The 72,089-nt window shown below is 39.9% G+C and overlaps 1 protein-coding gene and 1 long non-coding RNA gene across 7 annotated transcripts; both read right to left on the bottom strand.

Moving 5' to 3' along the window:
• Positions 1–22,170: 22,170 nt before the first annotated feature.
• LOC107806038 (sec14 cytosolic factor) lies at positions 22,171–30,515 on the bottom strand. 4 transcript variants are annotated; one of them, XM_016630151.2, is made up of 7 exons: positions 30,323–30,515; positions 29,084–29,546; positions 27,636–27,808; positions 27,051–27,155; positions 24,560–24,816; positions 22,850–23,070; positions 22,171–22,713 (listed from the first exon to the last, which is right to left on the bottom strand). In XM_016630151.2, exons 2-7 carry the CDS (start codon positions 29,435–29,437, stop codon positions 22,339–22,341), a joined length of 1,485 nt encoding a protein of 494 aa, XP_016485637.1. In that variant the 5' UTR covers positions 29,438–29,546; positions 30,323–30,515; the 3' UTR covers positions 22,171–22,338. The 4 variants fall into 4 exon arrangements, with proteins under 4 accessions (XP_016485637.1, XP_016485638.1, XP_075075579.1 ...); XM_016630152.2 differs by having other exon boundaries at positions 29,084–30,156; positions 30,323–30,458; XM_075219478.1 differs by lacking the exon at positions 29,084–29,546 and having other exon boundaries at positions 30,323–30,463.
• Positions 30,516–39,980: 9,465 nt separating this feature from the next.
• LOC142162762 (uncharacterized) lies at positions 39,981–55,375 on the bottom strand. 3 transcript variants are annotated; one of them, XR_012694141.1, is made up of 2 exons: positions 55,107–55,375; positions 39,981–40,697 (listed from the first exon to the last, which is right to left on the bottom strand). It is a non-coding gene; the product is annotated as an uncharacterized LOC142162762 (long non-coding RNA). The 3 variants fall into 3 exon arrangements; XR_012694142.1 differs by lacking the exon at positions 39,981–40,697 and adding an exon at positions 46,500–47,184; XR_012694143.1 differs by lacking the exon at positions 39,981–40,697 and adding an exon at positions 46,500–47,176.
• Between the last annotated feature and the right edge of the window lie 16,714 nt (positions 55,376–72,089).

Genomic DNA, 72,089 nt, shown 5'->3' with positions numbered 1-72,089 from the left:
CTCATAAGACCTCACAGAGGCACCCCCTCGAAACAAAGGCCAAGGCCATTATAATTGGGGACTAACTTTTTGGACAAGTGCGAAATGTTATCACGAAACAAGTCCAAATGACATACTCAAATGCTACGCCCAAATTAAAGACTACGGTCATATAAAGGCTACGGCCAAAATAATGCGGCTCGGAGATGTCCGACTTCCGCCATAAATTAAAGGCCTTCAAACATTAAAAAACCGGTTAAATTGGGCTACCCTCGGCAAAAGCTGAATATGAAAGGCTTCAATAAATTTAGCCCCCAAAAAATCTAAGGGCTTCGATAAATTCAGCCCTCAAATAATCTAAAGGCTTCGATAACATCAGCCTTCGGAAAAACCTCAAGAGGTATTCGATTATGTTTACACAAACAAATTACTAATAAGGTTCCAATACGTTGAACCTTCAAAAAACCCTAACGGGTACAAAAAATACATGCTAAGGCATACAAAAAATTTCACTAAGTCTTTTAGCCGAAAAGAAGGGAAAATTTATAGCCGTTTTAGAGGCTGAAACGGCCCAACTTAAAGAGTCTAAGGGCCAGTTTTAAAAGAGCATAAAGGCCAATATATAAGAGCCTAAGGGACAACTTAAAAGAGCTTAAGGGCTAAAAGCATATAAGAGTCCGAGACCTCGTTCTCACTCAACTCGGACCCAAGAGTCCTATTGTTCTGAGCTCGCATCAAATTGATTTAAGCTTAGCTCGAGGATTATATAAAACCTTAAGGGGTATTATTTGAGCAATAAAAACCTAAGGGTTTATTACTTCTGAGTCCTAACCCTTACTCGAGTTGATTATTTGAATTATCGAGATCTTCCACAAATGAGAACAAAATAAAATTCAACACAAGTCGAGGATAGAACAAAAAGATGCTTTATATTCATAAAGGGAAGTTTTACAAAACATATTTACAACTCCCACAAGGGGTAACCTAATCTATTTTCGGGGTCACACCCCTGGGAGTGTCATCTTCAGGAACTACACCTTCAGTAGCTCTATCTTCGGGAGCCTCCTCTCCCTCGATAACATCTTCTTCACCTTCACCGTCCCTGGATCCACTCACTACATCCTCATCATCGGAAGAGACAAGAAACCTGGCATCGGTTTTCTGCGCCTTTGCCTCGGCTATCTCCTCGGCAAGGTCGAACCCTCAGGCATGGATTTCTTCGAGAGTCTCCCTCCGGGCCTGGCACTTGGACAAATCATTGCTCCATTTTCCCAATCGGAGGCCTAACTCAACTCAGATTGAACGGTTACGGCGTCCCTTAAGTATACGGCAATGGCTTTATCAGTTGCAGCCTTCGTCTTCTCAGCTTCAGCCTTAGCCTGCACAGCTTCGGCCCGGGATCTAGCTAGTTCTGTCTCCAACTCCTTAATTTTCTTGGCCTAGGACAGACCCTTCATTTTAATGCCTTACAGTTGAGTTTCAGCCGAGGCCAGTTGAGCTGTGACGGCTTCCTTATCGGCAACAAGCTAATCCATGCTCTCCTTTCATTGATGACAAACAACTTTAACTTGATCAACCTCACCTTGGAGCTGCCTAGTCATCTCCAACTTTTGCTGCAACTGAGATATCAAAGTGTTAGCCTCCGAAGTAGGTCCAAGAAGGTCGTACTATGTTAAAATTGCAGTTACTTGCTCATCTATCTCGGACTCATTTTTCCGAGCTTTGGCCAATTCGACCCGGAGATCCTTAAGCTCCTCTTTCTTTTTGCTACAGAGGAGCCTCAGGGACTTCTTTTCACCTGAAACTCTGCTAAGCTTGGCCTCACATTGGCTCAACTCAGCTCTAAACTTGACGATCGCCTGTACATGGAATGAAGATATGTCAGTCAAAGGAAAATAAGGAAAGAGAAAATTACAATAATTAAAGTAAGTATTTACCCGAAAGAGGATATGTTGAGCCTCTTCGAAAACTATGGATGCATCATTAAGGTTAGTGGCATCCTCGATCCCAGCAAAGCAACCCTAAATGGGATCTTCCTCGAGGACCTTGCTTGGATCGGGCACACGTAGAGTGTTTGCTTCTTCGATTGTCCCCTCGAAATAAGTTGGCAAAGAAAGGGAATGATCCATTGTCGTAGCCCCGAGCTCTTCACTCGGGGCATTCTCATTGGCTTCGGGGGTCTCCGCATTTGTCCCCTAAAGTACATATGTTGAAAGAGGAGGAACGACCTCAACCTCCACAGGGGCTTTGCCCGCATTTTTTGGGGTTCCCTCACCACGGGATGAGGTTTCCAGTTTGGAAGGCTTGGAAACCTCGATTGGTTTACTGGTTAGAGGTACCAACACGGACTCTTCGCCATCATTTTCTTAATCTAGGGAATCATGGGCCGAATCTGCGGTCGTATGAGCAAATCTTTTCCGCAGCCTTCGAGCATGGGTCATTTTGTATTGAGGATCTTCAGGCTTTGAAACATTTTTTATTTTTTTATCCTTCTCGGAATTTGGGATTAAAGACTTCTTCCCTTCCCTGGGTGGGGCCGGCCTCATCTTGGATACATCTCCGAGGCCTGCACAAGTAAACATGAATAAGTTGACGCCACCAACATATGAAAAGTATTTGAAACTTGGGAAAAGCACTTACCATGGTTCTTGGCCTCCTACTGACCCTACGATAATTCTCACCATTTGTGCTCATCATACGAGGAGGTCGCAGCCAACTTTCGGACCCAGTCCTCGAGATCGGGGACAGCGAGAGGTGTCCAAGCAACAACTGCAGAAAAGATAAAAATATTATTATGGGATGTGGAAGTTGAGTATATATAGACATTAGGAAGAAGGACTCTACTTACGATTGTAATTCCATCTCTCCGGGAATGGCATTTAGTCCCGGGGAATGACATCCGAAGTCCGTACTCTGACGAATGGCTCATCCAACCCCGATCCTTGGCTTTGTCGTTGCTGGCAAAGAAGGCTTTCTTCGTGTGACATTGCAACTTAACAAGCCTTCGAAATAGCTGGGGCCAGTATAATAGAATCAGGTGGTTGAGGGTGAATTCCAAACCCTCGGCCTTTTCGGAAAAATAGTGCAGCATGATCACAGTGCGCCAAAAGAGGGGTAAATCTGGTCGAGGGTGATTTCGTATATTTTATAGAAGTCAATCACCACCGGAACCAGGGGACCCAGTGTGAAGGGGTAAGTGTAAACACTTAAAAACCCTCTACGTGGGTAGTAATGCTTTCTTCGGGACTGGGGATCTCAATCATGACCTCATTGATAACTAGGGATTTTGACGCATTTTATACTTCTTCTTGCTCATGCTTTGATTAGAAACTCATACAAAATAGTCCCAAAAGGCTCATAAGTTGTGCTTGATTGCAGGTTTGATCAACAAAGTTACAAGATGTCAAAGATCAGCTCAAAAGGAGGGAAACTTGCACATGTACCAAAGACAAGACAAGCTCAGGCAAAATAGGTCATGTGCGGCCGCACACCACTTTGTCCGGTCCGCACTAGGAGGTTTAGAGAGCATGTATTCAGGCAAAAAGTCAATGCGGCCGCACTAGATTTAGTGCGGTCCGCACTGGAGTCCATGCGGCCGCACTACCATTCTGTACGGTCCACAGAGCCAAGATTCAGAGAAGTTGCAGTTTGGAGTTTTCAATCCAATGTGGCCCGCAGTCCATTTTGTGCAGACCGCACTAGAAGTCACCGCGGTCGCAGACCATTCTGTGCAGTCTGCGGAGCCTGAGTTTAGAGAGCTGGATTTTGGAGCCAAGAGTCCTAGTGCGGCTGCAGTCCATTCTATGCGGTCCGCACTAACCCCGTAGGGTCATTTTTGTCCAGATTTTTCAACTTAGTATAAATAGATCTTTTTTCCATTTTTAGGTTATCAGATATTGTAATAGCATAGTTGCGCTCGTGGGTCGACTTTTCTTAGTCATTTTGGGCAAATTTAACTGCATTTCATCATTGAATCTTTATATTTAGCTTAGCAATTAATTAATATGTGTTTATCTTCATCTTTTTCTTGTTTTTCTTCTTTGAATATGGGTAGCTAGACCCCATAGCTAGGGTTGTGGCTCAACCCTAGTGTGGGTAATTGATGGGTCTTGTATTTTAGAGCTATATTGATTATGGGTGTTTGATATTTGGGTCAATTTCATGGTTAATTACTGAATTAGTGGTTGCAAAAACTAGTTTGTATTTAGTTGACTAGGGCTCTTCTTAAGAAAGAGAGCCTAAGTCTCCGAAATTGATCCAACAAGAAATTGGGGCGTACTCAAGAGATTGATAGCCCCAATTAAAGAGTTAAACCTTGAGAGAGTAATACCCGACTTGAACCCTAAGTTGTTTGAGCAAATTTGCATACCCAGTTGGTCTTGAGAAAGTCAATTGGGCAACATCACTTGAACCACCGAGAGGTGTAGAGTGGGTAAAGTAGTGCAACGGTTATATCATACTCCCCAATCATGTCAATCGTGCCTTAGACTCAAGTACCCGTAAATTGACCACCTAGGCGGATGTCACTACCCTAGTGCCCTTTAAACTATTTGAACAACCCAGCATTTAACTCTTAGCTTAATTTACAATTTGTAGTTTGTTAAAAGTAGAATTATAAAGAAAACCCCAAATATGATGAGAAGTGTAATTTGGAACTCTATGCAATCCTAAGCTAAATAGATACACCACTCGAATTCTAGCTCTCTGTGGAAATCGATCCCGACCTAAAATAGGGTAAAAGCTACTCCGACCCTCTCTCACTACATAATTAATAGTGCGGAGTAGGTCGTGATCACTTTTTGGCGGCGTTGTCGAGGAGCTAACGGTTTTGGCTATCTATTTAGTTAGTTTTGTGTATTGTTCTTCTTTCCTTCTTAGTTACTTACTTGTTTGTGTCACTACTCAGGTACCATAATGGCAGTGAATAACGCTAATGACCCTCTTGGAAACATGATTGCAGGGGAGGAGGTAGATGATGTCGGCGAAGATGAGGTGCCTTTTGTACCTCAAAGGCAACGTAGAGGCTGAAATGTCAATGCTAATCCAAATGGTGATATTCCAGACCCTCCCCCGCCACCTCCAAGAGTGGCTCGCAGAGTACTTCCGAACCAGGGTTATGCGAGTGCTATTGTCCCACCCCGAATCCGGGCGAGCAATTTTCAAATAACCAACGTGATGTTGACCTTACTTGAGCAGTGTGGGCATTTCACGGGTGCTGCGGATCAAAATGCCTACAAACATCTCAAGGGGTTCATGGATACATGTTGGGGGAGCAAGCAGAAGAATATGTTCGAGGATGCTCTTAGGTTGAGGCTTTTCCCATTCTCACTTTGGGGAAAGGCATTGGATTGGCTAGAGAGACTCCTCAACCATTCCATCACAACTTGGGATGAGTTGGCGGATAAGTTCATTGCTAAATTTTTCTCGCCCCGGGCATATGGAGGCATTGCGTGATGAGATATTGGCTTTAAAGCAAGATCCCACGGAACCTTTGCATGAGATTTGGGAGCGATATAGAACGATGGTGAAAGAATGCCCAACAATGATATGACCGAGGCTATGATACAACAAACTTTCTACCGGGGCATCAATACAACAAATCAATGCATAGTGAACCAACTTGTCGGGGGCAACTTTATGAAGCTGTCATATGATGAGGCATGTGATGTACTTGATGAGATGGCTGACACTTCTTCTACATGGCAAAGTAGAGCCAATGTGCCTCAAGGTGACCCTACGATTATTCATTTACACAAGTAATTACATGACCATGGGCAAGCTATAGCAGAGTTGACAACTATTATGAATCAATTGGCTAAGGCATAGTTGCAAAAAGTTCAAAATCCTCGCCAAGTGAATGTCATAGAGGGTGTTAATATGCTTGTCAACAAGAGAAGGCAAAGAAGGCAACAAAATCAAGGGAATCCTGAGCAATTTGATGATGGATGTGATGGGCTTCAAAATGATGGTTATGATGACCAAGGTGAAGAGGGTTAAATATGTAAATAACTATCAAGGCCAACGGGGCAACTTTTCCAACCAACAATAGTGGAGACCTCAAGGCAATTGGGGCAATCAACAACAAAACACTGGAAATTGGGGGACAAAACAACAACCGGGACAATCAGAACAACAATCAAGGCAACCAAGGGAATTAGAATGGTAATAACAACAATTGTGGTGGCAACAATATCAAGGAGGATGGAACAATGGAAACCAAGGAAACCGGGGGCAAGGCTTTCAAAGGCCCCCAATGTACCAACAGCCAAACAATCCACCCCCATTTCCATCTCAAGGTCCTAGTTCTTCGGGTAATAATATGGGTAGAATTGAAATGATGTTCGAGAAGATGATGAAGAAGAATGTGAATTCTGATGCACAGTTAGCTTCTCACAATACCTCTATCCGAAACTTGGAGGTGCAATTAGGCCAAATCTCTCAGTCATTGAATACTCGCCCGAAGGGTGCTCTACCAAGTGATACGGTAGTGAACCCGAAGGGTGGGAACAATCATGTTATGGCGGTTACAACAAGAAGTGGGAGAGGCGGTGATGTGAATGCCTTTAAGCGAAAATAAGTAGTGGATGATGATGTTGAGTTGCAAGATGACGAAGTCCCTTTGGTAGTTGAAGATGCGGTTGATGAAAATGTGAAAAATGAAGTGAGGGTTGATATTCAAGAAGTCTAGGTGGAAACTCAAAATGAAACCCGTCTAGGGGACACATAATTGACATGTCGGAGCCGGTTGTGCCAAAAGCCAAGGCTCTTTTGCCAAGGACACCTCCACCGTATCCTCAAAGGCTCATGAAGCGAAAGAATGATAATCAGTTTAAAAAGTTCATTGACATGATGAAGATCTTATCTATTAATATGCTTTTGGTGGAGGCACTTGAACAAATGTAGGGCTATGCAAAATTCATGAAAGACTTGGTCACAAAGAAGCGTTCTATGGATTGTGAAACTATAAAGATGACTCACCAAGTTAGTGCTATAGTGCATTCAATGGCCCTGAAGCTTGAAGATCCCGGTTCTTTCACCATTACTTGCACCATTGGGAGTGTGGATTTTGCCAAGGCTCTATGTGATTTGGGAGCTAGTATCAATTTGATGCCCTGCTCAGTTTTAAAAACTTTGGGTATTGGGCATTCTAGGCCGACTTCCATGAGGTTACAAATGGCGGATAGATAAATAAAGAGACTCTTGGGTATTATTGATGATGTGTTTGTCCGAGTGGACAAATTTATCTTGCCATATGATTTTGTGATCTTCGATTGCGACGTGGACTACGAAGTTCCTATCATACTAGGCAGACCTTTCCTAGCTACTGGGAAGGCATTGGTAGATGTGGAAGCAGGGGAACTCACCTTCCGGGTGGGTGATAAAAAGGTAGTCTTTCATGTGTGCAAATCTATGAAGCAGCCCAATAGTACCGAGGTGTGCTCTTTTGGTGATCTCGTCACAGTAGTGATAATTGATGACACCAATGCAATGATCAATGTGGAGGACCCATTGGAGGCCGTATTGTTGAATCTTGATGTCAATGAGGATGCAAGCTGAGTGGAGTGCGTGAATGCTTTACATGGAATGGGCTCTTATTCTTATGAGCCTAGGAAATTATCTTTGGATCTCGAGAATAGAAAAACTCCACCAACTAAACCTTCAATTGAGGAGTCGCCGGTGTTGGAGTTGAAGCCACTTCCTCCACACCTCAGGTATGAGTTCTTAGGCTCAAATTCTACTTTGCCAGTTATTCTTTCTTCTTGCCTTACTAACATGCAGGATGATGCCACATTGGCGGTGCTTTAAAATCGGAAAAAGGTAATTGTATAGACTTTAGCTGATATTCGGGGAATAAACCCCGCATTCTGTATGCACAAAATTATCTTGGAGGATCATGCAAAGCCTTCCTTGGAGCATCAAAGAAGATTGAACGAAGCAATGAAAGAAGTTGTAAAAAAAGAGGTGATCAAGTGGTTGGATGTCGGGGTTGTGTACCCCATCTCTGATAGCTCTTAGACTTCGCCAGTACAATGTGTACCAAAGAAGGGTGGCATGACTGTGGTGACAAATTCCAAAAATGAGTTGATTCCGACAAGAACTGTCACCCAGTTGGAGGGTATTCATGGACTATCGCAAGTTGAATAAAGTGACCCGCAAGGATCACTTTCCTTTGCCATTTATGGATCAGATGCTAGACCGACTTGATGGGCGTGCCTTCTATTGCTTCTTAGATGGGTATCCTGGGTACAACCAAATCTTGATTGCTCTGGAAGATCAGGAAAAGACCACATTCACTTGTCCGTATGGCACATTTGCTTTCTCTAGGATGCCTTTTGGGTTGTGTAATGCACCGGCTATATTTCAGCGGTGCATGATGGCCATTTTCACCGATATAGTGGAAGACATTTTGGAGGTGTTCATGGACGATTTTAGTATTGTGGGGGACTCATTTGATGAATGTTTGAAGAATCTTGATAGGGTGTTGGCCCGTTGTAAAGAAACCAATCTTGTCCTCAATTGGGAGAAATGCCACTTTATGGTGGAAGAAGGAATCGTTCTCGGGCATAAAATTTCGAAGCATGGCATTGAGGTGGATAAAGCAAAGATATATGTGATTTCAAGGCTCCCTCGCCTACATCCGTCAAGGGAGTCCAAAGTTTTCTTGGGCATGCGGGGTTCTACCGGAGATTCATCAAAGAATTTTCGAAGGTAGTGAACCCCTTGTGCAAGTTATTGGAAAAAGATGCTAAGTTCGTGTTTGATGACAAGTGTATGCAAGCCTTTGAACTTCTCAAGCATAAGTTGACCATCACTCCTATCATTACCGCACCTAATTGAAGCTTGCCCTTTGAGCTCATGTGTGATGCTAGCGATGTTGCGATTGGGGCAGTTTTGGGTCAACGAGTGAACAAAATATTTCATCCGGTATACTATGCGAGCAAGAAAATGAATGATGCTCAAGTGAACTACACGGTGACCGAGAAGGAACTTTTGGCTATTGTGTTTGCTATGGAAAAATTCCGGCCGTATCTTATGGGTGCTAAGGTTATTGTTCATACCGACCATGCCACTCTTAGGTACTTGATGACAAAGAAAGACTCCAAGGCAAGGTTGATGCGATGGGTGTTACTACTCCAAGAATTTGATCTAGAAATTGTGGACCGGAAGGATTGTGAGAACCAAGTGGCAGACCATTTGTCTCGCTTGGAGGAGGAGGGGAGGCCTTGTGATGGCCTAGAGATCAATGATTCATTTTCCAATGAGCAACTCATCGCGGTGTCAATGAATGATATGCCATGGTTTGTCGATGTTGCTAATTTCCTTGTGACCGGTATAATCCCGTGTGAGCTCTCTTCTAACCAAAGGAAGAAGTTCAAGCGGGATACTTTGGATTTCTATTGGGATGAGCCGTACTTGTTCAAGATTTGCATGGATGGTGTGATCCGAAGGTGTGTCCCGGAGAAAAAGCAATTGAGTATCTTGGAGGCTTGTCATTCCTCTCCCTATGGTGACCATCATGGCAGGGCGAGGACGGCTTCTAAAGTTCTTAGTTGTGGGTTTTATTGGCCAACTTTGTTCAAAGATGTAGGTGATTTTGTGAAGAGATGCGACGAATGCCAAAGAGCAGGTGGAATTTCGAAGAAAGATGAGATGCCTCTCAATACCATCCTCGAGGTTGATATTTTTGATGTATGGGGCATTGATTTCATGGGCCCATTTGTTAGCTCTTGCGGGAACACTTACATTCTTATGGCAGTGGACTATGTTTCAAAGTGGGCTGAAGCCGTAGCTTTGCCCAACAATGAGGCCCGGAGTGTTGTTTCATTTCTCAAGAAAAGCATTTTTACAATGTTTGATACTCCTCGTGCAATCATAAGTGATGGGGGGTCTCATTTTTGCAATAGAGCTTTCGACACCTTGCTTTCAAAATATGGTGTCAATCACAAAGTTTCTACCCCCTATCATTCTCAAGCAAGTGGTCAAGTGGAAGTCTCCAACAGGGAAATCAAAAGCATATTGTCAAAGACGGTCAATGCTAATAGGACTGATTGGTCGAAAAAGTTGGATGACGCTCTATGGGCTTATAGAACGGTTTTCAAGACTCCGATTGGTATGTCTCTGTATCGGTTGGTGTTTGGGAAAGCTTTCCATCTACCGGTTGAGTTAGAGCACAAGGCCATGTGAGCTTTGAGGAAGCTAAATCTTGAGTGAGATATTGCAGCCAATCTTCGTGTGGAGCAGCTTAATGAACTTGATGAATTCCGATTCCATGCCTACTCCAGTTCGCCCTTGTATAAGGACAAGATGAAGTACCTTCATGATAAATATGCTCGTGGAAAGGAGTTCAAAGTAGGATATTTGGTTCTCTTGTTCAACTTCCAATTACGTCTATTTCCGGGAATGCTCAAATCAAAATGGAGTGGACCGTTTGAAGTGGTGTGTGTGACCCTGTTTGGTGCTCTTGATTTAAAGAACAAAAATGGTGAAGTTTTCAGAGTTAATGGGCACCGGGTCAAGCATTATCTTAGAAAAATTGATGACAGCCACGCGGTGGTGCTTCTTCATTTCAAATGATGTGATGGTAACCTGCGTCGTGCCGCGATGTTAAATCAGGCGCTTCTTTGGAGGCAACCCATGTGTTTTTCTTCTTGTTTTTATTTTGATTTTCATTGTAGTGTAGGATTGATTTTTCGGCTGACTGGTTGTGAGATGTTACAGGGTTGTGCTGATGTAGTGCAAGACATAGTGGAAAAATGTGCGGGTCTCTGAAGTTGCCAGTGCGGTCGCACTACATTCTGTGCGGACTGCACTGGTGAGGGTAAAATGCAGCCTCTCTGAAGTTTTCCACTGCGGCCGCACTACATTTTGTGCAGTCCGTAGTTGACCTCTGTGGCCGCAGTCCATTTTGTGTGGACCGCAAAGCGTTGCCTTCTCAAGCTTGAACAAAACAGTGCAGTGCGGATCGCGGTCCATTTTGTGTGGTCCGCACTGGTTGGTGAGACTGGGCCCCAGGTCCTTTTCTATAAATAGGGCCTGAGGCCCCCCTTTTACCCTTTTTGAACTTTCAATTCTTAGAAGCATATAAACACTGCTCATCACTCTTTTACCTTGTAGCTAACTGCTTGGAAACGTAGTTCTTCATTTCATCTCATTATCTGGTACTATTATCTTCCTTTTATTTGTTTAATTTTGTTAATTCCTTTTACTTTTTGTTTTAACTGCTTCCCCTTCTATGCTTAACGTATTTTTCTTCAATTTTTTAGGTTTGAGTAGTTAATTCTTTCATTAAAGTAAGCCTACGTAGTTGTAATCACTGGAAAATCACTTAGGGACATTAATTAGGGGCAAAATTGTGCTTAAAATCAAAAATTATGAAACCCTAACTTAGTGCTGAAACTGGGCACTCAGTGCGGACCGCAGTCATTTTTGTGCGGTCCGTGGTGACCCTCTGCAGTCCGCAGTACCATTTTGTGCGGACTGCACTGATGAACTTCTGGGAAGCTGAACCTTGGGTAGTGCGGCCGCACTACATTTTTTGCGGACCGCACTGGCCCCTGTGCGGTCGCACTACCATTTTGTGCGGTCCGCACTTACTCCTGTGCGGCCGCACACCATTTTGTGCGGTCCGCACTGGGTGACTTCTGCAAACTTTCTGCAGTTCTTCAAGTCTGTTCTACAACTTTGTCTACAATAATGATTTTCACTGATTCTACTGATACTAACAATGTCATTTGGATTATGCTTGCAGACCATGGTAAAACAACGAGGCAAAGGATCTAAACAACCCGACAGAGGTGAATCCTCCCGGGGAGGGAAACAGAAAATGGTTAAACCCATTCCCCAAGCTAGGCAAAACATCAAAAACATGAGGAAGGACATAAAAGCTGCTGACAGAGCCATTGATATGTCGCTCGGGAGATCTGTTCGGATTCAATCCCAGAATACATCCCTTATCCAGAGAGACACAGACTGAGAGACACTCTTCCTGCTTCCCCTGCTGCCCAAGCATCAGTGAACATTTCTTCTGAGTTGTCTAAGGGCTCAGTAGCAGGTAGTAGGGAATACTCCACATCTCCCACAGCTTCATTATCCGGAGAGGATGCAGTAGGAGGTGAGGAGGAAGTAGAGGGAGATGAGGGAGTAGTAGAAAGAGGTGAGCCTCAGGTGGGAGGCATTGCTAGAACTAGAAAGCCTGAGGCTTGGGAGAACAGATTTGTGAGTGAGGTGGAGTACCATAAATTTTAGGAGTGGTGACCGGTAAGAAAGTTGATCCCGGAGAGGAGCTTCATAGATAGAGACTTGCTACCTCACAACCCCAACGTGAGGAGGTAGTTTAGGACGAGAGTTGGATGGGAGCATTTTCTGGATGACTATGTGGACGCCAACGAACACTTGGTCAAAGAATTCTACTGCAATGTAGCCCACATCAAAAATGGCTCCAAAGTGACCAAGGTTCGGAACTTAAAGGTTTTCTTTGATGGGAAGTCAATAAATGAGTACCTGGGCTTTAATGAGGAAGACGAGACCCTGTACATGGCGAAGATGGAAATGGGTGAAGAGGTTTGTCCTTGGTTACCACAGTACCTAGTAATCCCAGGTACCAGCCCCGACTGGTTGACTGCTGGAGTCCGAATTCTGAGACGGAGTTTGAATTTTGAGGTACGGGGGTGAGAGACTTTTGTTTGTAGTCGGTTGGACCCTAACACTCATGACAACGCCCTACCTCTCCACCGGGCTGTGTTAGTGGCTTCTATCATGGCAGGGTACCCCATCAACATGGGGAATGTGATGTCCAGAATCATTACTATCGTGGGTGAGGAGCATGACTGGAACTATCCTTTTCCTAGTTTCCTTACAATGTACTTCCGATACTTGAAGGTGGAAAAGAGGCCCTTCGACATCAGAGTCAAGGCGAAGGCCCCTTTCTCCTGGTATAGCATGTAGGGGGATGACAACCCCAAGAGCAAGAACTTCAAAGGTATAACTACTACTCCAACTGGCCAGTCTGAAGAGACAGTTATGGTAGTGTCTCCTGCTGAGCCTACCTCCATTCCCACAGATATCCCTCTCGGTCCTTCTATATCCACAACCATTCCTGATGGCCCATCCACCTCAGCAGGCTCGGAGATTCCATCTTCCCGGGCCCATCCTATTACTGCTCACAGACTGAGCCAGGCGCTTCTTAGCATAAAAAACTGGATGCATACTGCCTCATCCAAGTTGTCCATACTCACCACTGTGGTAGAGGCTCAGTCGGCACCTCCGCCAGCACAGGTTCCATAGTTGATAGATGATGCTCTCAAGGAGATACTTGACAACCAAACGAAGATCCTCGACACTCAGGCAGTGCTCTCAAAGGCAGTTGATTCACATAGCAAGGCTCTCAAAGAGCTTGCTCGGGAGCACAAGAAGCTGCAGAAGACACGAGCCTCCAAAGAGTCCGTGAAGGAGCTGAGAGTAGATGTAGACAGACTGAAGGCGGATCACCTGCCTTTAGATTTACTGCTCCAGGACCCAGCACCAGCAGTTCATCTAGGGCCGTAGCATCCACATAGGCCTCCCAAGAGGAAGAGGATGATCTCTCAAGCTAATGATGCAATCATCCAGCTGGCTGACCCATAAGAGACCTCTTCCAGTCAGCCACATGGTGCACTACCTACAGAGCCTGTCCAGGTCCAGGCCCAGGTCCCAGTAGCAGAGCAACAGGCCACATGGGACCAGTCTGAGGTCCCTGACCACATAGAGGACCCAGGGACCACACATGAGCCTATGCAGACAGACGGGCCATAGGGAGTCTTCTATATCCTTTTTCCTCTTACCTTTTTGGTGCTTTATTTAGACTAGTTGGCATTAGGGACAATGTCAGCTTTCATTTGAGGGGGTAGGCCCTATATTTTGGATGATTGTATATATTTAACATTTTTTTATGCTTTCTTAATTTTTCATCTTTGGTCTGTATATAATTCTAATATTTCGTTACATTTATCGCATTTTTATTTCACTTTGGGTCTGTATATAAAGATTATATCACATTGTATATATTCATCCCATCCATTGTATATTCAAATCCTCTCTTGTATATATTCATTCTATTTTCCGCAAAATGTTTCGTTTTTAGCTTCTTATTTGTGATTCGTAGCTTTTTGTTTTCGAAGTTTGCAATAAGCCTTTGGTTTTCTTAATGCCACGGTTATTTCCAAAGGCGGAGTGTTGTGTGAACTGGGTGGCTCTTCCCAATGATGGATAGCGTGACAACCTTCTTATGGGTTTGAGTCCATTTTTTCTTTTTGTTTTAATAGTTAGTAGTTAAGGGTGCCTCAAGCAAAGCTTCACTTGGGGCTAGCACATTTGCTTTTGATCTCATGGTCAAAAACAAATTGTTGTGTTTAGGATGGTGAAAGTTGTGACCTTGAGACTCTTGTGTTGACCGATAATCTTCAAGTGATTTTTCGGGACCATTGTGTGCTCAAATCATATCTAAAGTCGTTTTGGGCCCCCGACTCTATGTCTTTAGCAATCCCTTAGCTTGTGTGGTAAGTAATTGCAATTGCAAGTCCAAGTCCCGAGCCATTGGTCTAGAACTTGCCCTGAATGTTTGTTGAGGCGAAATCATAAGTGAATTTTGACTTGAGACATGATTATAGGCTCTCTTTGATCCAAATGATAGTTTGAACAATTCCATAGCCTACCAATGGTAAGATCCCTAGTTAACCCTTTTCAGCCTTAGACCTTTTTCTTTCAAGAACCATGATACAAGCCTATACCCATTCTAAAAGATATCCTCTCTTGGCACCCAATCTTTCCTTTAGCACATGACAAAAGTATAAGTTTGGGGGGAGAGACGAGGATTGCAACAAAGAGGTAAAAAGGCACAAAAATGAAGAAAAAAAAGGCAATGGAAAAGAAAGAAAAGCAAAAAGACAAAAAAAATGTTCAATGTAAAAAAAGAATATAAAGGGATTCAAGAAAAGCAAAGAATGAAAGGTGTGGAAAGTTGAAAAAGGAGAAAAGGTTTGAAATGCCTAAGAAAGAGTGACAGTGTGTCTCTCTAACCCCTTAGAAAGAAGTGAAATGACTCAAAGAGTCAAGTGAATATATGCCAAATGAATCAAAAGAAGTGCTTAAGGGAAGATGGAACATACTTAGACCAAAACATTTCCTACCCTGAACCAAAAGCCTTCATAATGTCTCCACAAAAGTCCTATATGATCTTCAGTTGAATGAAGCTTACATTAGTGGATACTCACATAAGGGGCAAGCATATGGTACTTAGAGCCGGACTTGTGACTTTTTCTTGAGAGAGATGAGAGAATTTCCATTAACCTCATTTTGCATGCCACTATTCTAAAGGTGAGGTTTGCTTAGGGAGAGTTGAGGATGTGTGAGTTTGGGTTCCACAATAACCAAAGTAATTGAAAGAATTCTTTGATGTGTTGAGTCAACTCTTGATGCTCTTGTGTCGCACTTAATCCATGGTGTTTCAAAGGGTAAATGTTGTTAATGATTCATTTGTATTGAGGGCAATTGTTAGTCCCAATTGATGCTAGTTGAGGTTGCTTTAGGACAGCTGAAAATTTCTTGGGTTTTCCCTTAAGGGGTGGGTCTTATTTTGTTTGCTTAAGGACAAGCAAAAGCTTAAGTTTGGGGGAGTTGACAACTAGGAATTTTGATGCATTTTATACTCCTTTTTGCTCATGCTCTGATTAGAAACTCATACAAAATAGTCTCAAAAGGTTCATAAGTTGTGCTTGATTGCAGGTTTGATCAACAAAGTAACAAGATGTCAAAGATCAGCTCAAAAGGAGTGAAACTTGCACATGTACCAAAGACAAGACAAGCTCAGGCAAAATAGGTCCAGTGCGGCCGCACACCACATTGTGTGGTCCGCACTAGGAGGTTCAAAGAGCAGGTATTTAGGATAAAAGGCAATGCGACCGCACTAGATTTAGTGCGGTCTGCACTGGAGTCCATGCGGCCGCACTACTTCTGTGCGGTCCACAGAGCCAAGATTCAAAGAAGTTGCAGTTTGGAGCTTTCAAGCCAATGCGGTCCGCAGTCCATTTTGTGCGGACCGCACTAGAAGTCATCGCGGCCGCAGTCCATTCTGTGAGGTTCACGGAGCCTGAGTTTAGAGAGCTGGATTTTGGAGCCAAGAGTCCTAGTGCGGCCGCAGTCCATTTTGTGCGGTCCGCATTAACTCTGCAGGGGCATTTTTATCCATATTTTTTAGCTTAGTATAAATAGATCCTTTTTCTATTTTTAGGTTATCAGATATTGTAATAGCATAGCTGCGCTCGTGGGTCGACTTTTCTTAGTCATTTTGGGCAACTTTAACTGCATTTCATCATTGAATCTTTTTATATAGATTAACAATTAATTAATATGTGTTTATCTTCATCTTTTTCTTGTTTTTCTTCTTTGAATATGAGTAGCTAGACCCCATAGCTAGGGTTGTGGCTCAACCCTAGTGTGGGTAATTAATGTGTCTTGTATTTTAGGGCTAAATTGATTATGGGTGTTTGATATTTGGGTCAATTTCATAGTTAATTGTTGAATTAGTGGTTGCAAACACTAGTTTGTGTTTAGTTGACTAGGGCTCTTCTTAAGAAAGAGAGCCTAAGTCTCCAAAATTGATCCAATAAGAAATTGGGGCGTACTCAAGAGATTGATAGCCCCAATTAAAGGGTTAAACCTCGAGAGTGTAATACCCGACTTGAACCCTAAGTTGCTTGAGCAAATTTGCATACCCAGTTGGTCTTGAGAAAGTCAATTGGGCAAAATTACTTGAACCACCGAGAGGTATAGAGTGGGTAAAGTAGTGCAACGGTTATATCATACTCCCCAATCATGTCAACTCAACCCGTCAATTGACCACCTAGGCAGATGTCACTACCCTAGTGCCTTTTAAACTATTTAAACAACCCGTAGCATTTAACGCTTAGCTTAATTTACAATTTGTAGTTTGTTAAAAGTAAAGTTATAAAGAAAACCCCAAAAATGATGAGAAGTGTAATTTGGAACTCTACACAATCCTAAGCTAAATAGATACACTACTCAAATTCTAGCTCTCTGTGGAAATCGATCCAGATCCAAAATCGGGTAAAAGATGCTTTGACCCTCTCTCGCTACATAATTAGTAGTGCGAAGTAGGCTGTGATCACTCATATCCCCATCCACAGTCCTTTTTCACTTCCTTAAGGTGCTTCTTCGATATCAACCTAAGATATCGAGATGCATGCTCACATCAGCTTGGGACGTCGGGGGAATTTTCAATACTAAAGTCCTTCTTAATTATACAAGGGTCGTGGGTGATTTGCTTAAGAGTTGGCGGTGCCACCGGTTTGACCGGCCGAGAGGTAGAAGAAGACGATGCCTTTTCCTTTTGAGGGACTGTTTCAGAAGTTTTCGCCATGGTTTTAGGTTACAAAAGACAACGAGGCCTGGTTGTTTCTGGTACTAAGAAGACGGTGGTAGGAGAAAACAAAAGGGAACCAATTAAGAGAGAGAGGTATGGAGGAGGTTCAGAGATGCTTGAAAATTAAAGTAAAGCTTTATTAAAGGTAGGACCTTATATTTATAGATGGGGGCAATGGTTCAACAACGTTGGTGGCCGACCAACACTGGCGTGCATTTAATATTTTGGGGAAGCGAACCGACGGGATGTTTCAGTCACTTCGAGCGCCTACATCACGAGAGTGACATCATCGTTATTGACTCCGAAGGATCGAGGTTCAAGTCGTTTCTTATCATCTTATTCTAAGAAACGCGAGGACTATCTGTATACGGTCAAAAATACATGCCTCCGATTTATAGGCTCGATGGTCCGTTCTATGCTCAAGTCTGGAGGAGGTCGAGTTCGAGACTAGTGGACCATGCTCGAGCTCGAAGACAGAGTGCAATTCTCTAGGATGGAAGTTCGAGGAATACCGGGGCCAAGTATGCTCGACCCCGAAATAGTACCGTTATGGATTTGTACCAGAATGGGCTAGATTCCTGTTACGTCCCCAAAGTCATGGCGCAAATTTCGGAATAGCATTGTATGATTCCGTACAAGGCGGTTAGACAGTTGTACCAAGAATATTCCTTATTGTAAATGGAAATATTCCTTATTTAGGATTCCCCTATTATATAAAGGGGACCCAAATCATTTGTAATATCATCTAATCATTGAGCAAAGAATATACTCTCTACTTTTTGCCTATTGTTCATCAGAATTGTCCTTTAGCTTAATTGTTCTTACTGCACTAAGCCACCTCGAGGTCATTAAGCTCGAGGTCACTGCTGCTAAGCAATATTGGTTTGATTCACTTCTATCTTTCATTTCTACTTTATATTTCTTGTTTATTAATCGGTATTGAACTAAATCGCATATCTTTAAAACCACTAATCAAATTTAATTGTTACTCGTATTTTCGAGGTAAACACACCCTTTTTTCCAATCACAAAAAAATAAAATTTAAATATAGAAAAGTCTTAAACACAAATGTGGGTTCAGTGACACTTCAAAATTCATTAATCTTCTATATTAAATTTAATAACGAATTAAGAAGGGAGGGGGGGGGGGGAAGAGTAAAATTGAAAGTCTTTACCTAGGAGCACCTTGTATAATAGGTCTCTAGACCGGTTCAAAGGAATTCATATTTGTGGTAACGGCACTACCTAGTATCATGTCACCTAATGCAAGAAATAGGAGGGAGCATGGACGTGTTTTTATTCCACCGAATTATGTTGCAACCCGTCTATGCAAGAAAAATGAGAATGCTGAATTCCTTCCACATTTAAATGGAAAATCCTTTCACCTCATTTTTACTAGAATTGATTGGTTGTGAAATGTTTGTTTCTTTCTTGGGTGGGGTCAGAAAAGAACCAATCGAAGGGGGGTGGGGGTGTTGTGCGCGCGCGCACGCTTATTTCTTTCGGGATGCAAAGTCTTTGTTGGGATTGAGGACGATGAGACTTTTAAATAATATAAGGTGAAATTGCAACTTCAGTTCACAACAACTATACATCAATCACAATCTAGCTGAGATCGGACTCATTTCATTCCAATGGCTTCCTCTTTAGAAAGATTAATTAGTTCTATCTTGGAAAATCTGTTTATATTATATTAAAACACAAAATTTCTTAGCAAAATATCGTTCATCTTTTTTATTATTTAAAAATAGATTTCATACTGGATAAATTTGTAATTTAATTACTCCTAATATTTATGACTTTAAAATCAACTAAAATTGTGGTTATTAAATCTTTCCACATATGAACTATTCAATTAATATTACACCTTAAATAAATCAGCTCTTTGTTTCATACTATAAAACATATACTAACTATAATTCATTCCAAATAAAATTTAAGTACAAATTTTATAATCCAAGAAAAGGCAAGAAACTTGATACATATTTGTACTATAAAATGGTCTGCACAATAGTGTCTATCATTTTTTCCCTTTTCCAATTGAATGACTAAATTGTCATTAAATTTCAAACCAAAACAAACACACACATTCAAATTGCAAACAAATATATACACCAAAGTTGATCTTAATGCAGGGGCTTTGCGTTTCTTAAGTTGGAAACAAACTTGTCGTCACGCTCAAGAAAATGGCAAGACGCATAATATTCAAGGCATTATGAAACATAATACCTATTTGTACAAATAATAGAAAATATTTTTCAATAGTTACAACTCACAAGACATTAATTACAAATTTAATTAAAATGTGTAATCCTATTGAAGTGCATTCTACGCCGCCGACCGTAGCAATACAAGCTCAAGTACATAAATTGTGCATAAATATATTTTTAAAAAGTAAAAAATAAATACAAATTTTTTTTTTAAAAAAAAGATACAATATATTTACTGAATATAATTAAGTTGGAGTAAATGTGCATTGTAAACTAAAATGAAGCAAGAAGAAATACATAATTGTAACAGATAAATCATTGTATATGACTATGTAATAATTAACAGTTGAAAAATACTTTATTTAAAAGTTATTTTTCTTTTTTTTCCTTTCCTCACGCACCTAAAAACGAATGTATATCCATGCTCTTCGTCACTTTAACATTATGGGGTAATTAAATAATAACAAGTAAAAAGACTATAAAATTTATGTCTACACTAAATAAAAGTATCAAGTTAATTTGAGGGATTTTCAAGTATTCTATCTTTCAACAAATGACTCCTCAGACATTTTTATATATTAACTTGAAAGACCTTATTAGCTTTTTGTCAGTTAGGGGTATATAAAGAAAATCGACAAATTGCACCAACCCGATAATTCGAATTAAACCGAGAAAAAAATTCGATTATGGTTCGGTTTAATTTGGTTTGGTGTTGGAAAAAAAATCGACCATGATTGGTTTGGTTTGATTTTAACTAAAGAAAGTCAAATCGAAACTAAACCAACCCGACAATACATATATAGAAATTTTAAATATATTTCATATATAAATATACTTACTGTGATATAATTTATAAATATTTCTTAAACTTTTTCATAATTTTATCTTTTAAAATATTATTTCAAGGTTGGACTTAGAACTTTTGAATATTCCAATAAGTTTTATAGCCATCAATATTAGTAACTCAAATAATGCTAACAAAGGCTCAAACCAAAATCAAATCAATATTGATGCTAACAAAGACATTCAATTTAATACTAGGAATGATAATGCGTTGAATATCTATTTTTTGTTTTGCAATGTTTTAGATAAAAATGCATAACCTTTTTTTTTTTTTTTTTTTGCGTTTAGTCATGTAATTAATACTCCCTTATTAGTCTACTTATTTTAGCATGGCTTAGTACTTTTAGATTATGTTTATTTTTATTATGGTTTTTTAATTAGCAATATTTATATTACGTGATTTTATTGTCTTTATTGTTGAATATTTAGGATATTGCCACGACACATCTCATATTTTGTATTATTTTCTTGAAAAATACCTTATATAGTTGTATCTTACTAGGATCAAAGAAATATCTGAAGCACAAGTTACATGTTTTGTGCTATGAAGATTTTACCGGAGAAAAAAACCAAAAAAAAAAAAAACGAATAACCCGAAAACCCGAGAAAAACCGAGATTGAAAAATCCGGGTTTATTGATTTGGTTTGGTCTTTAGATTTAATAACCCGACACAATTGATTTTTTGACCTAAGTTAGATAGTCTTTTCAAGATAAGAATTTTGTTATTTATAATTCTTGACAGCTCTTCTCATTTTTGAATATCATTTCATTATTTTGAGAATTTGTCTCTTCCTTGAATTTTATTTCATCATTTTGAGATAATCCCTTCCATTAAAAATAAGTTTTTCAATCATTAACACTTTGTCAAATGACATGTTTCTTGTATTCAATATTTATAATTGTTAATTGTTGTTAATTTCTTTTGATTTTTTAGGAATTTCTTTTCAACTTGATCAATTTTGATTATTCGGTTGTGCAATTTACACAATAAGCCGGAAACCAATACTATCAACAAGAAATTTTCTGTTTGGACGTAAACACCATGAATCCTTATATAAATTTTATTTAGAATGACAAGAACTTAAAAGATAAAAGCATAGAGCTAACGGACGAAGGATAAGAGCTTATTTGATGAAAAAAAATCAAATGATAGGAGCAAACCAGGCGAAGAACCATTGGAGTAAAATTCAAATTTCTAAACATGAGCACCATTTATCAATTTAGGAATTTCCTTTTGTGTTATTTTATTTTATAATTCAATCACATCTTTGGGTATTATTATTGATATTATTTTCAAAAAGTTTGTTCTTATTAATACGGGATACACGCGCAATGCAGGTACTTTAAATGCCGCTTTGCATTTCATTGGCAATAATATCGTGTATTTCTCGTAAAATAGGCTATCGATATATTTTTATAGGCAGGAAACAAATTCTCTAAATCAGGTTGGTTATTCATAAATTTATCGTGCTACTTTTAAGAGGGAAAATGATGAGACTATATAAATTGTGTGAGCTTACGTCAAAGACATGGAGAAAAATTGTGCCCTCCAGTTGAACATATCATCCATGCACAGCTAATTCAAACAAATGATGGAACCCGTATAGAAAATCTAGCCAAATGACTCATCCCAGCAAACTTGGCAATGCTTAAACCAAGTGAAGGTGGTCTTTTCACTGCTTTCCCTCAGCTTTTAAATTTCAGCTTCAAATAAGAACTATGGGACGTATAAGAATATTGCACTGAACAAGAACCATTACACCCCATTCCAGTACACACCTCTACTAGATATGTTGACAGGTAATTGCCACAAACTGTGGCCAATACTAGTTACAGACTATTTTCAAGAAGAATAGATGTGCAATGACAAGTACAAAATTGTAATATAGCTCAAGGAGGTAAAATGGGACGACTTTCTGGATCATATACTCCAGCAATTAAAGCAACAAAAACCCAGAATAAAAGGACACCTAGCACAGCCTTTCGTAAGACCTGGTCACAGGTATAATTCGACGGAATTTCAGTCCGTTCACCTGAATTAGGTGATGTCAAATCCAGAGTATCGCTAATAGATTCTGTTGTCACCATTCCTTGATGTTCATAAATTCGAGCCTTACGCATCTCGCTAACGCTAAAGCTACCACATCCTGAGCATGTGCACTGCCCACCAAGATAAGACGGGAGTGTTTGCAAACACTCGGAAAGAACCTTTTGGTACATTTCTCCTTCAAATTTCAGTTTTTGCCGAGTGACTGGTTTGAAAACCTGTTTGTTTGCGCAAGAATAGTTACATTAGAGTTTCCAGAAAAGGAGTTCTATCATCTATGCAGATCAAGTTGGCCTGAGTTTCAATAGTGAAGCAGGAAAGTGAACAAAATAATAATTAGAGTGTAAAGCTTACTTGCACAAAGGTTTGTGCCACAACTCGAACAATAGGTGGAAGGCGTATAATGAATAAGCAGCCTAAACGGTTGGGGAAGTGATCTTGCAAAAGAGTAGAACAGGATCTAAGCATTTGCATGGGAAGTCTCAATGGAGATAGTCCTTCACAGTCTACCAAAACAGTAATTTGAGAATTTTGAGGGTCCACCAAATGAAGAACCCCATGCTCCACCTGAGATACTTCATAAAGAAAATATCCATTAGTTAATAATTTGCCTATTTAGAGAAATTTTTGACAAGACCTTAAATCAGTTTAACTATGATCTAGCTGAGTAGAGGAGCCAACATTTTAAGTTGATTGATTAAAAGCTGATCGGGGTAACTCCTACTTTTCCTGATTTTGTCATGATTTATTTATAGCAGAAGATTACCGTCATGAACTTCTTGGTTTAAGTTCTTACAATGGAACTTATTATTTTGACAAACACATGCTAAGTACGGCTACCCCCAGTCTTGAGCAGTAATAGATAAAAGGGAAAAGGTCCAACTTTACCCCTCTAGTTTCGAATATTGTTTACATCTAACCTCCGTTATACTATTCGGCCAAATTTACCCCTACCGTTATATTATTTGGACAAATTTACCCCTACCATTAGCAAACTTTTAAAAATTACCCCTCAGTTCGTCAGGCGACCCAAAATCTCCCAAATCATTTTAATTAAGTTACTTATTGTTCTTGTTGATTCACTATTTTCGAGATAGTTGGCATTTACATGCTTTCTTAATTGGAAAAAAAAAATAAGAGAAAGAAATATTAAAATAATACAACGGTTAGTAAACAAAGTATAGTAAATTGAAGAATCTAAATTAGGTAGCTTTTCTAAATTCCAAAAGTATTTACAATATCCCAACTTCAATGAATTCGTTGCACCAAAGGTCGGGAGATTTTGCAAGTATTAGTGATATAGAAGTTGAGGTTCTTTGGAGACTTTACATTGTCGAATTCAACTTTGCTTTAGTCAAATGCCTACGCATTGTGCACTCTTAAGTAAGTTGATCGAACTCTATACAAACCAGACAATAACAAAATATATTCGAATATACATGTATATACATAATGCGCAGTTGCTTATAATACACAAATAAATAGACCCACTGAATTCTACGGTGCGTATATGGTTGAAAAATAAATAATATTTTAAACCAATTCCAAACTCATTATCACAAGAAGAGAAGTGGGTGCAATGGTAATTAAAATATCCATAAATAATTTGTATAGTCTAGTACCTTTAGCATTCACATCAATAGTAATTTCTGAAAATAGTGGAGCAAGAAGAACAAGAAGTGATTTAAATAAAATAAAATTGGGAGATTTTGGATTATCTAATAGATCAAGGGGTAATTTCTAAAAGTTTACTGATGGTAGGGATGGCCGGATAGTATAACGGTAGGGTAAATTTGACCGGATAGTATAACGGAGGTTAAATTGTTTTGTTTCCAACTGAAGTAACTATGCAAAAGAAATGCGCATATTCAACAAACATAAACAGCTGACAGAGGAACATCAAAGGTATTCAACTGCTGAAAACAAAGTGACATTTTCCTTTTCTTAGGTTAAATAAAGGGAAATCAGAATGGAAACATCAAAATGTTACACATCTAACTAAAGTAAAAGAGGGAACCATTAAAATCTTAGTCAGATACTAACTGTACAAGTGGAAGAGCATACCTACTGCTTGAGCGAAACAAGGTCTGTCACGAGATGGCAAGCTGATGCATGCTAAGCCAAGACGGACAATGAGGCACGGCCGATGCTGCATATCAAATCCATGCCAAAAGACCATATTTGACCACACTTCTAGTTCTTGTCTGGAAAGAATTCTGTAAGTCTCCCTCCAGCGAATTGTCTTCTTCACTGAAGAAAGTAAGCGAGTAAAATCTCCATCTGCAGCCGTAAAAAATCGGTGGAGTTCCTCTTCACCAATTCTGCATAAATACTATTGTGTCATGTTCACTGCAAGAAGAGAAACCAATAAATTTGAAACATATCTATGTTCGGCAAATTTCTAGTGGCATGTATATGCACCGCTAGAGAAGTTTTTGAATGAAACAAAAGCATCAGGAGCTTTTGGATCAACCTGACAATTGAAGGGAATAAGAAAAGCTCATATGATATGAGGACAAAGAAGACGACAAGTAAAACTGCAGAATGAAACAAAATCATGATAGAACAGTAGTCAATAACTGTTCTTCGCAACAATTCAAGTACCTTGCGAGAGTAAAACAAAAGTTAAACTTCCATCGGGATTCGTTGTCTACACAACTACATCAAATTTCTACCTTTATTTGATTTTAATCAGAAAAAGATCGAAGTGTAAACTCTATGTCATGGTGGTTGGCATTTGGGATCAAGCTGAATGGACGAATCGCAAAGCATTTTCTGCACTATGAACTGTCAAAAAGATGTGTGCGCTACAGCTGCAGAAATAAAACATGTTTGGGCAACACGGGCTGAAACTAATATTCTAAAGCAAAGAAGTTAATGCCTGTCCAGATCCAAGTTATCTTTTCTTGAACTTACTGGAGGCCATAAAAACTAAGATCCAGAGTATGTACGAGTCAGAATTGGTGGCAGCAGAATCTTTTACTACAGCACAATTTTAGAACCCTTTCTAACAGTGTTGTTAAAAGCAACCGCATCTTCGCTTAAAAGGAGAAGCGATGCGAAGCGACGCATCTGGCACTTCTCTGATCTGAAGAGTATTAGGTACACAAAAGTGATGGCTTAACTAACGAAAGAAAGATGGAACCAGATACGCTTCCCCTGAAAAAGTGAGGAAGCAAACAAAGCGACAGAAGTGAGCGCTTCTCTTTATAACTGGGCTGCCAACGTTAATTAATTAAAAAAGCTCTTTGTTTTTAACTTCAAGATCATCAAGCTTGGTCCCAGGTATGTGATTACTTCTTCCTCCTCCTCCTCCTTCTTCTTCTTTTTCTTTTTCTTTTTCTTTTTCTTTTTCTTTACTGTTTCAGTGTCCAAATAGCAGCAAAATGCTGGCGAAATTTTTATCCCCCTTCAGTTCTTTTTCTCATTCTCCTCTTCTTCTTCTTCTTCAATTTCTTTCACTGTTTCAGTGATAAATTGCAGCGAAATGCTGCCCATTTTTCGTTCCAGTTATACTGCCATTTTTTGGCATACTTACTGCCTTTTTTTCATATCATTTATTTTTAGTTGTCTATGCAGCATTTATTTTATTGTCATTCTCCTCTGCTTCTTCTTCTTCATTGTCTATGCAGTATTTATTTTAATATCTTTTTTTAAAATTCCGCTTCACTTAAAAAAAAGCGAGCACTTTGCTTATCGCTTTAAGCAAAAAAGGGCTTGTCGCTTTTCCTCGCTTCACGCTCTTCACAACAGTGCTTTCTAATAAGGATGTTAAAGAAGAGATTCCTAAATGTTCTTCAATTCTTGACTTCTTTGACACAGGGCTTATTCAACATAAAAGTGCCCATCTGTGATGACATCACGACAATAATGACATACCAGGTACAGTGAAAGTACATAGATAATGACAAGATGTGTGTTGTATCCATGTTTGATCAGTGATCAACCGATTTTTAGCATACAGGTTATTCAATGAAATGCTATCAAACATGAAGGTTAAAATATTTTGAGGTAGGTGTCATTTCAATGTCTATGCATTTGGCAACAAAACAAACAATGTGATCACAGGTTCAAGTAGGCTAGTATATCTTGGCAAAAGAACTGTGTCCAGTGAGAGAAAGATATTTCAGAAACAGTATACCGTAAACCATGCAGAAAGATCTACACACTAGTGAGAGAGCTACAGAAGGATCTACACACTAGGGAGAGAAAGCTGTTCAATCGTCTGTATGAAAGTTGATCTGAAGCAAACCTAACTCGCAAAAAAAAAAAAGGAGTATAGGTTGGACATCAAGAGAGACAAAGTAGTCACTCTTGGTTTTGATGCTTTATCACTAGAACCAGTATAGACAATCATGCTCAACGAATATCTAGAGAAGCTTGAACAGAAACACTCTCCATTTTCTGATATGTCTTTAGACATCTTTACAGTTAAACTGGTAGCCTCGAGATTAATTAAGACAAGTTACGGAGTGGCAAAATTCTTGTACTTGCACATCCAACTCACAATATTCAAAAAAAGTTCTCTTGTAGTTTGGATTTGTCAAAAAGATACCTCTCTGGCAAACGAATTCCTTGCTTTTCCAGATCTTTGCAAAGCAGATGCAACCAGCTTGCAGAACTTGTGGAAGACGAACTTGGAGAAACTTCATTGCCAACCCTGCAAAAGCATGGAAGTCGTATAACTCATCAACCACGAATTCAGTCTCAAAACCTTGCTCTGAGTTGGCTTAGATGTACAGGGATAAGTCCAACAATGGTTTACCGTTTAAGAAATAAATCCAGAAGCAACTGAAGAGGATGCAAGTAATTTTAGACATCACATGCTAAATCTCAAGTTACAGCCTAATGTTGGAATGAAGTTCTAGCACATTATATGAATACACCTAGTATATCATTAACATATGAGAGCTACCTTCTATTTCCAACATAAGAAAGCAAGAAAAAGATGGCCTCTATATATGTAATAGTTATCACAATGATTTCTATCGTGCTACAATTACAGTTCAGCATTTGTTTACTGGATTGGCCAGAGCCTGCTTCAGGTCTGATTATATCTTTTGCATGTATAGATTGAGACATAACCGGTGGTAATTGTTCATTACTTCATTACACTTAGAGCAGTATATCAAGGTTGTACCTTTCACTTGGGATAGATTGCTCAGACGAGAATTCTAGCTGAGATTCTGAATCAGAATGCACAGCATTGGTGTCTGGGGAAACTTGAGTGATATCTGAGGTAGCATTATCGAATTCTGAATGATCAGAAAAAGCTGTAGCGATAGAGAGCACCAGCAGTGGCCGCGATAGCATCTAACCACAAAGACATACTGTAAGTCTGTAATTGTGCAACATCCAATGCATGATATCTCAAAGGCATACTTCTAGAGCATGTAACAATGACAGTCATATTCCCAAATTGAGCAAGAAAATCACAGACGCAAAACACATGAAATTGACAATATAAATTTCAAGACTCTTTAAGTTACAAAGGATGCACAACTATAAGAAACCAAGTTAATTTCAGGATATGCTATTTATTCTGTTTTAATTAGGTAGCATATTTTCTTCTATAAATTAAATCAGATACCATATAGCGAAAGAAACTACACATAGATGTAGTCATTGGTTTGACGAGGTAGAGAGCTACAGAGGGCCAAATTGCAAAACTAAAAGTGTTCCGTAGGCTTCACATGAGCATAAGGACTTCCTCTTGATATCATTTTAAAAAAGGGAAAAATAAAAATAAATGAAAGCTTAGACAAGCCTGTGAGGCTACATAAAGATATTCCTCCTGCTTGCAGATAAGCTGTTATATAATAAATGCAGGTACGCCATATGCTCATGATCTGATTATATAAGCATTAAGTGGGGTTTGTAGTTCAATTTCACATGGAAGCGGATTGCTGTGCAATGGGTTCAAGGATTGAATAACAAGGGAAGAAGCCCTTGTTCGTGACATTGAACTTTCTAAGGAATAAAGGAAATAGAAAAATTGATTCTTAAAAACATAAAAGGGCCTCAAAGGGCATTTTTTAAGTGCTAAATTAGCATTCCAATTGGCTACTGTATTACGTCATATAAAGGCTACTGCTACCTGCAATATGCTACAGTTAACATTCCATTATAAAATACATCTATGCTTGGTTAGTCCTTGTTTTCCAGCAAATAAAACCTATACAATAGACCAACAAATATCTATAAAATAGTCCCGTTCATAAGAGGAATAATCGTGGATTTTAATTATAATTCAAAATTAATATGTTTTACCAGCATAAATCTGTATATACATATCTATTTTGTCTTAGGTTGTTTCTCCTTGACTTCGTGCATAATCCCACAAATGAAAAGCAGCACTAGACATGCCGCTTATATCAGGTATAAGGACCATATACTTCTTTTGAAGTTATGCAAAATCGATGCACCTATTGACGTTCAAGACAACATTTTCCAAAGCTGCTGGTCCTTAAGGCATAGACAAAAGTATATTTTTCAGAAAAATATGCCTGCGATTAATGACTGAATGCACCTAGAGGAGTTCACGAGACACAATATTAGCTCTTCTGAATTGGTTAACTGCATACAAACCTGCATGCCGTTAACCAGAACCCTAAAAGGACTCCACCTTTGCATCCACTTAAGTGGGGGGTAGCACACAACTTGCAGAGCTTGCAGGCCAGACCATACGAATGGACATTTGGACTGCGAGATCCTCCGCACAGTCTCCAAAGCAGCAACTTTAACCAGAAAGAAAACTAACTGATTGTCACTCCCCCTTCTCTGCTTCCCATATTTTATCAGATCTATCTGTCTTATATTTGCAAAAGACTTTGAGCCAGAAGCAGTGGAGTGCCATCTAGATTCATTTTTAGTAGTGACAGCAGCTGTCACCGCAGACTTTGACTCACTCCCAGGAGTGGGATTATAGAAGGAGTCTTCCATAAGCACTTGATGAGAGATGGCACACCAGCTGGAGGCCCAAATGCTAAATATTGGAAAATAACGTTGCTTAAACTTATTAAATAGAGCCCATCTGTTATCCAATGCAGCCCTGTAATGAAACACAAATGGATGACAAAGTTAGCCAAGAATATCACAGTGGTGAGAATTCTAAATCCATACCAAGATCACCAATACAACAGCTAATGTCCTACTAACAAGTAATTTATAAGTAATAACTACAGTGAACTTCCCTTTTGGTAAGCGTCAAAAGTGCATAAAATAGAAAGACCGCTGCAGTTCTGGTTTAAAGGTTTTCCGACAGTTTTGCTCAGCTCATAAAACTTTATGGAAATAGACCATCCTGTTAATGTAAAGGAAATTTTGCTAGTGCTTCATGTCCAATCAATCAACCGATAAAGCAACCAAACCTCAATCCAAACTAGTTGGGGTCACTTATATGAATCCTTTCTCTATATTTATTTTGTATGATGCAGGTGTCCCCACCTCAACTATTCCACCACGTACCTGCGACCTCCCAACAGCACAAGTACTATACCTGGGTAACCGTTCCCACCATATGAAATATGAATCCTCTCTATATTTGAGCTCAGTTCATACTAGTTCTAGCTGTTATGATCACAAACTCACAACTATTACTGCAATCCGGTTTCCAGCAGCTCACGGTTAAAGAGGCCCTCCACTTTCTGATAAATTACAATCTAATTGACAAAATCAAATGAAGGCAAAGACAATGTCCAAACATCATATTCACGTCACAGATTAATTCGTTAAATGAGAGATCAAAATCATTTCATTGGACACAGGGGTTAGAAGCAGAACAAATTATCGAGTATAATTGATTCGATCGCAATGCAGAATCATTACCTTTAAGACATAGGCAGAGAATTTCAATTTGTGGATTTTGACGATCTTTTAGAAGAAAATCAATTTTCCGCTTCTCCGTTCAGTTTACCTTTAGTTCATAAAATGGGGGAGACAAAAAAAAAAGGAATAAAAAACCGAGGAGCTTTTTCCGGTGTTTGACTAGTTTGATTCGCCTTTTGCTGTCGTTTTTGGGAGTAAATGGGACTAATAAAAAGACAATTGGAAAAAGGGACTGAAAGGTAGGTTACTGCCGTGATCGGAGTCCCAACCACGTGAAGTTCATTAACTCGTTATGGTTGGAGAGTTTGTGATTAGTTTGTGTCAAATTTGGTAAAATAATTAGCACCCTAAATTTATCACGAATTATTAGTTACAGTAGAGGGTAAATTTCTATAGAAGGAAGGGAGTGGTATGCCACCTGATCGCTCCAAAAGAATTTCATATTAGTATTGGTATCATACTGATATTTCATGTTAAAAAGCTATATAATCAAAGCGTGGCACCTTGAGTACCGAAGTAATGGTAGGTGTCATGGTCCAATTGCTTCCTGCCAGGCCCAAGATCAACCTATTTTCTTTTCTTTCTTCCCTCTTTTCCAGATTTTTCTTTTCTTCTCTCTCTTAATTTTTTAATTTTTTATTTTCATTTTTGTATTCTCTCTATACAGTTTTATTTTTATTAGTTATTTAAATTATAAAATTATATTTATTTATATTTTCCTTTTCTAAATCTCGAATTTTGAAATTTCAATATATTTTAATCATTTTTCTTTTGATTTAGTTAATGTTATTTTTTTCTTGAAGGACCAAAGATTTTTAGTTTGGTTATCACGTGTGTATTTATGTACCAAAAAGTCTTATAAAGTGAACCGAATTAATTAAAAAATGGACCGAACCAAATCGAACCGGACCGAGTTAATTCAAAATTGAGCGAACTAGCCAATTGTAGACCCTAATTCGACCTCCTTGACTAGAGGTAAGTTTATATTAAAGACAGTGGCATCCGTAATCATCAAATCCTGGATCCGCCTCTGGTTACAGCCTTAAACTATTTGTGGTCTTAATTATCCCCCTCAACTAGGCCTTTTGAGAGTCATTACCTCCTTGGACGCTGATGTGGCAAATTCTGTAGGTGCACTCACCTGCCACGTAGATTTTTCTGAATATGTGGCATTTTTTTGAAAAATAAAATATGTTTTTACCTTTTTAAGTATATTACTTTTTTAGATAATTTTTTTCGAATACAATTTATAATAAAACTTGGATAGAACTACATTATTTAAGCTACATTTTTTTTATTTGGCTAAAAATAATAAAGTTTTAGTTAAATTTTTTTTTGAAATTGACCTAAAAATAAAAATTTATGCAATTGAAATAAATAGTTAAGGCATCTAAAAAGTTATAAAAATACATAGTTTGAAATTAATTATTTTGGCTATAATTTTTTATATAGCTCTAAATTATGGTGCTCTAAAAATATATTTATTATTTTGGCTATAATTTTTTATATAGCTCTAAATTACGGTGCTATATATATATATTTATATTTACAGATTTTACCTAAAAAAAGTAAAAATACACAGTTGAAATAAATAGTCATTGTATCAAAAGAAGAAATAAAAAGAATATACAATTGCAAAAAATAACTTACTCTATGGATACATTTTTAGAGCAATAAAAAAAGGGCAGCCCGGTGCACTAAGCTCCCGCTATGCGCGGGGTTCGGAGAAGGGCCGAACAACAAGGGCCTATCGTACGCAGTCTTACCCTGCATTTCTGCAATAAGTATTTTTAAGAGCAATACGTATGTTAGAAATAATAAGTTATTTCTTGCAATTGTTCACTCTTTTTATTTTTTATTTTGATGCAATGACTATTTATTTAAACTGTGTATTTTTACCTTTTAAGATAAAATATGTAAAAAGTATATTTTTAGAGCACCATAAATTAGAGCTATATAAAAAATTATAGCCAAAATAATTAATTTCAAATTATGTATTTTTATAACTTTTTAGATGTCTTGACTATTTATTTCAATTGTATAAATCTTTATTTTAGGTCAAATTCAAAAAAAGATTAACTAAAACTTTATTATTTTTAGCCAAATAAAATTTTTTAGCCTAAATAATGTAGTTCTATCCAAGTTTTATTATAAATATTATTCGAAAAAAATTATCTAAAAAGGTAAAAATATATTTTATTTTTCAAAAAAAATGCCACATATACAGGAAAAATCCATGTGGCAGGCAAGTACATCCACACAATTTGCCACATCAGCATCCAGGGGGTAATGGCTCTCAAAAGGCCTAGTTGAGGGGGGTTATTAATACCGCGAATAGTTTAAGCCTGTAACTAATAATTCGCGACAAGTTTAGTGGGGTGATAAGGTATTTTGCTTATCAAATTTTACAGCTTGTTTGGATGCTTGTTACACCGTATCTATACATTTGTATGTTATCCCAAAATAATATTTGTTTTAATTATTTAGTTAAAATTGATTATATTATATTATTAAATTTAATATTTCGAAATAATGAAAAGTCTTATTTTTCGAAACAACCAATTTGCTGAGGTTGGATTGTTTTCTATTTTACTTTCTAATTATGCCCTAACTTATAACTTTAAAATTATATTTTACCATTTACCTTCTTCTTCTTTTTTTTTAACTCCAAATCTCCTACCTTTAACCTACTTTGTCTTTGTTCCTTTTTTTCTTCTGCTGCTTACTATTCCCAACTCTAACGTCATAGGTAGTAAGAATAGGTTTTGCCTACTTTTTGTTTCGTTTTTCTCCTACTTTGATTTTTGTGTACCCTAAAATCCGACTAATAATTAAATTTATATTGAGGTCTTAAAGATATGTGATTTAGTCCAATACCAACTGTCACGCCTCCTTTTTACCTATACCCCGGAAGAAGGGGTATAAGGGAGTTTTTTCGAATTTATGTGACAATCAAAACGGGATCATTTATTTATTAAATTCAGAGTCGCCATTTGGGATGATTTATGGTGTCCCAAGTCACCGGTTTGGAATCCCGAATCGAGGAAAGATTGACTCTGTATTACAGTCCGCGAACACAGAAATCCGTGTAAAAAATTTTGTTAACTCGGGAGAAGGTATTAGGCATTTCCGGATTCCGTGGTTCTAGCACGGTCGCTCAACTGTTATAATTGGCTTATTATCTAATTTACTACATGTTTTAAACCTATTGTGCATTTTATTCCTTTTGCCGCTTTTAATTATTTTCTGGAACGAGGTACGATTGTCGTACACTTGTTGTTTTGGTACACATTGCAAACCGCGTCACATGAAATGCACCCGCGATTTACAACATGTTTATTTTATTACCATTAGAAGTTGTGGTCGAGTCACATGAAATGTGCACCCAATTTGGAAATTATGTATCACAACTATGTCACGGGAACCGTACTCGTAGCTATGATGATTTATTATAGCACGCCTAAAGCAAACTACAGATGTTCATATTTAAAATTAATTCGAAGATCAAAGTAAGGCTACTAATTATAGATATGCATGGGGTAGATAGACCATTGAGTAAGCACTCCTTATTAAGAAATTAAAACTTAATGCTTTGTTGACTAGCTATTTATAAAGTAGTATTATTAATTGGGCATGTCATCAGTTCTTAATTACATGAAGACATCTAGAGATGGAATAAGGACAAATAATCCTAGTCATTTAGGCCAAGCAAATTTAGTTCTACTCCATAAAAAACTGTTTCTAAACTATTTATTTCGTAATTTGTAAGACTTTAATGGAGAAACACGACAATTAAGTAGCTAGAAAATATTACCATAAGAACTTGTTATACTAAAAAATGTATATCTGATTAGGTAGGATTTGCTGAAATTCATTTTGAAAAAGCAGTGGAAGCTGACCAAATCTTGGAAAAGGTTGCTTTATCCACAATCCCAATTCTCTAATCAATCTCACTGTCCATTACTTCAATGTGCTACTACTTTAATTCAACATAACTACTTTGTTTTCATTATTCAAAGTTCTAGGACAGATTTATACGACATAGTTCAAAGGAAAAAAAATAAAATAAACAAGGAAACCAACCAAGATTAAATGGATCAATGTAGATTCAAACTTATCAAAATAGAGTGTAAAGCTACTGATCAATAAAGAATGAAAATAGATGAACCTTTACTGCTGCATATTCCTCGACGACGAAGAAAATTTCCAAAGCAGCAAAACTAAAAGTGAGTTGTTAACCCAAACCTCGAACCGGATAAACTCTAACGGGATACCTCACCGACAAAACGGTTACCTCACGGACTTTGTTGCTGTAGAGAGCAACAGGTTGAAGAGAAGGCTTGAAAGTAATAAAAAGTGGAGCTGCTGAAGAGCTAAAATGGGAGCTTGAAATCTTGTGACCACTCAATTGGGAAGTTACAAAGCTCAACTCAGAACTCAGTTTTAACTTTGGTAAAGGAGCCCTTTTTGTCACTGAAAATGTCCTGTGACTACTCACCACTGATCCTCTCGGCTTATACCTACCACCATTGTTGCCATTTTTGGTTCCAATTCCTTAAAGTTTTCTTTTTGCTTCAGAAATGAAGAGTGGATAACAAAGTGTATTCTGGGTTGCGCTGAAGGTGCTTTTCTCTTAGCTAGGTCTAGAAATTGAAAGCTTAGGGTATGGTTTCTATAATTGGATATTTTATATGGAAGTGGGAAGGGATGATGACCATTGGATTAGAAGAAAATAGATGGCTAGAATTAAATCTTGCACTTAAATGGGCTAATGGGTTGGGGAGAATGAGCTAAGGGTAATTGGGTTGGACCATGTCTTTTTGTGTCTCAATTTTGGGCTAAGAATACTACAAAATTATTACTCAAAACCATAGCTAAATTCCTTTAATATAAGTTAACTATACTACATGATGCAAAAATAAATTCTAATTAATTAAACTAAACTATATTAAAACATGAAACTATTATATATTTTTTTGTATTTTTCAAGATTATATAAAGATAAAAATAATGTACTATTTTTGTATTTTTTACTTTATGAAAGGTACATAAAATAAAATATTTTTGTAATTTTTATTTTCTTGTAATAAAATAAAGTAAAAGAGTCAAAATTAGTTGAAATAACGATATTAGACCTAAATTAAATATTTACATGCTAAAGTATAAAAATCTTGGGGAGGGTCAAAAATCACATGTCTACACCAACTGATAATCAAAGAATCAAACGTATAAATTAAAGAATAAGTTGAATCAAACCAGTGAACAAGCCAGTATCGACCTCAAGCTAAGATGGTCTAGAGGTAGGTCAGTAAATACAACAAAGCTAAAAGACAATTCTGATGAGTAATAAGCAAAAAAGTAAAAAATGTATATTCTCTTGTCAATGATTGATGTGCTACAAATGATTGGGGTCCATTTTATATAGTAGGGGAATCCTAAATAAGGTAAAATTCTAATTGTATTAGGGAATCTTATTATACAGCTGTCTAACCGCCTAGTACAAATCCGTTCCGAAATTTACGCCGTGATTTAGGGCCACTGCGGAAATCTCGCTCTTTCTGTTATGAAACCATAACGGTATTATCTCGAGGTTGGTCATACTTGGCCTCGGTGTTCATCAAGCACTTCGATCTTCGAGTCTTGTACTCCGCCCTCGAGCTCGAGCCTGGTTTATTTCGAACTTGTTCTCAAAGTGACCCTTGAGCCCACGGAATCGGTCATACCTGATTTCGACCGTATACAGATAGTCCCCGCGTTTCTTAGAATAAGATAATGAAATGATCTGATCCTCGTTTTCTCGATGCCTCGATCATGATATCAATCCCGTGACATCAATGACATAAGTGATTGAAAGGTCGCGTCTACATAGTTCCCAAGTCCATAAATTAAAGGCAGCTGATGGTCGGCCATAGGTTTCCCCACACCGTTGAAGCGGCCACTATAAATAGGTCACTTTCACAACCTTTTGCAATCTTTACTTCTCAAACCTTTCCCAAATCCTTACCAGTTTCTTCATTTTTTTTTGAGTCCATTCTTTCTTCAATTTGCGCTTATTACAGCATCAACTTCTTCTCTTCTCTTGAGTTTCTCAACAGCAATGGCTAAAATATCTAAAACCATTCCTCAGAAAGAAAAAGCCTCCTCATCATCGCGGTCGGCCGGTGGTAGAATGATGGTGCCACCTCGTATCGAGGAGTGCATTCCTGGGTCGTGCGAGCTATCTTCCGATTTCAAAATCGATAAGCCTGCATCAGTTCCAGGCCGGTGTGAGTTGATGTCCTGATACATCTGCTCGATAACTTAAGGCAATCTTGATACATCAGTTACGGGCTCGATAACTTCAGCTTTCTTATTTACCCAACATTTTTTTTTGTGCGATGAGTCTGAAAATAAAATTCCGCAATTGAAGGATCTTTTCCAGTAACTTCCTTCTGGAAATAAATGAAAATACTATGTTACTAACACTGAATATGATATTATTTTCTTGAAGAAATAATTTAAAAAGATCTATATATTACCATTCTCTTCCAAATCACTCGATGAGGTATACAACCACCTGTATTAACTGAGGCGTCGTCATTTGAATCACGATTCTTTTTGTTTTGTTCGGATTGTGACTTGAATTTAGGAGACTCCCAAAACTCCTTCATCTCCTTGAATACATCATCACCCATCCAACGTGGTTTCACAAGCAAGTTTTTTTTAATATCTTGAAAAAATTGGGTCATTCTTGCAGCTGCTTTTTTCTCAAGATTATCTCGTATAGCTTCATTATAGTGAGGGAGCCATCTGAATTTTTTCTGCATGTATCAAATAAAAATTACATTAGCCATACAATCTCACACCAACAATATTTGAGTATGAACCAGATTATAAATTTCTTTACCTTGAATTCCTCAAACCACATATCACGAATAGATTGTGGGAACTCCTTCAAAGAAGGTTTAGCCAGCTCAAATTTACTATAAATGCAAATGACAATACCTTCAATAACTGTCTTATGAGGATCAAACCTATACAAAATACAGTAGTTATCAATCATATATATATAATGAATATCATACAACATTGTGTAGGTCATGAATGAAAATGTCGAATCTTTCACTCTTTTATATAATAATAAAAATACAAGTTAGTACAATTACCATCCGCTTCAGGTTTAAACCATATTTGATGCTCATCATCGCCATTGCCAACCGTACTACACGAGGTGGTTGGAGTCATATTGGCCGGTGGAGACATCAGTGGTTCAGTTTCTTGATTTATAGGATGAGATTCATTAGATTGAGGTTGAGATGTAGTATTATGAGGCTGGGATCGACTTTCAAGAATATGATGAGGCAAGGAAGTATCATTTATATGACGTGGACCAGTATGAGATAGACGGGGCCGTGACGGTATTATTGGAGGAATAGATTCAGTGATGTGCGGCTGAGATCGATTGACTTCACGACTAGGTTGAGGCAAGGAAGACTCGTTTACATGAAGTGGTCCATTATGAGATAAGAGGGGTCGTGATGGGATTATGGGAGGAAACTGAACTGGTTGTCGCTCCATGCAACTGACTTTCTTTTATGTGAATTCCCTCCTTTACCACTAGATTGTTCATCTCTTTTAGATCCTACACCGGCCATCTGTAAAAAACAAAACAAATCAAAGTACATTTATATAATATATTAATAATATTATAGATGTACAACAAATGAATAACATAGTGATATGGATCTCAACAGAGAGAGTTATTAAGCTAAGACCACATAAATAAATATATGTTCATAGATCTCAAATGAATTACCAAAAGGATAGAAGTACAAGAACCTACTGGAAAGCTGAATATTAAAACTGTAGCTTTAATAGAAACAACCAAAAAAAGACAGCAGTATCCACATGATGTATATTAACTATTGTCAAAACCAAATACATTATTGTAAATAAGCTATACAAATTGATAAATTAATAGTCTTAATCGTCATCCTCATCTTCATCCTCCTCTTGGGTTTGAAAGTAATCTTGTGAATCATCACTATCAAAAGCTTTTCCTCTGCTTCACTTGCTACCTCCTCATCTTCGACTTCAATTAAATCATATCCATCTTCATTGATAACGGATTGAAAACTACTCATATCGACCTCTTCACCGTCAACTTGCTCATCTTGTAGGCAATCAATTGGGTCATCCTCTATACTTAGATTGACATGTGATTGCTCCTCTTGGTAAGCAACTTCCAGATTATGTGTTGCATCCACAATTCCCTTTGCTTTTGTCTTTATAACAACCCACCAATCAGCTTTATCTCCTTTCTTTTCAGGATGATTTGCATAATAAACTTGAGTTGCAATTTCGGAAAAGATGAAAGGGTCAAATTTACCATATCTTCTCCTTTTTCGAACCTCGACAATACCAAATTCGCTATCAACTTTCATACCATATTTAGAGGGATCAAACCTATCACAATAAAATAAAACTAACTTCATAGTTGATGTCATTGGCCATTCTAATTCAATAATCTCCTTAAGAACACCATAATAATCACTTATAATACCATCTTGTCAAATGCCACTAACACAAACCCCACTATTATATGTACTTCTTCCTTCGTCCCATGAAGAAGTGTGAAATTTGTGTCCATTCACAAAATAAACAGGCCAAGACTTTGCCCATCTTAATGGTCCCATAGCTAAGATTTGCAAATATGTATTCTGCAATATTTCTTGAGGATTACTATTGACCTATTAGACAATAAAATAAAATTAGACATACATTTTAAATAATATTTCCTGTAATAGATATGTTTTTATGTTAATCCATACATAATTTTTAAATCATCGTGGAAAGTCTGCTTCAATTTGTTTATCAATAACATCATCAGTGAGATCATTGTAAGTATCTCTCAAAACTAAAATAGTGATTGAAACTTACTTGAGGAAAGGCTTAACCTCATCACAATTTATAAGAAGATGCTATTGTGGTGCAACAACCTCTTTATCATCTAGCCACCGAATAGTGCCATCCTCATTGCCATAAGTTCGGCCAGAAGGATTAAAGACTGATAGATGATGACGTCCAAATCCACTACTAAAAAGTAAATAGATACGGTCGCATGCAATATATTTACCCAACTATGAGTCGGAGTCGAATTCCATAGAGAACAATATGTAGACGATTAGGAATGTAAGAGAATTATCACTTATTATGCAATGCCAAATACTTAGAATTGGTTTTAGAAAATATTTATACCTAAATGCGAAAATGTAAACTCACCTAGAAAGCAAGTAAAATGATCAATGGCTACAAGGATGAATGCTTCGGGAATTAAACTCAAGTAACAATCCAATGCATTTTATGATTTTACAAATATGAGCGAATTTATGTTAATTAGCCATGGATAATAATTCTTAATTAGCTTCTTCCGAAGACTAACAAGACTTCCTAATTGAATTATTCCAAACCCAATTAAGAGGATAAGCACACCCGGATATGGCTACAAGTAGTTCAATCCTATCCCTAGGTAGAATCTATAAAATGAGGGTTAAAACCTCAAGTTCTTGTTAATTAATCTTTCTCAACCCCAAATTATCTTTTCAAAAATTAATTCGAAGTTAATGGGCGAGTCCTAGGGTTAGTTAATCCCTTTGGAAACATTAAAGAACAAGAATAATTAAAGTAACAATAACTCACTTCATAAAAGGATAAAAATCATTCAATACATAAGCACAACAAGGTATTTAATCTACACTTTAAATATGAATATTTCCATAAACAAGATTCAAGTGTTGGAAATATATACTACACACTTAAATATTCAATACAAATCAAGGAAATGAAGAAATAAACATAAATGGGTAAGAAATCCTTAACCACAAGCTTGAAATTTTCAAAACCCAAGTATGTGTGCAAAACCTTAGCTTCCACCTTGTTCTCTCTAGTCTTTAGAACTAAAAATATGCCGAACCTCAAAATATCTGCTAGGACGAGTATTTGTGGGTTTGGAATTGAGAACATGTGAAATGCCTAAAATGCCCAGGTCTGATGCCCGTTGACCGCACCTGCGGAAGAATCCTTGCAGGTGCGGCTCCGTAGATGCGGATAGTCCATCGCAGAAGCGGAAGGTGAGCTGAGTACTGGATCCGCAGATGCGGTCCTCCAAGCGCAGATGCGTAAGCGCTTCTGCAGTTCTTGACTTGCATGTGCGATGCTAGGCGAAATTGTTCAGTTCCGCAGATGCGGACTTCTCCCCGCAGGTGCAAGATCGCTTCTGCGATCTTTGTTCTGCAGATGCGGAATTCTTGGAGAGTTTTGTGCTCTTTCACTCAATTTTGCTCAATTCCACTCCAATTGAATACAAATCACTTCATGACATCATTTCCCTGAAAATCTAACAATACACACCATAAACAAACTCATATTATAGTTAAAGGACATAAAAGCTAAAGAAAAGAGACTAGAATAGGTGGTAAAATCGCCATTCATCAACACCCCCAACTTAAAGCTTTTGCTTGTCCTCAAGCAAATCAAAACCAACACTTCAATGAGGCTTTACCATTTAAATCACAAGTGGTATTGCTATTATTTACAAATCACATTCTCCAATTAAGCGTCATACTTCTGGATTTGGTTGGTACTAATAATTAAGCTCAAGCATGTGCATCTTACCCGAATAACTCCCTCATAAAAAAAAACAACTTCAAGAAATGCAAGGGAGTTTCAAAATAATCAAGTGACAAGAGTAAGCCTCAAGAAGTGACTCAAAAGCACTAGTCCATAACATATGCTCAACTTACTCAATTTCACCAATCCTTTCTAATTCATGTGCCCTCACAAAAAAGAAAGTCTCAAAATCACTTTATTTACAATACAACATAAGGGACAAATTTACAAAGACACTCACTCTCACAAAGAATTTCAAATGTTACAACATCTCATGCCATAAGCTTGCCCTTATTTTAATTCATCGCCTATTCAAGAACATTCAGTTGGACGTCCCATAAGGAATTTTTAAGCTTGTAATGTAGGTTTAGGGAAGGGTCGGATAAGCATTTAGATACAAGTGACTTCACCCTCCTTGAACACTACTCACATTTGTCTTTCTTTTTGCACTTTGTTTCTTTTCAAACCACACAGCTTCATTGACATCTAGTTACCAACATAGAACCACCTTAAATACATATCTAATTTTCTTCAGGGCTCCATATTTATATACATACACATATTTCTCTTTTTTTTAAACAAAATTTTCTTTTGGAGCTTGAACAATTTAATATGAACGTTTTGAGGTATATGTTCCTACACTCAATGTACAACCTTACCAATTTCCACTTTGACACCACACCCCTAACTTAAGCTTTTTGCCTCATTCTCAATGTTCAAGGAGGGATAAGTTCAAAGGAGGGAATTATTTTATAAAAGGGGAAATGTTTGTAATGAGGTGGCCAAAGAAAAGGTTGAAGGCTCAAATAGGGTACTAGTGATAGTATTTATGCAATGATATGCTTGAAAAGCTAAAGAGGTTTTACAAATATCACCAAGAATGCCTAAGATCATCCCTCCAACCAAACATAACTAACATTAGCGTTGAAAGACCAACCGGACAAGTTCTAGATGATAGAAGTAAACACAAGATTTATTTGTACAAACACTAACGCACATGGCACATGAATTAATCAAGACAGATCAATTTCCTTTTCTAATAAGAGCATCTAGAGCAATATAATTCAAACTAGTGGGCAAAGAGTCACTAAAAGAGCTAAAACTTTATCACAAAAATTATTCTTCACCATGCAACTTACTTGTTTTAATTCAAAACCAAAATTTGGAGGGGTATTCTTAATTCACATTTCACATACAAGAGACTAATTTTTTTAGTACCAAATAATCCAAAAGTCTCCTCCTAGCAAAACAAGACTAATTCCCTTAAAAACGTTGTCACGACATCTATCATAGGAAAAAGTCACCCGGTTCACTTCAAAAAATGTTCCTTGGGAAAGAACCGTAGCATGAAGAAAACCCAAGAAAATACTACTAAGGAAATAAAAATAAAAGAACAAAACTACTAAAGAGGATACTAAAATAAAAGCGACTAATACTACTAACAACAAACGACTAAAGAAAATAAATAACGAAAGAAAGATAAAAATAGACTAATCATACCAAGCTCAACAAGAGCACCTAATACAACAAAATAGCCCAGCAAGGGCACACAATATCCATAACAACACAAAATAAGCCCGACAAGGGCACACAATATCACAGTATGAATACCGTATACTCCTAAAGCAACCCCCAACTAAAAACATTGTAGTGTCCTCACTGCACAATATCAAAAATAAAGCATAAATAGTTTGAGGGTCTCCCTGAGGTCTGCATCAGACTAGCAGACTGTGGGAGGAAGGCTGATCAATGTTGTGCTGAACTCGAAGCCTCATCATCATCAGTCTCATCATCATCACCACCATCACCAGCCTCTGACATGAATGAATACTCCTCGCTGTCATCTTTATCCCCCACTTGTATCTTCTTGCCTGGCTGCCCCTATTTGAAGATGGCCTTTATGCCTCTCCACATTTTGATCATGAACTTGCTCTTCTTCTTGTTCTTCTCCTTCTCCTTCTTGAAGTCTGACTGGAGATCTGCATGCGCCTTAGCCAAAGTACTGTAGGCTATCTCGAGTCTGCTAACTGATGCTGCCATCTTCTCATGAGACTCTTTCTGACTCTTCTGCGCATCTAAGTAACTCCTAATTTCTTCCCTGGAGAAGTACGCGGGCCCAGGATGGGAGGATGAGGGCCCACTCGGAAGCTATGAAACTAACTCCCGGATGGATGCAAGCTCGGAGTTTAGCACCCCAAATGGTCCCTCAGGTGCAGCTGCCTATGAAGATGACTCTGGACCAGCAACCGTAGCGGTGACCTTCCTTTTCTTGCTTTTGGCTGCACTACCCTCTCCTGTCACTCTCATTGGGTGAAAAGGTTTATCAACTAGTAACCATCGATCGGTGCCACGCACCTCAACCTCTACCCTCATGCATAACTGTGTGATCAACAAAGGGAACATCAACCCTGCATCATTGTCCAATAAATACTCCCTCAGTTCCCGCAGGATATAGGAACCGACATTCACAAGAATGCCGTCCAGGATGCATGCTATGATCAATGCCCTTGTGTAGGAGACATCGGAGACGTTTCCACAAGGTGACACCCTGTTGCGTAGGATGTACAACCACATTTTTGCTTTAGCTGTGAAATCAATTGACTTCAACCCTTTTCTCCTGTTTCCCCATTTTGCTCTCATGCTTGGAGGGTAGAGTTTGGAGACAAGCCATTCCTCGTTGTCACACTAGTCCTTCTCTCGCACCGGCTCAACTGGATAGTTATGAATCCCAAAAGTGTCATTTATCTGTTCTATCCCAAACCTTACCAATTTTCCTCTAATGATGAGTTGTGGGTTGGCAAAGTCTGTGCACTTAAGATTCACATAAAATTCGCGAACCCACTCCTCATTGGCTTTGCATGGAGTGGGAATGAAGCATAACCATCCGGAAGCATGGAGACGGGCATAGAAATCTGGGAGCTGTTCGACCAATTTCTCCTCATTGATCCCCTTTTCAAGCACTATCTGGGAGGTTTTCATAATATCTGCGCTGACAGTTAGCCGACATGAAACATGAGTTATCAAATGGTTCCTCAACCTCCTTCTCAATTTCATGTTATTGTGGAGCATTTTCATTTATGTTCGAGTCCATTTTAGATCAAAGTACCTTCACGAAATCAAAATAAAGTCAATCGGGCAATAGAATCATGTTAAGCAATTTAAAACACTGCAATTAGGCCAAAGAACCAAGTTGAACGGGCCCGGGAAGGGCCTGTTGCAAAGCTATTGGAATTTGGCATTCTGCCTAGTTTTAGCATTTGCGGAAGATTAACCGCAGGAGCAGTCCCGCTTCTGCAAAACTTTCACCGCATCTATGTTCTGTTCAGATTGGCCAAAATCGCACCTGCGGACAGATCATCGCAGGTGTGAGACTGCATCTGCGGTGTTCGTGCAAGGGTTCAGACACCCAGATTTCAATTCTTAATCCCGATTTTGGCACCTAATTTATACTCAAGACTTCTAAATTAGTGCACTACATGAAACTCTGATTCTATTGAGACCAATTTTGTGGTAGTTCACAAGAAATTTTCTTTTAAACACATTGTCGAACACCTTGCAAGCAGTTTAAAATTGCTTCTTCTTTACACAATTTGGGTACTTAGATTTCCCGCAAATTTGTTTCATAATAACCAGCACACACACATGCACTTTCAACCAATTTCCTCACCCTATTCTCACACAAATCAGAGGGTAATGGGGAAGTAGGGGAAATAGCCATGGGAACTTGAGAGATGGAGAAGAAAAAGAAGAAAATAGAAGTAGAAAAGAGGAGTAGATGGGAGATACCTGTGGTGTCTTGTGAACAGAAGAGATCAACGGAGGAGGTTTTGGAGTATGTTAGAGATGGGGGAGTTTAGGGCTGGGAATAACAGAGCAGAAGATACTTGAGGGAAATGAGAGATCTAATTTTTTAAACACCTGTCCGATTTACGCTTCTGCGGTGATTTACCGCTTCTACGGCGCCGCTTATGCGGCCAAGGACACACTTTTGTGGAAGGGACCGCTTTTGCGGTAGCAAAGCCGCTTCTACGTGTCCACATCTACGATCAAAATTCTGCAGATGCGGTTACACCAGATAACTGGTGCCCAGAATTGCAACCACTGTTTTGTGCCGTTCTAACGTCCCAAACTCCTTAATTCAACTCCAAAAAATCTGAAACTTGGTAGATTACTCAAAATTAATTTACTAAGCTATTCTAAGAAAATTTTAAAAATGACTAAAAATTTTGAAAAACGATGGGTTGCCTCCCACCAAACGCCGCATTTAACGTCGTGGCACGACGCAACTTAACTTTACCACTTTCTCACCACTTGGACGATATGAATTGGGCACCCAACTTGGAATCAAGCTTGTGACCACGAGCGGTGGGGGGTGATAAGTTGATGATCAAGCCAAACCTCAATTTATTCATTTTGCATTTCTTGGCTTTCATATGAGGAATGCCATTTTGCCTTCTTGTTCCCTCAAATTGTAAGATGTATGGTTTTTGCCTTTCCTCCTTGCAATCCCTCATTGACTTGTGTAGTTCAATTCACATATCACCACACAATTCTAATGTTGAAAACTGCTTGGAATGTGCGCACAGTCCATCCCCGGGAGAATTTAAACAATTTTGCCACGAGTGTGGTCCTCCACAATAAGGACAAGGGTCATCAAAGTATGAACAACTACCATCCGACCAATTTTCATTATATGATGCCATTTTTCAAAAATAAGAAAATAAAGAAGAAAAATAGACCAAGGTAAGAAAAATAATTACACAAATATTCACAAGTTTGGACCAAAGCACTTACGCTTATTTCTCAAACAACCTAAATTACGCCAAATTGTTCCACGGCAACGGCGCCAATTTTGATGACGTCCAAATCTACTACTAAAAAGTAAATGGACACGATCGCATGCAATATAATTTACCCAACTATGAGTCGGGGTCGAATCCCACAGAGAACAATATGTAGGCGATTAGGAATGTTAGAGAATTATCACTTGTTATGCAATGCCAAACACTTATAATTGGTTTTAGAAAATATTTATACCTAAATGCGAAAATGTAAACTAACCTAAAAAGCAAGTAAAATGATCAATGGCTACAAGGATGAATGCATCGGGAATTACACTCAAGTAACGATCCAATGTATTTCATGATTTTATAAATATGAGCGAGTTTATGTTAATTAGCTACGGATAATAATTCTTAACTAGCTTCTTCCGAAGACTAACAAGACTTCTTATTTGAATTATTCCTAACCCAATTAAGAGGATAAGCACACCCGGATATGGCTACAAGTAGTTCAATCCTATCCCTAGGTAGAATCTATAAAATGAGAGTTAAAACCTCAAGTTCTTGTTAATTAATCTTTCTCAACCCAAATTATCTTTTCCAAAATTAATTCGGAGTTAATGGGTGAGTCCTAGGGTTATCTAATCCATATGGAAACATTAAAGAACAAGAATAATTAAAGTAACAATAACTCACTTCATAGAAGGATAAATATCATTCAATACATAAGCACAACAAGGTATTTAATCTACACTTTAAATATGAATATTTCCATTAACAAGATTCAAGTGTTGGAAATATATACTACACACTTAAATATTCAATACAAATCAAGGAAATGAAGAAATAAACATAAATGGGTAAGAAATCCTTAACCACAAGCTTGAAATCTTCAAAAACCAATTGTGTGCGCAAAACCCTAGCTTCCACCTTGTTATCTCTAGTCTTTAGCGCAAAACCCTAGCTTCCACCTTGTTATCTCTAGTCTTTAGAACTAAAAATATGCCGAACCTCAAAATATCTGCTAGGACGAGTATTTGTGGGTTTGGAATTGAGAACATGTGAAATGCCTAAAATGCCCAGGTCTGATGCCCGTTGACCGCACCTGCAGAAGAATCCTCGCAGGTGCAGCTCCGCAGATGCAGATAGTCCATCGCAGAAGCGGAAGGTGAGCTGAGTACTGGAACCGTAGATGCGGTCCTCCAAACGCAGATGCGTAAGCACTTCTGCTGTTCTTGACTCGCATGTGCGATGCTAGGCAAAATTGTTCAGTTCCGCAAATGCGGACTTCTCCCCGCAGGTGCGAGATTGCTTCTGCGATCTTTGTTCCGCAGATACGGAATTCCTGGAGAGTTTTGTGCTCTTTCACCCAATTTTTCTCAATTCCACTCCAATTGAATGCAAATCACTTCATGACATCATTTCCCTAAAAATCTAACAATACACACCATAAACAACCTTATATTATAGTTAAAGGACATAGAAGCTAAAGAAAAGAGACTAGAATGAGTGGTAAAATTGCCACTCATCAATAGAGTTGGTTGAGGTGAATTCTTTTTTATTTCATTGTCATTACGACCAACTCTATTGTTTCTAGATAGGACATGAGATTCAAAATAATGGGAAGCAAAGTACGAGATTTCTTGAGCCAAATATGTTTGACATATAGACCTTTTAACTCTGGATTTATTTTTAACGTTATTCTTAATTTTGTTTAGGAACCTACAATCATTTTTAAGAAATAAATTATGTAATAAAATAAAGATGAAAAATTATATACGGTGAAATCGGAGGGTCCAATTTCTCGCTATTAACGCACTTCGGAAGATCACCTCGAAGGCTCGAGGCCACGACCGAGTATCCTCCCTCGAGGGTCGTTGACACCCGGCCTTAGGGCAGTGATGATTATGGCAACAGTGGAAATGGGAAGTTCCCAAGGTACACAGCAAGGAATGACAGAGCCTAGTGAGCTACTCTAAACCCGAGTCAGGGTGTCATCTAGCTGACCCATCTCCTCTTCTTTGTTATTAAAGTATTTTATACTATGTTGGAATTCCCCTCCTATATAAAGGGGATCCTTTTCATTTTGTAGTGCTCTGTTGCTTCAGTTGCTCCACACGAAATATACAAGAACATTCTCTTTGCTCTCTAACATATTCTTCGATATTATTGCTCCCATTTGTTATTCTTCATTTATTGCTTATCATTGGTGTAATGACCCAACTGGTCGTTTTATGAGTTACCACTCCGTTCCCCCCATTTTTTCTTCTTATTTCTTTGTTTATCGGCTCTATGTGTGATCGGGTTGGTAGGCTCGAGCTCAGAAATGTTTTGGTAAGGTTTGAGACACTTAGTCTCTTCTGAGGAAGCTTAAGTTGGAAAAAGTCAATCGGATGTTGACTTATATGTTAGAAGGCTCGGATGTGAGTTTCAATTGTTCGGATAGCTTCGGGAGGTGATTTGAGACTTAGGAGCGTGATCGGAATGTGTTTTGGAGGTTCGGAGTGGATTTAGGCTTGAATTGGCGAAAATTGTATTTTGAAATTTTTCCGGTTGATAGGTGAGATTTTGATATAGGGGTCGGAATGGAATTCCGGAGTTGTAGTAGGTTCGTGGTGTCATTTGGGATGTGTGTGCAAAATTTCAGGTCATTCGGACGTGGTTTGGTAGACTTTTTGATCAAAAGCGTAATTCAGAAGATTTTTGGAACCTTAGGCTTGAATTCGAGGCGTTTTGGGTGATTCGATGTTGTTTGGGGTGTTTTGAGGATTGGTATAAGTTTGGATAGTGGTATAGGACTTGTTGGTATTTTTGGGTGAGGTCTTGGGGTGATTTTGGATGGTTGGCGGAAAGTTTTAAAGTTGGTTTTGGCAGCTGAAGATGTTCCATCGCTGTCATAACTGCACCTGTGGCTAGGGGACCGCATGTGCGGTCTAACAGAAGCGAAAAGGGAGCCGCAGATATGGCGAAGTGGAAGGTTAGCTGGAACCACAGAAGCAATCGATAAGGGGCTCATGCGGTGGCGCAGGTGCGATATTTTAACCGCAGATGCGGAAGTGGTCAAGTAAGTGGAAACCGTAGGTGAGGTGGTCTAGACTGCAGAAGCGGGACTGCAGAAGCAGTAAAAAGGCCGCAGGTGTGAAAAGCCTAGTCCAGAAGGTATAAATTATTTCCTTCGCGAATTTTGGGGTTATTCCACTATTTCTAAGTCGGTTTTGGAGGTTTTTGGGAGATTTTGAAGAGGGAATTCAAGGGAGCTTCATTGAGATATGATTGTTGAACCTAAAACTCGTTTCTATGGTATTATTTCACGGATTTGAGCTATAATTATGGAAATTAAGGGTTAAAAATTGGGGGTTAGGGCTTGGTATTGGAGACCTTGACTTGAGGATTTGAGGGGCCATTTGTGGTCGGATTTTGGGACTTTTGATGTGTATGAACTGGTGGGGAGATAAGGAATTTATTAATGTAAATTTTATCGAATTTCGAGACGTGGGCCCGGGTTTTGGTTAATTTCGGGATTTATGTTGTAAATTGATTATTTTCGCATGGGCTTCGTTCCTTTAGCATATTTTGACGTCATGATTCTGATTTTGGATAGATTCAACGCGAGTTGTGGCCGATTCGAGGGGCAAAGACGTCGCAGGCTAGAGTTTGGACGGGATTGAGGTGAGTAATGATTTTAAATATTGTCCTGAGGGTATGAAATACTGGATTTCACATCGTTGTGCTTTATTGAGGTGACGCACACGCTAGATGACGAGCGTGGGGTCGTGCACCATTGGGGAATATGACTTAGTCCATCCCGAATGATTGTTTTACCACATATTTGATTGAAAACTATTTGTTATCATCATGTTTTGGACTGAATGCCTTATTTGAACCTCGTGCCAACTATTTGGACCCTTAAGGGATTTTTACTGATATTTCCTCACTGTTTTGACTTTATACTTGTACTTAGTCATGCTATATTCTACTATTTTCATAACTCAGCCATGTTTACTCTGTTTTAATACATTAAAGGATATTTTAAATGATAATTGGGCTGAGCATCATGTTTTACTATTTCTCGAGTGGCTTATGAGATTTTGGCTGAGTAAGGCCGAGTGCCTGTGTTGTGAGGATATACTGACTTATGATTATGAGGCTGAGGGCCTGAGATTGTACGCCACGAGGTGGCTTGTTGATATGGGGTCGAGAGCCTATTGATTATGCCACGAGATGACTTGATATTGTGCTTGGACCGTAAGGGGCCCCTCCCCAATGAGCGTGGGTACCCATTGTGATATGAGATATATCCCGAGGGGTTGGTGTTGTTCCATGATATTGCCTGAGGGGCAGATTTTGTTGACATTGTGCCCGAGGGGTGGATTTTCTATGTGTTTATCTGTCCTAGCTGCTTTTCATTTAATTATTTAACTGTTAAAAGGTATTTTTAAAAAGCTTATTCTGAACTAAGGTGTCCTTATATGTTTTCACTGTTTTATTATTTTTACTAGTTTTATACTGCTTCTTTATAGCGTATTGATGTGCTTTTACATGATTTCTTATCGCTCAGCCTTCATTTATTGTTATTACTCACTAAGTTGGAGTACTCACTTTACTCCCTGCACCCTGTGTGCAGATTCAGGTGCTTCGGGTCCTGCTAGCGAGTGTTGACTTCTTCTAGGTCAGGCGGATTAGGAGATTCACCAGGTAGCTGCTCGACATTCGCAGCCTAGTGCTTCTCCCCATATCTTATTTTCTCTGTTTTAGTTCTGTAATAGACTATGTAGACTTTTCCTGCCTTTTTATCGGTTATTAGATGCCCATGACTGGTGACACCCCGATGTCGGGCTATTTCTATACCGCAACTGTACTATTTTGCCTTCTTTGGGGATTATTAATATGTTAAAGACTTAAATTGGTATTATTTTTATTGCTTAAAAATGAATTTGGGAGTGTGTCGACTGGCCTTTTCTTCATGAGAGGCGCCATCACGATCGGGTCCGGGTTTAGAGTCGTGACAAGTTGTATCAGAGCCTAGGTTACATAGGTCTCACGAGTCATGAGCAGGTTTAGTAGAGTCTCGCGGATCGGTACGGAGACGTTTGTATTTATCCTCAAGAGGCTGCAGAACCTTTAGAAAAAACTTCATATTCTTTAAATTCTTGTCGTGCGAATCTATTGATCTGAGTACTAAACTTCTGTTATTCTATTCTCTCACAGATGGTGAGGACACGCGATACCAATCAGGATGAACGACCACCAGTACCACCAGTTGTAGCCATTAGAGGCCGAGGACGCGGTCGTGGTCGCGGTAGGGGCAGGGGTGTGGCCCGCACAACAGTAAGGGCAGCACCTGCAGATCCACCAGCCGCCTTAGTTCAGGATCAGGTCCCAGTTGTGGATGCTCCAGCAGCACCAGCTCAGGAACCAGTATGCCCATTGTGATTCCAGGTCTTCAGGAGGCCTTGGCTCAGATTCTATCAGCTTGCATTGGTCTAGCTCGGGTGGTCTCAGTTATTACAGTCGCAGCTATTTCTCAGGTCGGGGGAGGCACTTAGACTCCCGCCGCTCGCACTCCTAAGCAGGTCGTCTAGGGATTTCAGACGCCAGGGGCACATCTAGCCCAGCCGGTTACAGCTGCTCAGGACTATGTAGCTCCTGCCATGCCAGAGGACGAGCAGCGTAGGTTAGAGAGGTTTGGTAGACTTCAGCCTCCGACTTTCAGTGGTGCAGAGGGTGAGGATGCCCTGGGTTTTTTGGACAAGTGTCAGCGAATTCTTCACACAACAGGTATTCTGGAGACCAGCGGGGTCGCTTTCACTACTTTTCAGTTTCTGGAGTTGCCTTCACTTGGTGGGAGGTGTATGAGAGGCGTAGGCCTGTTGGTGCAGCACCCCTTACCTGGCAGCAGTTCTCCGTTCTCTTTCTGGAGAAGTATGTGCCGCAGTCTCGCAGAGAGGAGCTGCGCATGCAGTTTAAGTGATTGCATCAGGGAGAGATGACTGTGACGCACTATGAGATAAGGTTCTCCGAGTTAGCTCATCATGCTATTTGGTTGGTTCCGATAGATAGAGAAAGGATTAGGAGGTTTGTGGATGGCCTCACTTATCAGCTTCATATTCTCATAACCATGGAGAGGGCGTCTGGTGCTACTTTTAAGGAGGTTGTTGACATTGCTCATGCGATTGAGTCAGTTCGTCACCAGGAGCGAGATGAGAGGGAGGCCAAGAGGCCTCGAGGATCTGGTAGTTATGGTGGTGCTCCTTCGAGAGGTTAGTTTTAGCACGGCAAAGGCCGTCCATTCAGGCATGCTCAGCCAGCTCGCCCAGGTTATCGTGGGGTGTCATCGGGTCATGGTTCTCACAGTTCTCATCAGGGCCAATTATCACTTAGTGCCCTTCCAGCTCAGAGTTCGTCCCGTGCTCCATCAGTTCAGGGTTCTTCTATGCCAGGTGCATCTGCTAGTCATTCCGGTGCTAGGGGTTCCCTTCAGTCCCCGTCTCCAGCACCCGGGAGTTTCTATGAGTGTGGAGAGATGGGTTATATGGGGAGGCAGTGTCCTCATCGTCTTGCGGGTCCATCCCAGCAGAAGAGTCAACCATCGGCTTCAGCACCAATTACTTCACCACCACCCGCCCAGCTAGCTAGGGGTGGAGATCAGTCGGCTAGGGGTCGCCCTAGAGGGGAGGTCGATCAGGTGGCGGTCAGGCCCGTTTCTATGCACTTCCAGCTAGACCCGATGTTATTGCTTCTGATGCTGTTATTACAGGTATTGTCTCAGTCTTTCACAGAGATGCTTCTGTATTATTTGATCTCGGTTCCACTTTTTCTTATGTGTCATCATACTTTGCTTGTTATTTGGATACGCCCCGTGAGTCTCTTGTTTCACCTATTCATGTATTTACTCTGGTGGGCAATACTGTTGTTGTAGACCGTGTGTACCGGTCATGTGTGGTGACTATTGGGGGTTTGGAGACCCGAGTGGATCTTTTGTTGTTATGTATGGTGGACTTCAATGTTATATTGGGCATGGATTGGCTATCTCCGTGTCGTGCTATTTTGGACTGTCATGCTAAGATAGTGACATTGGCTATACCGGGTATGCCATGGATTAAGTGGCGAGGTTTGACTAATTATTTTCCCAGTAGGGTAATTTCATTCTTCAAGGCCCAACGTATGGTTGGGAAGGGTTGTCTTTCGTATTTAGCCTTTGTGAGGGATGTCGGTGCAAAGACTCCTAGTATTGATTCTGTTCCAGTTGTGAGGGATTTTCCCGATGTGTTTCATGCAGACCTGCCGGGCATGCCGCCGGATAGGGATGTTAATTTTGGTATTGATTTGGTACCAGGCACTCAATCCATTTCTATTCCGCCGTATCGTATGGCACCATCGGAGTTGAAGGAGTTAAATTAGCAACTTCAAGAGCTCCTTGATAAGGGGTTCATTTGGCCTAGTGTGTCACTTTGGGGTGCGCCGATTCTATTTATGAAAAAGGATGGCACTATGAGGATGTGCATTGATTATAGACAGTTGAACAAAGTAACAATTAAGAACAAGTATCCTTTCCCTCGCATTGATGATTTATTCGACCAACTTCAGGGAGCGAGAGTGTTCTCCAAGATTGATCTCCGTTCAGGTTATCACCAGTTGAATATCAGTGACTTGGATATTCTTAAAACGGCTTTAGGATCCGATATGGTCATTATAAGTTCTTGGTTATGTTTTTGGGCTGACCAATGCCCCAGCAGCGTTCATGCATTTGATGAACAGCGTGTTCCGTCCTTATCTCAACTCGTTTGTCATAGTCTTCATTGATGATATTCTGGTGTATTCGCGTAGTCAGGAGGAGCACGCGGAGCATTTGAGAGTTGTGTTGCAGAGATTGAGAGAGGAGAAGCTTTATGCAAAGTTCTCCAAGTGTGAGTTTTGGATCAGTTCAGTGACTTTCTTGGGGCATATGGTGTCCAGTGAGGGTATTCAGGTTGATCCGAGGAAGATAGAGGCGGTTCAGAGTTGGCCCAAACCGTCCTCAGGCACAGAGATTCGTAGCTTTCTTGGTTTGGCGGGCTATTATCTCCGATTTGTTCAGGGATTTTCATCCATCGCATCGCCCTTGACCAAGTTGACTCAGAAAGGTGCTTCATTTGTGTGGTCAGACGAGTATGAGGAGATCTTTCAGAAGCTCAAGACAGCCTTGACCACAACTCCATTGTTAGTTTTGCCATCAGCTTCAAGTTCATATACCGTGTATTGTGACGCTTTGAGAGTTGGTATTGGGTGTGTGTTGATGCAGGGGGTAGAGTTATTGCTTATGTTTCTCGTCAGTTGAAGCCCCATAAAAAAACTACCCCGTTCATATTTTGGAGTTGGCTGCCATTGTTCACGCGTTGAAGATTTGGAGGCATTATTTGTATGGTGTGTCTTGTGAGGTGTTTACTGATCATCGTAGCCTCCAGCACTAGTTCAAGCAGAAGGATCTCAATTTGAGGCAGCGGAGATGGTTGGAGTTGTTAAAGGATTATGATATTACTATTTTGTACCATCCGGGGAAGGCCAATGTGGTGGCCGATGCTTTGAGTCGGAAGGCGGTGAGTATGGGGATATCTTAACTTTCTCATTTTATTTTAAGTCTTAAATATTTAGTTCAAATAAATTTAGTTTATATTGTCAAAGAAATTTAGATGTCCTGGCAAAAACTATTTTAAACAATAAAGAAGAAAAATCAGAATATAAGTCCAATCACTTGCTTTTGAGGTCGTTGATGTTCTAACATATATCAGTAACACTAATATAAAAACTTTTGAAGAACCAATAATCTATGTGGCACTGAACACTTCAATTAACACTAAAATATCACCACAATTCAAGTTTGCTTCTTCTAACATTTATTTAATCCAATAAGAAAAAAGCATACATATCTGACATATCATTCGAAATTAATCAAAATAGTGTCATATGGTACCTTCCAAATTGCATATCAATATCAAATATCACTAACAAGTTCCCAACAACTGAACTCAGAATTGATGATGCATAAATATAAATTATGCATCTTTTGAAAACTAAAGTTTGCGAGATTATATACAAAAATTATTAGTCTTTTCTTTTGTAAATTAGAAATTTCCATTCCTAAATATATAAAAAAAATCAAGGGTGATGAAAATCATATTCACTTATCCAAAGAATGGGATGAACAATACAAAGATGATTTCCCAAAGCAGTAACTGAACATCATGAAAAACACAATTAACCTAAAACTACGATTCCACAAAAGATTTAGAAGAAATAAACATAAAGGTGTCTTTAAATTTTTATAATAAAAGAGAACATCATTAGATAAAGAGATAGAGAAAAGAAGAGAGACTTACGGGTATTTAGAAGAAATGGGGAGAAAGAATGGAGGCGACGAAGCTTAGCGGGTGGAGGAGGCGGAGAGAACAAAATCACCGGTGGAAGTTTGAGAGACTACAATACCAAGCTTAGTGTTGCCGTCTTCTCTAAGTCCTAACCTAGGTTTAAAAGTCAAAAGTTTTGATCCTTATCCTTTTGATTTAGCTCTTAAGTTTTCCGCTTCTGTTCTTCTTATTTTTTTCAGTTGTAAAAAAATATATATTAAAGCTTTTATTATCTTGGAATCGCTACGTTTATGCAATTGTTATCTTCCTCACATTAATTACCTACACAACGATGAGCATTTATCATCCATAACATTTAATATGATCTAGCTAAGGTCATGTAAAAAAGATATTGGGGACATATAAAAAATATGTACATAGAATAAACCTATAAACTTTTGTCTATGATTGAACTTCTTCAATATGATAATTGTCTTCCAAGCATAAATTTTAATTTATCTTATACTTAAGATAAAATAATTTTTTACTATTACTTTTAACTTATTCTCATGCCCTCTGATTATCTTGGTATATTTTTTTTATTTGCAGTTATATTGTCACGACCCTAGTTCGCCCTTCGTGAACTATCGTGACGGCACCTAGTCTCTACGACTAGGTAAGCGAAACAATTGCGGAAAAAAAATAATTAAAAATCGAGATAACAAAATGAAATAGTATTTAAGTTGCCGCCTGGAATATAATAGTACAAGAATCTCAATCTAACACTCTCAAAATCCGGAACCCCATGAATCACAAGCTAAGAGTTTACATAAAAAGCTCTAACTCCAGAAATATCTATCAACAAGAAAAATACAGAAGGGCAATACTAGTATTGAGAATAGAAAGGGTCTCTTCGGTCTGCGGACGCGACAAATATACCTCGAAGTCTCTACGAAAGCACCTCGCCTCAAGTGTGATAAGACTAAGTGGAAGTACCTAGATCTGCACATAAAAAACATGCGTAGAAAGGGCATGAGTACACCACAACGGTACTCAGTAAATGCCAAGCCTAACCTCGATCGGGTAGTGATGAGGAAGGTCAGGGCCCTACTGAGATTAAATGAAATATAAGGTATAAAAATATAGAATGAGACAGTATAACTAAGTGCAACAGTAAGATATAACACATAATAGAAAGAACAACAACTATAACCGAGAAAAAATAATCACGGAAAGGAGTACATCTCAACACAGAGATAACAACTGGGGATCTCCCAGGATACCGTCCTGTAGTCCCCAAATAGAAATATCCAGTGGATCTCCCGGGTGCAGTCCCGTAGTCCAACTCATAATGCACGGGGATCTATCGAAAATCTGATCCATAGTCCCAAATGTAAATATCCAGTACAGGGGGAATCTACCGGGTGCAATCCCGTAGTTCCAATGTAAATGTGCAGGGAGATCTACCGGAATACCAATCCATAGTCCCAAATTAAACACGCAGAGGGATCTCTCGGGATACCATCCCATAGTCCAAAATTAAACACACAGCAACAACACAAAGAATAGACAATTCAATTCAAATTTCTTACCAAGGTAAAACAGGTATTTCTAGCCTAGCATGCTGCACATAATCACTATAAGGCAGTTTGAGGAAGTAAAGCAATTAAGTCAATTAGGCATGCTTCCCTAAGCTAACAACAGTCTTAAATTGCAAGTAATATAAACAGAAAAAGAAACACAATTATAATACCTTCAAATATCCGGTAATACTCGTCACCTCACGTACAAGACATTTCAAATATCAATAATACCAAATCCTAAGGGGAGTTTCCCCCCCCCCAAGGTTAGGCAAGCCACTTACCCCGAAACGACTAGAAATCAACCCAAAACCATGTTCTTGCCACGGGTACTCGACTCCAAATGACCCAAATCTATTAAATTCAATTCCACAAATAAATTCTAAGCTAATATGCGAAATTAGGTAAAATGACCAAAATGACCCCCGGGTCCACGTCTCGGAATCGGGTAAAATTTATATTTTCACAATCGTCATACTCTCACGAGAGTAACCATACCAAAATTATCCAAATCCAATGTCAAATCCCCAATCAAAACTCGAAATTTAGGTCTAGGAACTTTCCCTCAATTTTCATCCCAATTCCGAAATTAAATAATGAATTCATGTTTAGATTAACGGGTTATAAGCAAAAACGAGTTAAGAATCATTACCCAATCGATATCTCTAAAAATCCCTCAAAACCTCGCTCAAATCCGAGCTCCCAAGCTCTAGTTTTCACAAAAATGGCTAAACTCTCGACTTTGAAATTTTATATTCTGCCCAACTAATTCCTTCTTCGCGAACGCGGAAGTACCCTTGCGTTCGCGAAGCAGAACTCCGCTTGATCCAGCTTTCCTCTTTCGTGAATGCGATGCCCAATCCGCGAACGCGATGACCAACTTCTCTCCTCCTACGCGAATGCAGGACTACCTTCGCGAACGCGTAGGTATAAGATCCCATAGCCTCGCGAACACGGGAATACCTTCGTGAATGCGAAGCATTAAACCTTAACTAGCCCCAAATCCTCTTCGCAAATGCGAGACCCCACTCGCAAATGCGAAGAAGGAAACCAGAACTGACTGCTGCAACTTTTTCTACAATTCTCTAAGTTCTAAAAATGATCCGTTGAGGATCCGAAACACACCCGAGGCCCCCAGGACCTCAACCAAACATGCCAACCAATCCTAACACATTATTCAAACTTGTTCCAATCTTCGAAATGCTCAAAACAACATCAAAGCACCAATTTAACATCAGATTCAAGCCTAAGAACACCAAAAACTCTCAATTTACGCTTTCGGTCAAAAATCTATCAAACCTCGTTTGAATGACCTGAAATTTTGCAAGCACATCACATTTAACACTATAGTAGCTAGTCCAACTTCCCGAATTCCATTCCGACCCCGATATCAAAATCTCACTATCGAACCGAAAATTTTAAAAATTCAACTTTCGGCATTTCAAGCCTAAATTAGTTATGGACCTCCAAAACACAATCCGAACACGCCCCTAAGCCTGAAATCACCCAACGGAGCTAACGGAACCGTCAGAATTCCATTCTGAAGTCGTCTTCACACTGCTCTGACTAAGGCCCAAATTCTACAACTTAAACTCTCATTTAGGGACTAAGTGTCCCAAAACTCTCCGAAACTCCAAATAAATCCTCCCGGCAACTTAGAATAGCAGAAACAAACACGGGGAATACAGTTAATAAGGGATCGGGGCTTAAATTTTTAAAATGACCGGCGGGTTGTTACATCCTCCTACACTTAAACATTCGTTCATCCTCGAACGAGCATAGAGACATACCTGAAGTAGTGAAAAAATGAGGGTAACGACTGCACATATCCTGCTCGGTCTCCCAGGTCGCATCCTCGACTAGCTAACCCCGCCACTTGAACCTTTACAAATGCAGTGTTCTTTGATCTCAGCTTTCGAACCTGCCTATCCAATATTGCCACTGGCTCCTCAACATAAGATAGATCCTTGTCCAACTGGACTGAACTGAAATCCAACAGGTGCGACGGATCACCGTGATACCTCCGGAGCATCGAAACATGAAATACCAGATGAACTCCTGCCAAGCTGGGAGGTAAGGCAAGCTCATAAGCAACCTCCTAACATGCCGCAATATCTCAAAAGGACCAATAAACCTCGGACTCAACTTCCCTTTCTTCTCGAATCTCATAACGCCCTTCATAGGCGAAACCCAAAGCAGAACCCGCTCTCCAACCATATAGGAAACATCACGAACCTTCCGGTTCGCATAACTCATCTGTCTGGACTGGACTGTACGGAGTCTATCCTGAATCACCTTAACCTTCTCCAAAGCATCATGAACTAAGTCTGTGCCCAATAATCTAGCCTCACCCGTCTCAAACCAACCTACCGAGGCTCTACACCGCCTACTATATAAAGCCGCATATGGTTCCATCTGAATGCTGGACTTATAGCTGTTGTTGTAGGCAAACTCCGCCAATGGCAAGAACTGATCCCAAGACCCTCCAAACTCAATCACATACGCACAGAGCATATCCTCAAGAATCTGAATAGTGCGCTCGGACTGTCCGTCCGTCTGAGGGTAAAATGTTGTACTCAACTCTACTCGAGTACCCAACTCATGCTGTACGACCCTCCAGAACCGTATTGTGAACTGAGTGCCTCTATCTGAAATGATGGAAACTGGAATACCATGTAGACGAACAATCTCCCGGATATAAATCTCCGCCAGACGCTCCAAAGAATAGGTAGTACACACAGGAATGAAATGTGCGGACTTGGTTAGCCGATCCATAATCACCCAAATGACATCGAACTTCCTCAAAGCCTATGGGAGCCCAACTACAAAGTCCATGGTGATCCGCTCCCACTTCCACTCCGGAATCTCTATGTGCTGAAGCAACCCACCCGGTCTCTAGTGCTCAAACTTCACCTGCTGACAATTGAGGCACCGAGCTACAAATCCAACTATATCTTTCTTTATCCGCCTCCACCAATAGTGCTGCCTAAAATCCTGGTACATCTTTGCGGCACCCGGATGAATGGAATATAGGGAACCTCCTCTATAATCGACTCCAGAAGCCCATCAACATTGGGTACACAAATCCGACCCTGCATCCTCAATACCCCATCATTACCAATAGTCACATCTTTTGCATCACCGTGTAACACCTTGTCCTTGAGGACAAGTAAATGAGGGTCATCAAACTGACACTCCCTGATACGATCAAATAAGGAAGACCGAGAAACCACACAAGCTAGAACCCGACTGAGCTCCGAAAGATCCAATCTCATAAACTGGTTGGCTAAAGCCTGAACATCTATCACCATGGGCCTCTCCACTGCTGGTAAATAAGCCAAACTCCCCAAACTCTCTACTTGACGACTCAAAGCATCGGCTACCATATTGGCCTTGCCCGAGTGATACAAAATAGTGATATCATAGTCCTTCAGCAGCTCTAACCACCTCCTCTGGTGCAAATTAAGGTCCTTCTTCTTGAACAAATGCTGCAAACTCTGGTGATCAGTATAAATCTTACAAGGCATACCGTACAAATAATGACGCCAGATCTTCAAGGTGTGAACAATAGCAGATAACTCGAGATCATGGACAAGATAATTCTTCTTATATACCTTCAACTGTCTGGATGCGTAGGCAATTACGCTACCATCCTGTATCAATACCACTCCAAGGCCAATCCTCGAGGCATCACAATAGATAGTATAAGATCCCAAACTTGTAGGCAATATCAAAACTAGGGCTGTAGTCAAAGCTGTCTTGAGCTTCTGATAGCTTGCCTCACACACTTCCATCCACTGGAATGGAGCACCCTCTTAGGTCAGCCTGGTCATAGGGGTTGCAATTGAAGAAAACCCCTCAACAAAATGACGGTAGTAACCTGCCAAGCCAAGAAAACCGCGGATCTCTGTAGCTGAGGATGGTCTGGGCCAACTCTGCACTACCTCCACTTTCTTCAGATCTACCTGAATACCCTCACTCGATACCATGTGGCCTAACAATGCCACATAATCCAACCAAACTCACATTTTGAGAACTTTGCATATAACTTCTTTTCCCTCAAAGTCTGAAGCACAGTCCTTAGGTGCTGCTCATGATCTTCACGACTCCGGGAATACACCAGAATATTATTAATAAAAACAATGACGAACGAGTCAAGATATGGCCGGAACACACTGTGCATCAAATGCATAAAGGCTGCTGGGACATTGGTCAGCCCAAATGACATAACAAGGAACTCGTAATGACCACATTAAGTCCTGAAAGCTGTCTTTGGGATATCTGGCTCCCGAATCTTCAATTGATGGTAACCTGAGCGCAAGTCAATCTTAGAAAACACTCGTGCACCCTGAAGCTGGTCAAACAAATCATTAATACGGGGAAAAGGATAACGATTCTTCACTGTAACTTTGTTCAACTAGCGATAATCAATACACATACGCATAGAACCATCCTTTTTCTTCACAAACAAGACAGGACCACCCCAAGGTGATACACTGGGCCGAATGAAGCCCTTATCAAGCAATTCTTGTAACTGATCCTTCAACTCTTTCAACTCAGGAGGGGCCATATAATACGAAGGAATAAAAATGGGCTGAGCGCCCGGCAACAGATCAATGCCAAAATCAATATCTCTATTGGGCGGCATGCCCGGAAGATCAGCTGGAAACACATTAGGAAAATCCCGTACTACTAAGACTGAATCAATTGTAGGGGTATCAATACTGACATCTCTCACATAAGCTAGATACGCATCATACTCCTTCTCAACCATTCGCTGAGCCTTAAGGAAAGAAATAACTCTACTAGGAGTGTGATCTAAAGCACCCCTCCACTTAACACGCGGTACACCCGACATAGCCAACATCACAGTTTTGACATGAAAATTAAGAATAACATAATAGGGTGACAACTAGTCCATGCCCAAGATAACATCAAAATCTACCATGTGGAGAAATAATAAATCGGCTCTGGTCTCAAAACCACTAAGACCAACCACACACGACCGATAAATGCGGTCCATAACAAGAGAATATCCCATAGGAGTGGAAACATAAATAGGGGAACTCAAGAATCCCTAGATACACCCAAATGCGGAGCAAAATAAGAAGACACATAAGAATAGGTGGAGCCTGGATTGAATAAAATGATGCATCTCTATGATAAATCAGGACAATACCTATGATGATAGAATCAGAGGCGACAACCTCGGTACGAGCATAAAGGGCATAATATCTGGCCTGGCCTCCCTCTCTAGGGCGACCTCTACCTCCCCGACCTCCACCTCTAGCTGGCTGAGCAGGTGCGGTAGAAATTGGAGCTGTAACCATAGCCTGAGAACTCTGTGGGGCACACTGTGGCTGAGAAGTTAGTGGAGGTGCACCCCTCCTAAGTATGGAGCAATCCCTCACCAGATGGCGTGTATCACCACACTCAAAACAAGCTTTGGGAGGATGTGGCGGCTGTGACTAGCTCGGGCCAGGTCTGCTAGACTGACCACTGAAAGCACCCTGCGGAGGAGGTGAACTAGATACTGGAGGTGCATAATAAGGCTCCCGAGGCCTAGGAGGAGCTGGAATACCACTGGTTGTTGGAAGGATGAATGAATAGGGTAGCTCATATAACCCTACTATGACGACCTACAGCTGGGGCATGGGCACCAAAATAATGGCCCGACTCTTGAGACATCTTGTCCTCCCTCTCCTTTCTATCCCTAGCATGCATACCCTCAATCCTCCTAGCAATTCTCACCACCCGTTGATAAGAAATATCCATCTCCAACTCACAAGCCATGCTAGTCCTGATGCTGGGAATAAGCCCCTTAATAAACCGGCGAGCCCTCTCGCGAACAATAGAAACCAAGGCTAGGGCATGTCTAGCCAAGCTAGTGTAACGAACAACATACTCCGAGATAGTTATAGTACCCTGGCGCAAATGCTCAAACACTATGCGCCATGTGTCACTGAGGCTCTGAGGAACATACACTCTCAGGAACATATCTAAAAACTGAGTCCAAGTCAGGGAAGCAGCCTCATCCGGACTGTCTAACTCATAGGTGTGCTACCACTCATAGGCGGCTCCTCAAAACTGGAAGGTAGTGAAGGAAACCCCGCTCGATCCTGATATACCCATGGTATGGAGAATACGGTAGCACTCATCTAGAAATACCAGAGCATTATTTGATGCTAGACCACTGAATATAGGAGGCTTGTACTTCTTGAACCTCTCAAGCCTCAGCTGCTCATCCTCAGAAATCACTGCCCTATCCTCAGGCCTATTTGGGACTGCAGGTTGTACATGAATAATATTTGGAACCTTAACATTCACTCGCTACTCAGGAGTGCGGGCGGCAGGAGTCTGTGCTCCTCCCCCGGCCTGAGATGTAGCTGCAGCAAGGGGAAGCAACCCTGCCTAATCCAGAATGGTGTACATGCTCATGAACTGCGCAAGAGTCTTCTGAAGCGCTGGAGTGGTAGTAGTAGTAGGCGTATCAGGTGCCTGAACTCTGGCTGGAACTACTGGTGGTACCTCGGTGGTAGCTCACGCAGGTGCTTTGGTTGTACCGCGTGCGCGTCCTCCGCCTCTACCTCATCCCCGGCCCCGGCCTCTGACAGCTCTAGTAGGGGGCGCTGGAGCCTAATCATCTCTGGTAAACGTGTCCTCACCATCTGTGAGAGAATAGAAGACAAGTTTAGAATTCTGAAATCAAAAACCTCGCACGACAAGGAAATCAAATGAAGTGTAATTTTTCTAACAGTTACATAGCCTCTCGTAGATAAGTACATACATCTCCGTGCCGATCCGCGAGACTCTAATAAACCGGCTTGTGATTCACGACTCCTATGAACCTAGAGCTCTGATACCAACTTGTCACGACCCCAGTTCTCCCTCCATGAACTATCGTGGCGGTAGTCTCTACGATTAGGTAAGCCTAACAAATGCGGAAAGAAAATAATTAAATATTGAGATAACAAAATGAAACAGTGTTTAAGTTGCTTCCTAACATATAATAGTACAAGAATCTCAACCTAACACTCCCAAAATCCAGAACCCCATGAATCACAAGCTAAGAGTTTACACAAAAAGCTCTAACTCCAGAAATATCTATCAACAAGGAAAATACAGAAGGGCTATACTAGTAATGAGAATAGAAAGGGACTCTTCGGTCTGCGGACGCGGCAGATATACCTCGAAATCTCTACGAAAGCGCCTCGCCTCAAGTGTGATAAGACTGAGTGGAAGTACTTGGATCTACACATGAAAAACACGCGCAGAAAGGGCATGAGTACACCACAACGGTACTCAGTAAGTGCCAAGTCTAACCTCGGTTGGGTAGTGACGAAGAAGGTCAGGGCCCTACTGAGATTTAATGAAATATAAGGTATAACAGTATAGAATGAGATAGTACAACTAAGTGCAACAGTAATAAATACCACAGAATAGAAAGAACAACAACAACTATAACCGAGACAAAATAATCACGGAAAGGATTACAACTCAACATAGAGATAACAACCGGAGATCTCCCAAGATACCTTCATGTAGTCCCCAAATATAAATATCCAGTGGATCTCTCTGGTGCATTCCCGTAGTCTAACTCATAATGCGCGGGGATCTGCCAGAAATCCGATCCGTAGTCCCAAATATAAATATCCAGTACAGGGGGAATCTACCGGGTGCAGTCCCGTAGTTCCAATGTAAATGTGTAGGGTGATCTACCGGAATACCAATCCGTAGTCCCAAAGTAATACGTAGGGGGGATCTCCCGGGATACCGTCTTGTAGTCCCAAAGTAAACACACAACAACAACACAAAGAATAGACAATTCAATTCAAATTCCATACCAAGGTAAAACAGGTATTTCTAGCCTAGCATACTGCACATAATCTAAATAAGGCAGTTTGAGTAAGTAAAGCAATTAAGTCAATTAGGCATGTTTCCTTAAGCTAACAACATGCTTAAATTGTAAGTAATATAAATAGGAAAGAAACATAATTATAATTACTTAATGAAAATCTGGATTTTCCAACAATTAGCACAAGTACGCACTCGTCACCTCACGTACAAGGAATTTTAAATTTCAATAATACCAAATCCTAAAGGGAGTTTCCCCCACAGAAGGTTAGGCAAGCCACTTACCCCGAATCGGCTCAAAATCAACCCCAAACCACGTTCTTGCCACGAGTACTCGACTCCAAATGGCCCAAATCTGTTCAATTCAATTGCATAATGTGAATATCACTTCAATTAACTGATTCCACAAATAAATTCTAAGCTAATACGCGAAATTAGGTAAAATGACCAAAATGCCCCCATAGGCCCACGTCTCAGAATCAGGTAAAATTTACATTTTCAGAATCCTCATACTCTCACGAGTCAAACCATACTAAAATTATCCAAATCTAATATCAAATCCCTAATCAAAATTCGAAATTTAGGTCTAAGAACTTTCCCCCAATTTTCATCCCAATTCCGAAATTAAATGATGAATTCATGTTTAGATTTTTGGATTATAAGCAAAATGGCATTAAGAATAATTACCCAATTGATATCTCTGAAAAACCCTCAAAACCTCGCTCAAATCCGAGCTCCCAAGCTCTAGTTTTCACAAAAATGGCTAAACCCTCGACTTTGAAATTTTGTATTCTGCCCAGCTAATTCCTTCTTCGCGAACGCATAAGGACCCTTGAGTTCGCGAAGCACAACTCCGCTTGGTCAAGCTTTTCTCTTTCGAGAACGCGATGCCCAAGTCGCGAAGGCGATGACCAACTTCCCTCCTCCTACGCAAATGCGGGACTACCTTCGCGAACGCATAGGTATAAGATCCCACAGCCTCGCGAATGCGGTAATACCTTCGTGAACGCGAAGCATTAACCCTTCACCAGCCCCAGCTCCTCTTCGCGAATGCGAGACCCTACTCGCGAATGCGAAGAAGGAAACCAGAACTGACTGCTGCAACTTTTTCTGCAATTCTCTAAGTTCCAAAAATGATCTGTTGAGCATCTGAAACACCCCCGAGGCTCCAGGACCTCAACCAAACATGCCAACCAATCCTAAAACATCATTCAAACTTGTTCCAATCTTCGGAACGCTCAAAACAACGTCAAAACACCAATTTAACATCGGATTTAAGCCTAAGATCACCAAAACTCTCAATGTATGCTTTCGGTCAAAAAGTCTATCAAACCTCGTCCGAATGACCTGAAATTTTGAAAACTCCAACTTCCCGAATTCCATTCCGACCCCGATATCAAACTCACTATCAAACTGAAAACTTCAAAAATTCAACTTTCGGCATTTCAAGCCTAAATTAGCTATGGACCTCCAAAACACAATCTGAACACGCCCCTAAGCCTGAAATCACCCAACGGAGCTAACGGAACCGTCAAAATTCCATTCCGAAGTCGTCTTCACACTGCTCCGAGTAAGGCCCAAATTCTACAACTTAAACTCTCATTTAGGGACTAAGTGTCCCAAAACTCTCCGAAACTTCAAATAAATCCTTCCGGCAACTCACAATAGCAGAAACAAACACTAGGAATGCAGTTAATAGGGGATCAGGGCGTAAATTCTTAAAATGACCGACCAGATCATTACATATATATGCATAGTTAAATTAATAAGCATAAGAAGTAGAGATAATAAACTTAACCACAAAGAGATAAAATTTTTTAAATCGGTGCAAAAATAATTCAGTAAGTAATAAAATTCTCAATACAACATTTGTAATTATCAAAGACAGTACTATGACTCAAGCTCGGAGCAAGTAAATAATTATGAAAGAAAAAAATATAAATTCCAGAGTGACGGAATCCTGAACTAAATCACAAAGAAAAATGTTCTAGCTAAACTCGCAATGCACAAATCCCCAGCTAATTACACAAGAAATTAAATCCTAGGGTATTTCGCCATGGAAATATTTAGGTAAATCCGTAGGTAAATCTGGGAAATTTATCCCCAGGTAAATATCCCCATGTAATCCACCTTTTTTCTAGTAGTGGATTCCGAAGTGTCGAAAGTTGGTTCTTTTATTATAGTATCTCTCAATTATTTGCTTCTGTGCAGCCATCCTGTATACGGTAAAATCGGAGGGTCCAATTTTTTGTTATTATAGTGCCTTGTAAGCATATTTCACAAGGTTCGAAACCAGGGTCGAGGTTCACCCTCGAGGGCTATCGACGCTCGACCTCGGGGCGATGCAAACCAACGACTATGATGGAAAAGTGGGGAGTTCCCAAGGCGCACAACTAGGGCTGACAAAGTCTAGTGAGCTAAGTTTAAACCCGAATCATGGCGTCAACTAGCTGTCCCATCCCCATATCTTTGTAATAAACGCACTTGTACTATGTTGGGATTTCCCTCATATATAAAGGGGATCATTGTCATTTTGTAAACATTTGTTGCACAATACTAAATACACAAGAACATTCTCTCTGCTCTCTAACATATTCTCTTGATCTCATTACATCATTTATTGCTTATTCTTGGCATAAAGGGCCACCATTGATTTATCGTAACTGTTAGTTGCCGCTCGATATCTCCCAACCGAGCTTCAGACTCGACCCCGAGGCCCTCGAATAGGCAAGCTCGAGGCCCCGATTATTAATCATTCGGTTTGGTTATCACATTGCTCTCAAGCTCTTATCTCGTTTCAAAGTCTTTCACATAACATCAACTTCTTAACAACTAGCATAAAAATAGATCACGTATTTTTAGAACCACTAAATCAAATTTAATTGTTATTATCATTTTCGCGGTAAACAGTTTGGCGTCCACCGTTGGGCTAAAAATAATAGTGATTATTTTATTGCTAGTTTTACTACACAACACAAGGTATCTTTCACACTTATTCTTGTCCAAGATCTTTGACTTCACGTCAAAATGCCTAAACCAGTAAGTGTGCCCAAAAACAACAGCCTCAAAAACTATGGGAAGGGCGGTACGGTAATTCTAGGTATAGATGTGCCACCATGAAACCCTGAGAGCACACCGAAGATGATTCCCAAGGGTACGACCTCGTGCGACGCTCAATGTGTTAACGTTGATCCTCACATTAACCAGGGAGCGCGCCGAGAAATTCAGCGGGAAACTCAGAAACATCCAACCTAGGCAAAAAGAGAGATTCCTTAGCATGTCGTTCATATGATTATCGGGGGGACCAACATCCCCCAAGGACCCATAATCAAACGGATAAAAAATATTCGTTACAATAGAGGGTCCGATCCGAGACCGCATGATCGAAGACACCCTCGGATTCAGTGAGGAGGATCTCGAGACCTTGGCAGAACCACACAATGACGCTCTGGTAATTTTATTTCTTTTAAGCAATGTTCGAATTAAACGTGTGCTTGTGGATCCAGGCAGCTCGGCCAACGTAATCAGGTCGAAGGTAGTAGAGCAATTAGGGTTGCTCGATCAGATCGTACCCGCCTCCCGGGTCCTCCATGGCTTTAACATGGCCAGCGAAGTAACAAAAGGAGAGATCACCCTCCTGTTTGACATGTTCGTTACAGTTCAGAACACCAAGTTCCACATTATCGACGGTGAGATGAGGTACAACACATTGCTTGGCATGCTGTGGATACACAACAGGAGGGCAGTGCCGTCAACTCTGCACCAGATGATAAAATTTCCAACAAAATATGGCATAACAACCATATATGGAGAACAACATGTGGAAAAAGAAATGTTCGCAGTTTACCAGGAGGCACCGAGCCCCATACACTCCACCTAGGATGCGTTTGGGAGCATACAGACCCCCGAGGACAATGAAGAAGATTTCCTCGCTCCTCAAACTTTTGTTGCCCCCGAAGAGTCGGATACAACAAAATCAACAATTAAAGAACTGGAGAAAGCTGTTTTGATCGAGCATCTCCTGGATCAGAAGGTATACCTGGGAACAGGATTAACCCCCGAACTCAGGAAAAACTTATTCAATTCCTTATTAACAACATTGACTGTTTCGCTTGGTCTCACTTAGATATGACAGGACTCTCACCAAAAATAACCACCCACCGATTGAGTGTCGACCCCGGGTTTAAACCGGTGAAGTAAAAAAAGAAGACCTAGTCTGAAGTAAAACACGCATTCATCAAGGATGAGGTAACGAAACTCCTTAAAATAAGGTCTATTAGAGAGGTAAAGTACCCCGAATGGCTGGTCAACGTAGTGGTAGTGCCCAAAAAGGGAAATAAGTTAAGAATGTGCATAGATTATAAAGATTTAAATAAGGCGTGCCCCAAGGATTCTTTCTAATTGCCTAACATTGATCGTCTGATCGATGCTACAGCCGGCCATGATACCCTCACCTTTCTTGATTCCTACTCGGGGTATAATCAAATTCAGATGAACCCCGAGGATAGGGAAAAGACTTTGTTCATCACGAAGTATGGTACCCACTATTACAATGTAATGCCATTTGGGCTGAAAAACGCAGGGGCTACGTACCAACGTCTAGTTAATCAAATGTTCGAGCATCAAATAGGCAAATCCATGGAAGTTTATATTGATGACATGCTAGTTAAGCCCTTGTGCGCAGAGGACCATCTGACTCATTTGTAGGAAACATTCGACATCCTCAGAAGTTACAACATGAAGCTTAACCCCGAGAAATGTGCCTTCGGAGTGGGTTCAGGCAAATTCTTAGGCTTCATGGTATAGAACAGGGGGATCGAGATCAATACCGACAAAATCAAGGCCATCGAAGAAATCACTGTGATAAATAATGCAAAGGTCGTGCTACGACTGATAGGGAGAATAGCGGCTTTGGGCAGATTCATATCAAGGTCATCGGACAGGAGTCATCATTTTTTCTCTTTACTCAAAAATAAAAACAACTTCGAGTGGACTCCAGAGCGCCAACATGCCTTAGAGGAACTGAAACGGTAACTGACTAGTCCGCCTTTGCTCCACACGCCAAAAGAGGATGAAATATTGTACCTATACCTATCCATATCCAAGATAGCAGTAATCAATGTGCTAGTTCGAGAAGAGCAAGGTATGCAATTTCCTATTTATTATGTAAGTCGGACCCTAGAGGATGCCAAAATTAAGTATCCGCACTTAGAAAAATTTGCTCTTGCGTTAATAAGCGCATCGCGAAAACTGAAACCCTATTTTCAATGCCACTGTATTTGCGTTTTAACAACGTACACTCTCCGAAGCATATTGCATAAGCCCGAACTATCAGGCTAATTGGCCAAATGGGCCATCGAACTCGGGGGGTATGATATCGAGTATTAACCCCGAATGGCCATCAAATCCCAGTTTCTGGTGGACTTCGTGGCCGACTTCTCACCCTTCCTAGTACCCGAGGTAGAAAAGGAACTCTTACTAAAATCAGGCACATCTTCTGGTGTATGGGCCTTGTTCACTAACGGCGCCACAAATGTGAGAGGATTCGGACTCAGTATAGTCCTGAAGCCGCCCGCGGGTGGCATAATTCGGCAATCTATAAAAACTGCAAGATTGACTAACAATGAAGCCGAGTATGAGGCTATGATTACATGTTTAGAATTGGCCAAAAGCCTGGGATCTGAGATCGTTAAAGCAAAATGCGATTCACTCCTAGTAGTAAACCAGGTAAATGGGCACTACGAGGTCCAAGAAGACAAGATGCAAAGGTATTTGGACAAAATCCAAATCATATTACTCCGTTTCAAATAATGGACCCTGGTCTACATACCTTGTGAGCAGAATAGCAAGGCCGATACCCTCGCAAACCTGGGATCATCTGTTAAAGAAGATGACCTACTCCCCGGGGCTATTATTTAGTTGTCCAAATCAGTGGTCGAGGAAGGTCATGCCGAGATTAATTCTACTAGACTAACATGGGATTAGATAAATAAATATATTGACTATATGAAAGACGGAAAATTACCCACGAACCCAAAGGAATCGAGGGCTCTCCGAACCAAAGCAGCCCGGTTCTCGCTCGATGAAAATAGGACTCTATACAGAAGAACTTTTGATCGCCCCCTAGCAGTATGCCTGGGGCCAGGAGACACAAATTATGTACTCCGAGAAATTCACGAAGGTACTTGTGGAAACTACTCCGGCGCCGATTCCTTAGTCCGAAAGGTGATCAGGGCAGGCTACTATTGGGACAACATGGAAAAAGACAAGAAGGAATTCTTCCGAAAGTGCGACAAATGCCAGAGATTTTCACCTATGATTCACCAACCCGACGAATAGCTACATTCGGTCTTATCGCCATGACCATTCATGAAATAGGGAATGGACATTGTCAGACTCCTACCAACGGCATCAGGTAAAGCTAAATTCATTTTATTTATGACTGACTATTTCTCAAAATGGGTGGAAGCGCAGGCCTTCGAGAAGATATGAGAAAAAGAAGTCATTAGCTTCATCTGGGATCACATTATATGCCGATTCAGAATTTCTTCCGAGATAACATGCGATAATGGGTGGCAGTTCATCGGAAGCAAAGTCACACAGTTCATTGAGGATCACAAAATCAAGAGAATCCTGTCGACGCCTTACCACCCATGTGCAAATGGCCAGGCCGAGTCCACAAACAGAACCATCATCCAAAACTTAAAAAAGAAGTTGGAAAGGGATAAGGGAAAATGGAGAGAAATATTGCCCGAAGTGCTATGGGCATACCGAAAAACTTCAAAATCAAGCACATGGGAAACACCTTTCTCTCTAGTGTATGGCGCCGAGGCTCTGATACCTAGGTCGGGGAGCCAAGTGCCAAATTCCAACACACCACTGAGAGCTCGAACAACGAGGCCATGACTACAACCCTCGAACTATTAGATGAAAAGTGAGAAGCCTCACTGTTCCGAAGGGCCGCCCAAAAGCAAAGGATCGAAAGGCATTATAACAGGAGAACAAACTATCGACATCTCAGAGTTGGGGACTGGTCCTAAGGAAAGTCACCCTCAACACCCGAAACCCTAATGAAGGAAAGCTATGACCAAATTGAGAAGGACAGTACTGCGTCCTCGGAGTAATCGGCAAAGGGTCCTTGTTGGCCTAAGAACAGGTGAAGTTTTGAAGAATGACAAATGAACTCAGTCATGGACCAGGTCCATCTTATGAAGCACAATCATGATCAATCTATGCATGTGAGATGCACGTGAAGGAGATAAGTCCTATTGATCAAGCAGCAATATCTCCCGATCTGATCGAAAAGGTTGCATATTAGATAAGGGGAGAAAAGTCTCCTTATATGAAGAGAACTCGATCCAGGATAAAGATAGTGTTAGAGTTTGAGATCATCATGAGCTCTTCTACGATAGAAGTTCAGCAATTGAGTTCCGATCAAACTCTGATTACTAACCTATTAAATGACAGTGATTGTTCTCTTTTACAGGTATTACACATACGCATAAGTGAAACTAAATTGAGAGCAAAAAGCAAGGCGATTTTGCAAGCAATATATGTGTGATTTGAGTGTGCGCTCCTGAAG

Source organism: Nicotiana tabacum, chromosome 8 (genome assembly GCF_000715075.1).
Source record: "Nicotiana tabacum cultivar K326 chromosome 8, ASM71507v2, whole genome shotgun sequence".
NCBI lineage: Eukaryota > Viridiplantae > Streptophyta > Magnoliopsida > Solanales > Solanaceae > Nicotiana > Nicotiana tabacum.
Note: the sequence above shows the minus strand (reverse complement) of the source record. Positions and strands in the feature narration are given on the sequence as shown.

Coding starts and splice junctions, on each gene's coding strand:
- LOC107806038 (XM_016630151.2), bottom strand. CDS start 29,437: ATGGAAGACTCCTTCTATAATCCCACTCCTGGGAGTGAGTCAAAGTCT. Junction 27,809..29,083: donor TTCTGGTTAACGGCATGCAG/GTTTGTATGCAG, acceptor CTTTGTGGTTAG/ATGCTATCGCGGCCACTGCT. Junction 27,156..27,635: donor CAATCTATCCCAAGTGAAAG/GTACAACCTTGA, acceptor ATGCTTTTGCAG/GGTTGGCAATGAAGTTTCTC.